A 72,089-nucleotide genomic window follows, 5' to 3' on the forward strand; every position below is an offset into this window, starting at 1 on the left:
AAAGAAAATCAAGCTAAATCAACTCTCAAATCCCCATGTAAACTGGGATTTAAGAGTGGAAAATTTTCTTTTACCTATTCTTTGGGTGGTACAAAAATGTAAAATTCCTATGGCCCTGCCTCTCCAGGCCAAGCCAAATAAGAATATTGTCCTTTTAATGTCTTAAAGGCTCTGTTTTCTTGTAATGCCAAATGCAATATTTTTTTGAAAACACTACACCAGAAGTTTCCCAGCTGAGTAAACAGGCTGGTGAAAAATGGTTTCAGAAAACGAAATAAACCATGCTAAAGCCGTTCAGGGTGTATGTATGATATGAACATCTGGATCAGGGTTGTTAAATTACCTCTTTTTTCTCTCATTTTCTCACAGCTGTTCAAAAGAGTCCTGAGGGCAAAGAGACAGGTCACAGATCTGGTTGCACCTTTTTTAAAAATCTCTTTTTACCTAGGTAAGGAATCCTGGTGACACATGTCTTTAATAAGTTAGAGAAAAGTCAATGAAAAAACTTAAATCTTAATTCCTGTTATGTATGTATGTGTATGTATTTGCAGAGGTGCTGAAGGAAAATAAACTCCGGATTTCAAAATTTCTCAAACAAAAAACGTATGGTTCCAATAAAATAATTCTTTCAGTACGTCTGGGTGTTTTTAAATCAAATGTGATATAGATGGTCTATTTCTCTCCATCTCTTGAAAGAAGAATAACAGAAGGTTATTCCATTACAATTTGGAGGAAAAGCAAAGTGGGAAATAAATGTTCTGGGTTCAATGAACTGTGTCTTCCAAGAGTGCTATAAAAATATACATGTTTACATTTAATGAGCTTACATTTAATTTCAGATTGCAGCTTCTCCCCAACTTGATTGGCAGAGAAAGCAAACAACAGTGGAAGCAATATATAGTGCTCTTACCAAAAGGCAAAAAGAAAAAGGCATATACTTGTTCTTCTGATTTTTTTAAAAAATTATTGTTTGATTGTTTTTCTTGGTTAAACTTATTGGGTTTTCCTCAAAACTCCTCTGATGAGTCTGCCTGGTAAAGATTCCCACAGTTTATGCTATATTTTGCTGGAGAGTATTTAACATAATAATTAATATAGGCATTTTGATTATTATGAACATTTTACTGAAGATATAGGGAAAATGCCTCCCCAACTTCACTATTCCACTTGCCAGTGGCATATTTAGGAGGGCATTTCAGTGATTTGAGAATACTAATATTTGAAATCAATGTAGGTTTGGAAATGGGAGAGGTGTTGCCTTTTCGTATGATATAGAGATGAGCACAAACTACCAAACCAGTGGTTTGCACTGGTTTGTTTTTCAGAAGAACAAGTGTTCAGTGTTTCCCAGCCCTGACTCCTCCGGCGTGCACCCACTCAGAGGCAGGGCCTGGAAGAGGCAGGGCAGGGAAGCTGGGACACTGCCTCTGTGTGGACTCCTGCCAGAGGAGGCAGGGCAGAGAAGCTGGGACACTGCCTCTGTGTGGACTCCTGCCAGAGGAGGCAGGGCAGAGAAGCTGGGACACTGCCTCTGTGTGGACTCCTGCCAGAGGAGGCAGGGCAGAGAAGCTGGGACGCTGCCTCTGTGTGGACTCCTGCCAGAAGAGGTGGGGCAGGGAAGCACCAAGCACCTGTTTGGCCAAAAAAAAAAAAAAAAAAAAAAACCTGGCACAAACCTCCAAAGCAGCAGTTGATGCCCATCTGTATTTATAACAGCAGCTAATACAGCACACATAGCTTCCTAATGGCACTTTAAAGAGTTATTCTGCTGACTTTCATTAATGATAATACCCTACTACTTCAAACCAATCATGAAACTGAAATGAACCCCATCACCTCATCAGTTAGTGGAATTAGCCATGGCAGTGTCCTCAAATGCCATGCAAACACCAGTAGGATTCCAGCCTTCCTTTCTTATCTGTAGTCACTGGTTCACAATAATATCAGAAAAAGCTTGTGGACAAGATGGAGAACCCTTACGGGGTGGAGTTTATTCATTACATCCCTTTTGTGTCTTCAATTCTAGAGGCACTTTCATGTAGTTTTCTCATTGAACATTGCCCTCCAACCCTGAAATAAAATGGTGAGACACAAGTGATGAGGTAAACTAGGACCACACTTTATTCAAAGCATCTTATATAACTTTTGCCCCCATAAAATCAGGGGCCTGTGGTAGTGCAGGAACAGGTCTGGAGCCGGAGGTCTCATGGGACCCCCTCCCCAAGCCTATATGGGCCAGTCCCACGCCTTGTTGTCATGCAGTCCTAAATCCCGCATGACCCCAGCCAGTGAAATATTAAGCCCCCCCCGGCCTGTAAGCCCCACTCTTTGGCAGCCCTCAACCCAATGGGAACCCCAGCTCATCCTTCCTTCCAGCACAGTAACTTCACAATCCACAGCACCTCAAGGTCGGATGTGCTATGACTTTGATTGTATTCCCTGTGGAGTTACCAATCATAGTTCTTTCCACACTACCCACCACGGAATGGGCTAGCCTAGCTATGCCCCATTCCCCTCCATGAAGCCAAAAACCTCAGCGTGCAGGCCCCTATACAAACTGCTCAAGAAAAATTCTAGGCCTGCTTTTGATAAATGGACCTCATTACTTCTATATAACTCCGCCCGATCCAATCGAATTTCAGGATGGCCATGAAACTGCCCTACATATTTCCTTATTGGCTTTATGACATGCTCTTTTTAAACAACTTGAATTGCATATATTCACAAAGGTTTTCACGGCCGGGATCTAATGGTTGTTCTGGGTTTTTCGGGCTCTTTGGCCGTGTTCTGAAGGTTGTTCTTCCTAACGTTTCACCAGTCTCTGGGACCGGCATCTTCAGAGGACAGCAACCTGGAACACAGAGCAAGCTCTCATCTTGTGCTATTCCCAGGAGGAAAGGCATTGGAGCCCTGCTCGTCTACAAGAGCCGGCAGAGCCAAAATGCATGAACTGTGTTGTTGAAAAGTCAGTAACATGGAAAGCAAACAAGGAACGTACCATACATTTCTTTGATTATAAACTCATTAGTTCCATCTCTACCTCCTCCCTTGCTCTGTCTCTCTTCTTCCATTAACCTAATTCCCACAAAATACTCAGCCCAGTATTCATGGGAAAGAAATGTAACTTCTTTGGACTACAATCCCCAGAATCTCCCAGCCAGCATGGCCAGTCAAAATATAAACTTTCCAATGATTCAAGTTGTGATCTTAGTCCTGCATGTGCAAAATGTTGGACTTAATTCTAACCAAGCCTGCTTGCCTAAAATAGACATGGCAAAAGGCATTTCATGGCTTATTCACATGTGTTTTTGGAATATATAACAATAGAACAATATTTTGCAATAAATTGCTTGTGCAGTGGACTCAATTCAGAATGGGAACATGGCAAGGGAAAAGGCTACTCCTCCATGCTTAGGCTGGTGTCCCATTCTGGATGGGAGGGAGCTGTATTTACTCTAGAATAAAATTTACTCTAGAATAAAAAGGGATATTTCTGAGCATGTGAACAAGGTCCAGACCGAAGTAAAAAAAAAAAAATCCAAGAAGCCACTTAAGCAACTCAAGTGAAAGCATCCTCATTAAGGAGGAATTTTTACCTTTTAAAACCCTATTTTAAAAATGGCTACGAGAAAAGAATGGCAATGAATATTATTTATGGAGGGTCCAATAAAAATCCTATGGGGATATAATTACTGGAAATGTTAGACTTTGTGACTGTAAATGTGGAGGTCTTGGTGTTTTGATTTAATGGGCTATTGCAATCATCTGTTATACCCTGTGCTCCTGATTTCAAACCCTCTTTGCCCTACTATTAAACTGTAAGCATCTCTAGTGTTAGGTCAGAACGTTGCTTCTGTAGCCCATGGCAGCTTTCCAAAGAGTTCCAGTGTCATCAAGAGTTGAAACCATGTTCCTGATGGAGCCCAGAGCTGACCTTGAGAGAAAGAACAACATGATTTTCTCACACAAATTTGAATTGTCAGATGGTCCTTTCAAAAGAAAAGAATGATGGAGAGGCATAGCAGGAGAAACAATTCAGGGTTCTCGAAATAAGCACAGAGTGTTTCTTGATTTTCAGGTATTGTAAGGGTGAGATCAGTTGGACTAGCATGAATTTTGAAATCATCCCATTTGCTGACCAGGTAGCACTAATGATGGGACTTCATTTTTCCTTCTGACTGTTCATGCTGTTGCTGAGCATCCACTGAATAGCATAAGGTCTGTAGTGCTCAGAATGATGAAGTGCAGCAGTGCACGTGGATCTGAAGCTGGGCAAACGTTAATAGGCATTCAGAGAAAATAGGAATATAAACAAGCTATCAGCCAAGTTCACAGTGTCCAAAAGTATTTGAACACCAGAATGCCAGAGTGAATGGGAAGGGAAAAGATGGAAGTTGTGCATGATAACATCTGGAATCTGTGTTATCTTAGGCAACTTCCAATATCATTTGCTGAGCCAAAAAGCATGCACAAATCTGCATAGGCCAGTATCCTATTGCTGGTTTCAAATAGAGTAGACCTACTGACACAGCTGGGCCTATGTGTAGACTTAACAACACATAAGTCTACTCTTAGTTAGGACTAGCAATAGGATGATATGCAAAAATGTGCAATTTAGCCCAGATGGGGTTTGTTTTATTTTATTTTAAATCTTTATATCCTATAGGGCTAACCATATCTACAAAGTCCATATATCACTACTAATGGTAGTGATTCCTTGAATACATTCTTCCTCCTTTGCGAGAGTATACCGAATCTGTGTTTTGCACACATGTCAAAAACATTTTTCTATGTACACATTTTTCCCAGCTGTCAACAGCCATCGGAACATAAAGATATTGGAGCAGAAAGCGAAGGCAGACTGAGATAACCTGCTGAAATTTAGACTAAAACTACATTCTTCAAACATCCCTAATACTGTTTCTCATCCAACAAAAATGAGGATGGTGAAATAAAAAAAATATCATAAAACAGTAAAACATAGAAGGTACATTATTTTATTTAGTTTATTTATTTATAATATTTTACCCTACTTTTCTCCTTAAAAGGACCCAGTCTTAACTTCAAATATAAAATAAGAGAGAACAGAAGGAGAGCACACTAAGACATTTCTTGAATTATAATGTCCAAGGAAATTAAATGTCTTAATCTGGTGACAAAAAGAAATTAAGGTAGGTGCCATGCGTACTTCTTCTTTTTTTTGGGGGGGGGGAGACATTCCATAACTGAGATGCTACCACCAGAAAATAGAACTCTCCTTTATTGCTGTATGTTTGCTTTCCAAACACAAAGGGACATGGAAAAGATTTTCAGCAAAATATCTCAAAGCACAGGTAGTTTGGTACTTTAGCTCTGCACACCAAGGAATCTCTTAAACTATTTTTGGCCTATTTTATTGACATGCCATTTCACCCCAATTTTCAGTTTATAAAATTTTACATCGCCCTATTTTACTGTTTTGGAATCTTCGAGTTTTCACAACATTTGCTTCTGAGTGTGAAGGAAAGAATCAGGATTCAGGAAGCAAGCTGACAAATGTCCCTAGTCTCTAATGCCTAAAAATCAGCTGCAGTGACCAACAACTGAAGAGCTGTCCAGCTGGCTAGTGTCATTTGAAAGACATGAGGGAGGGAAAACAGCAGGCCATTTGACTGTCCACAGACAGGAATTAGGTAATGACTTTTGATGGCAGCGCACATTTTTTAAAAACTTGTGGTCTTTTGCTGCAATTAGTAATCTCAAAAGTGAAAACAAAATGGAAAAGGAGAAGGAACTTTAAGGTTTACATAATGTTCAGGCAGTATTCAAGAATGACCTTGGAAATGTTACTAAACATCTCTGTGGTTCCTTTTCTTTCACTTCTAAGTTTCACTCATCTCAGTGGTGACAACCAATTTTGCTTTCCCACTTATTTACTAGAGATATATTCTGGCATCTTATTGGCAAGAAATGTGTGTGTGTGTGTGTGTGTGTGTGTGTGTGTGTGTGTGTGTGTGTGTGTGTGTGTGTGTGTGTGTGTGTCTGTCTGTCTGTCTGTGTGTGTATGTGTGTGTGTGTTTAAATGGAAGAAGAAAGTTAAAGCCCGCATCTGCTGTCAATTAGCAAGCAATTAAGCAAGTTCAAAACAAACCTGTTTACACTGGCAGTGAAGTCTCAGATAATTTGTGAGATGTCGGGACAGGATATTAAGATATTAATGATCTTCTGAAACCTCTCCCCCCTCCTTCTGCATACATTGTACCTCATCATCTTTCTTGAGCTTTGCATGCAAGGATTAACTGAATCTGAGGAGATGGTTATGAAACCATTAATGTCCAGTTTAGCGGGGAAATGGAATTCTTGGGAAGAGACAGAGGATTTGCAGATGAGGCAGGCGTTCCAACTTGAATGCCTGGTAGAGATGGAAATTCTGCTTGTTTTGTCCTTGGATATCAGGATGTGAAACCACAAAATTACTACCCTGCTCTCACCCTCCAAGAGGGCAAAAGAATGACAGAATGGTCTTTTTGTGTAAGTTAAGCAAATGTGTGCAAAGGACATAAACTGTGCAAAGGAATTATGCCTTCCAATTTGCTGCCTGGATTTTTAAGGAGTAGAAGCATGGTAGAGTTTAACTGCATTTCTTTTCTTTCTTTCTTTTTAGTTTTAAGCAATACGACATTTAGCAGTTATGGAAGCCATAATGAGAGTCCATCTTACCTCACTATTGCCTGGAGGTGAGGAATCTCACCATCCTGAAAATTTCTCATTGAGCTTCTCCCATGAAGAAAGCCTAAAGTCAAGTAAATGTAGCAAACTTTCATTCCATCCCTAACCCACAAGAATCAAATCATGTGGCCTTGGGTTCTCCTTCTCTACTCAGTCCTTCCCTACCTTCATTCCAACATACCTTTTCCTCACACTCTGCTTCGAAGGTTCCCTTGAAGATGGTCTTCTTTCTCTGACCAAATTTAGGAAAGATGTTTTTCTACCAAAGACCAGGAGGGTTAAACAATATTTGTACAACCTTGAGGTGAAATCAACACTGCCAAAGAACACATTGGCTTTGAGCACTTTAAAAAACATGATGTGTGTGTGTGTGCGGGGACCGGGTGGGGGGGAGGGATTTCAAAGGTCTGAAGTTACTGCTTGAACTACCTGAGTAATTGGAGGGCTGCACAGACCCTTGCTTGCTAATTTCTACTACATACATATAACATTACTTGAAAACGAGAGTTTGTGAGTTCATTTAAAAAAAACCCTGTGTCTTTCCATCCCCCCCAAAATAAGTGATTTGCAAATGTCTGCAAGTACTTCAAAAACAAGCTAAAGCAAAATTCTCTCCCATTTGCCCAATTCAAGACATACAGCTGTTCCCTATATGAAGAGCTGTGCCATACTTAAATATCGGTATCATTATTCTTTTCTTCCTGTCCCATTGTACTTTGGATTTCTTTGCATTTCTACCTCTATTACCACTTTCTTCTCCACCCTCTACCCCTGTACTACTCTCTTGGTACCCCACATCTTTATTTACACCTTTATCTCTCTCTCTCCCACCACAATTTCTTCAAGTCTTGTAGTCCATGGGTCACAAACCTCACTGGAGGAATAGAGAAAAAGTCACTTTTGTCTTCTCTGTAATCAGTTTTTTTACAAGCCTTCTGTCTAAATATGAAGAAATATGCATTCTTTATACATTCCTCAAGAAGAAACTGGAACAAATTCCTTGCCTATCTGCACCAGTCAGATGCATTAAACACAGCTATTATTATGTCTGCCAATATAAAGGCATTTGTGCATGCCCTGGGTCTTCCCTGGGGAGCAAGGTATTGAGGGGATCTGAGAGTCTCAACATAGGCACTTGACAATGATCAACTGCAAAGCCAGAACTGAACTTTTATTGCCAAAAAAAAAAAAATTGAAAAGGAAGAAAGAAAGACAAATGAAAGCATTTGCCCCACATTAACTCCTAGACAGGGTCTTTCATGACTCTCTGCCTTTCAAGGTCCACTAGATCTCAGAGCTGTTCACATCACTACTGTCCTCACTAGAGGTAGGGACGAATATAAAAATGGATCAGCTTTTTCGACGAAAATAGCTGATTCATTAAATATTCATCCCTTCCAGAGTACCCCACACATATGAAGGGATGAATATTTACAAACAAATAAACACCCCACCATTCTGCCTACCAGATAGGCAGCCACTCCCCCACAGCCACTCAACCCCACAGCCTACCCCCACCACCCCCTTCCTCTCTCTACCTTAGCCCCCACCCCACCCTCACCAACACCTCCTTACCTTAATGGCTGCTGCCAAGTTCTCCTTCTGGCCTCCCAGCCTTGGCATGTAAAAAGGAGACAGTCTGCCCTTTGCAAAGATGGTGGCTATGGCTTCATTTAAGTTAGGGAAGCTACAGCTGCCATCTTTGCAAAGGGGAGCGTGGATTCTCTTAGTTTGCCTTAGCAGATTGGTGGCCAGTAGGCAGAATGATTATTTATTTATTTTGTAATAGGAAGGGGGCGGCAGGGTGCTTTTTTTAAAAAAAATAACCCTCCAATGAATCAATGCATAACTTCGTTATTCATTGCTTCATGGGGGCAACTTAATGCTTTGTGAGTAAAACTTGTGATGACTCACGAAGCAGATGACTCGCCAAAATGGAGAGTCGTTCCCATCTCCAGTCCTCACTCATCCTCTGAATGTCCTCCTCTGGTTGTAGGCTGAGGCCTAGTTCCCCCAATCTCAAGGTATAGCTGGTAAAACTGTTCCAGTTGCCACCTGCAATGCCAGTGATGACACTGAACTTGAATTTAATGACACTGGCTTGCAGTGCGGTAGGCAAGTGAGAGGGCTGTCTGCTGTTCCTCCTCTCCTGGCACTTTTCTAAGACATCCCAGTGCCAGTGCAGTACTGCTTGCAAGTGCTACCCTAATGGGCTCCAAGTTTAGCCATTCTGAGTGTCTTTCCACTCATTGAGTTCTTCCTCCTCCTGGTCCCCTGATGCCTCTGCTTCCGGAAGCTTCTCTGACTGCACCCCTACCACTTTATCCTATTCTCTCCTGCTAATCCCCTATGTGATCCACTTTTCTGGGTCAGTGGATCCCTCCTTGCATTTTTCTCCACTAGCAATACTCAGCCCTCCTATTGGGTCACCTGTGGGTTGGTCTTGAGGTGGGCTGTTCTCTAAGGTCTGTGGTTCCCAACCTTGAGTAACTGAGGTGTTAATGGAATTCAGCTCCCAGAAATCATAGCCAGGACAGCTTGTGGTGAAGGTTTCTGGGAACTGCAGCCCAAGAGCACCTGGGTTTCCAAAGGCTGGGACCCACTGCTTCAGGTGATGAAGAATGGTCAACTTACATTTCTATGTGAAATAATCCCAGGTTCAAGTAGAGGGCAATGAAGTCCCAAGGGCACTGTATGGTGGTAGTTGCAAGATATGATCTGGCCTAGTTTCCTGCCACAGAATTAAATATGCAAAGTCTACTCTATGACAGGGATGTGTAAACCCATATCTTTAAGACTGAAAGCACACAAAAGCCTTTGACCTGAATGGACTTGTCAGTTTTATCCTTGTGGTGCAGTGAATAAACTGCAGTACTGCAGCCAAAACTCTGCTCATGACCTGGGTTCAATCTCAGATACCTCAGTACATGGTTCACTCAGCCTACCATCTTTATGAGGTTAGTAAACTGAGTATCCAGTTTGCTGGTGGGAGGGGGCAATGTGCAGAATGCATAATTAAATTGTAAACCACATAGAGAGTACTTTAAGACAATATATAAGCAGCACAATTTCTTATTTTTTAAAAATCTCAAATTTGTTCCCTCTGAGATATGAAGAGTTTTGTTTGTTGATAAATTTGGTTGACAAATTCTTCTACAAGGAAATGGAAACTGTATCATGTCCCTAGGTAACGGTAAAGGTTCCCCTTGACAGTTTTTGTCCAGTCCTGTTCGACTCTAGGGGGCGGTGCTCATCCCCGTTTCCAAGCCATAGAGCCAGCATTTGTCCGAAGACAATCTTCCGTGGTCACATGGCCAGTGCGACTTAGATGCTGTTACCTTCCCACCAAGGTGGTCCCTATTAATCTACTCGCATTTGCATGCTTTTGAAACGCTAGGTTGGCGGGAGCTGGGACAAGTGACAGGCGCTCACTCCGTTGCGTGGATTCGATCTTACAGCTGAAGATCTACAGACCTTACAGCACAGGGGCTTCTGCGGTTTAACCCGCAACGCCACCACGTCCCTACTCCTATTTTAATTCTGAGTCCACAGAGTTCCCAATGTGCAATAGGCCAGAGGAGACTCTGGGTGAATTCATATGATTGGAAATCATATCTTGGCCATGGAAGAGCTTACCAAATGATGCCTATAACAGCATGGAGAACAGGCCTGCTGACCACATGGTTCCAATCTTGGATTACCACCCTTTCATGATTATCAAGCTGTCTGGTCAAGCAGAGGGATGGTAATTCTATGCTAGCCTTAATTGCATGGTTGGTTAAAGGCTAAAGAGTAATCAGTTCACCAAACAGTTGTAGGACCCTGCTATAAGCTTTCAAGTGGCTACCAGTTAAGTGGCTTCTACTTATCGAAATCCAGCTGGATGCAGGGAGTAGCGAGCAGCAAGCTAAACATAAAAGTTTGCAAGCAACCTTGGGCTTCTTTGTGTAGTTCTTGGACTCTTTTCGCTTATTTAAACATATGCACTATATGAAAAATAATTATTTCATCAGAATCAAAGGAGGAATGTTTTAATGTAGTATATAATGACTGATTTGCAGTCAGCAGATTATGACCCCTAACACCACATCAAGGCTTTTTAATCATACTGCCAATTCACAAAACAATCAGTGTGCAAAAGCTGGGGCGAAGGAATTTGTGGCATGATCATAGAATCGTGAAGTTGGAAGGGGCCTATAAGACCATTGAGCCCACCCCCCCTGCTCAGTGCAGGAATACAAATCAAAAAATATCTGTCAGATAGTTGTCTAAATTTCTCTGGAATGCCTCCAAGTGTTGAAGCATTCATCACTTCTCGAGGTAATTGGTTCCATTGCCATATTGCTCTGTTTCGAACGTTTTTTTTCCTGATATTCAACCAAAATATGGCTTCCTGTAACCTGAGCCCATTGTTGTATGTACTCTAGGATGATTGAGAACAGATCCCGCCCCTCCTCTGTATGACAGCCTTTCAAGTATTTGAAAAGTGCTATCATATTTCCCCTCAGTCTTCTTTTCTCAAGGCTAAACAGTCCCAGTTCTTTCCTCATAGGGCAAGGAACAAATCTGGGCCCATTTCTATGTGAGTCCTGCACTCTGGAATGATTGAAAACAAATTCTACATGACAACCAAGTATCTGAAGAATGCTATGATATCTCCCTCTTCTTTTCTCAAAACCAAAAATCCCTAGTTCTTCCAGTCTTTCCTCATAGACCTGGTTTCCACCCTGGTTTCCATAGACCTGATCACGCTTGTTGCTTCCTCTCATAGAATAAGGAATAGTAACATTGGAAGGCTCCAGAGAAGATGGAGCGGAGCTCCCCACCGGCCGCTGAGGGGGAGCGGCCGGAGGGCGACGGCGGCAGTGGAGGGGAGCCGGAGCGAGAGGAGGAGAAGGAAGAAGGAGAAGAGGCACCCCCTGACTCGCCCCCTTTCTTCCTTCTCTACCCCGGCCGAGGAGGAGGAAGAGGCGCCGCCGCCGCTGCCGCGCCCGGCTGGCCGCCCCCGAGCGCCTGGAGCGTTGCTGGCCCGGCCGGCCTGGGCGGGTTCCGTTTGCCCGTCTTGCTCAGTTACATCGAGTCGGAACCGGGACTGCTGCAGACCGGCAGCTCCCGTGAGTCAGCCTGCCCGGGGGTGGGGTGGGGGGCGCCGCCGCTTCTTTTTTCCCCACGCCCGCGGACCCCACCCTGACGGGTGGGCAACACGTGCTTCGTACAGATCGGGCGTGTGCGTGTGTGAGTGTGTGTGTGTGAGTGCCCGTGTAAGTGCCCATCTCTCTCGGATTTCCCATTTCTTACACAACCCCGAGATGTGGGTCACCCTCCCCGCTTCGTCGCTACTTTTAGGGTGTCGCCTTGGGGGGGTGTTTTTTGGGGGGGAGGAGAGGAGAGCTCCCTTTTGCTCCCCACCACCACCTTCCATACCTCAGAAGGTAGCCCACCCCCTCCTCTCACTCGTTTTCTTTCCCTTCCCTCTCCCCGCTCCTGCCAGCCCCCCTCCCATCTCTATAATCTTATTTTTAAAGCCTATTAGTCGCCTCTATCCGGCTTTTTTTAAAAAAAAGACTCCCGAAGCTGTTGGGATCCATGCAAAGGGAAGATTAAAAATTGGTGGCCAATAGATCTGTCTGCAGCCTTCCCCTTTTGCATCTTTACTCGAAAGTAACTGTAGGACTCGCTATCAAGAAAGGAAAGCTTTTGCAGCTTTCCTTTTTGTGTGTGCATGTGAATTCTCCTTCGCTTCCCTTAATGCGTTTTCCTTCCTTGCCACCTCCCAGCCTCAAGGAAAATCCTTTCTTCCTGTCCAGAAATGCTAATGGAGTGAGGGAGGATGCTTAGTCCCATCATCCATGATAGTGACAGAATGCTTTGGCTGATTCTATTCAGTGTGCCACTGTTTTAACAATATTAAAAAGAAGTATACAGTACTATCTAGACATAATAGCAAGACTTTTTAAAATACCACCATCGCAATAAACGGAGTTTGGTTGGGAGCGTCATTCTTCATTCCATTCCAAGAACCTCTTGTACTGTAATTGTTGTCACTGATTGCTTTGCGATTATTAGAAGTGTGGAATCGGACAGATGATCAGTTGGAAGAATTGTTGAAGCTTTCCTGTGGAATTGAAGTCTTTTCTCAGGGTGTGTGTGTAAAATCTTTTAATTTACGGATTTATTTTGGCCAAAGGAACTAGGAAAAGGTTTTGATGAAATCAAAGAGAGAGGCCTCTCTCTCATTATGTAAATACCATTTATGTGTCCTGTTGGTAGAGGGTAAGAAAGTGAAAATGTTCTTGGGACAATGAAAGCGGAAGACAAATTTTTGCAGTCTTGGTGACTACATCTTGTCGAGTTTTGACTATGCAAGAATTTGATTTTATGATAATTTTTACTGTTTTAACAGAAAAAAAAGAAACAAATAGTTAGTCCCTGGCTCCCCAAGAGTTTACCTTCAATCATGGCATAACATATTGTTTAATTCTTCAGCACCCATCATATAATACAGTACAGTGGTGCCTCGCATAGCGAGGTTAATCCGTTCCGGATTAACCTTCGCTATGCTGAAGCATCGCTGAACGGGGCAGCGATTTCCATTGCAACGCATTAAACATCGTTTAATGCGTTCCAAATAGGCCAAATACTCACCGTTCAGCGAAGCTTCAGGATGGCCGGCAGCCATTTTCGCGCCCTCGCCTCGCTTAACGAGGGCGCGAAAACGCTGCGCGCGGCCATTTTAGGCCATTTCCCGGCTTCCGGTGGCCATTTTGGCCGCCGAACAGCTGATCGTCGGGGTTCGTTTTGCAAAGATCGGTAAGCAAAACGCTTACCGGTCTTCGCAAAGCGAATTTTTCCCCATTTAAAAAACGTTGAGCGATCGCATTAGCGATCCGAAAAAACGGATCGCTATGCGATTTCATCGTTATACGGTGCGCTCGTTAAGCGAGGCACCACTGTATATACCATATGTAGTGCATCATTTTCTCAAATGTGGTTTTGTTTTATGGATTTCTTCAAGCCCTGTTATTGATGACTTTGTCATCAGAGTACACTGTGCCATTCTTTTATAGTCTTGATCAAATTTAATGAGAATGCCACAGCTGAAAATTTGCGGTGTGAATTAACTAGTCTAGCTTTGTATTGGGACAAATTGAAGACATCAGCGCTAGAAGAATACACTGTAAGGGTGTCAAGAGAAACGCCCATGGAAGATCTAAGTCAACAATTTGATGAAATGGAGCTGTTAAATAAGCCATGTGCAACATGTAAGAACTGTGCCATTTGTTGCTATCAAATTCTACGGCGCTACAATTTATTAACAGATGCCTATAATGTGATAGGTCTAGCCTACAAATTCCTACTGACTCTATCATTTACTCAAGTTGCTTGTGAGAGAAGCTTCTCCACCTTGAGGTTCATCAAGAATCGACTGAGGAATACTGTATCCCAGGACCATTTGGATTCATTCATGTTAATGGTTACAGAAAAAGAAATCCTCATGAGTCTTGATGTGGATGCCATCATCAACAGAGTTGCAGAGAGTAGTGAAGCCCTGCAAAGTCTTCTTATTCCTTGATAACGTATCATTCCTAAGTCTTTCCAGTATTAGTAGGGTTCAAATTTAAAATGTTCAAATCATAAACGAGGTGGAAAGTTCTTGAGCCGAGCCTTTTGTTCCTGGTGGAAGTGTTGATGTAGGAGGATCTGCTACTTATGGCTTGTTCACATTGAACGTTTTGTTGCAGTTATGTTTAATGATCTAATGTTTCAATACATTAAAATAGCTATAAGATCTCACATTGTACTGTTGGTATTTTTTGTTTAGAGAGCACTAGCACTGACAAATTTAAACATTAAATTTTAATTACACTTTTTGTTAAACGTGATGATTTTATAGGTTTAGATTTCCTGATGCTCCTTGTTATTTATACAACCAGGGCAATGAATGGGATAGGGAGAACTCGTAAGCATGTACCAATACCACTATACCAGCAACGCCCTTTCAGCGCGCCACAATATCGTGAATGGAGCCCACAACAGGTGGGCCTGTGTGCTCTAAATGCCAGGGCCGATTTTTGGTCCCAGTCCGGCCCTGGAAGGGGCCTATAAAGCCATTGAGTCCAACCCCCTACTCAATGCAGGAATACAAATCAAAGGATATCTGGCAGGTGGTGCTTATCAGTCAATGGTTCTTAACCTTTGTTACTCAGGTGTTTTTGAACTGCAGCTCCCAGAAACCCCAGCCAGCAGAGCTGATGGTGAAGGCTTTTGGGAGTTGCAATCCAAAAACATCTGAGTAACAAAGGTTAAGAACCAGTGGTTTAAGTTATTCTTGAACGCTTCCAGTGTTGGAGCACTTACCACCGCTTGAGGTAATTGGTTCCACTGTCTTACTGCTCTAACAGTTAGCAGGTTTTTCCTGATATTCAATTGAAATCTGGCTTCCTGAACTTGTTCCAGTTTGACTGCATCCTTCTCAAAATGTGACATAAAGAATTGGACATAGTAGTACTTCACATGATTTGGAGTCTGTACTTCTGTTAATGCAGCTTAACATAGCATTAGCCTTGTTTTGCAGCTGCATCACACTTTTGGGTCATTTTCAGCTTCTGATCTTCAACAATTCCAAGATATGTGTTCTCAGAGGCTTTCACTGCCAGGATCTGATGGTTGTTGTCAGTTTTTCAGGCCATGTTCTTGAGGTTTTTCTTCTTAACGTTTTGCCATTCTCTGTGGCTGGCATCTTCAGAGGACAGGAGTTAAAACTCTGTCTGTGTTCTGGTGTAGTGTGTGGGATAGTTTAGTATTTGTAGCTGTGGAATCAGCTTTTTGTCCTTTTCAGGAAATTGGGTGACTATGGTGATCAGGGTGGTTTTTGTTATCGGTATATTGTTGTGATACCGGGGGGGGGGGAGATGATCTTCCACTGTGATTGATGGATGTTTTAGCTAGTCTTTTGTGTGCAGTGAACACCAGTCCTTGTGTCTGGGTAGAGTTTACATATTTATTTGGGGGTGGCTGTTTTTCTTCTTCAGTTCGGTGTTGTTTTCTCGGTTTGATGGCTCTTGTGAAATAAAGTATTTTTGCCATACATAAAAAGGTTCACAAACCACATGGGGAAACTTTTGGAAAAACACAACCTACAGTATTCAGGCCCACCACAAAGACACAATAAATGTTGTGGTTATTTGAACTCAGTGGGTTGGAGCACTAAGAGTCTGAATCCTCATGGTGCCTGCCACAAGAGGGGCCAACTGTGGACCATGTTTGATGCACTTATGTACCCTGTTGCCTATGTGGCCTTGGACAAGCTGCATGATCTCAGCACCAGTAATAGGAGTGGTTGGTAAACTATTTCTGAATATACCTAGAAAATCCTAAAAGGATTGCTTTAAGTTGGAAATGATTTGAAAGTATGCAATTATTATTATTATTATGGGAGAAAAAAGGAAACTAAACTAGGTGGTGGATAGATGGGGAGAAATGACCTGTTGACCTGTTGAACTCCCTCACGTTTTGTTTGAAATCAAGACTGCCAGTAACCTGAATAAAAACACTGCTCTTAAAGGCAATGATATACCACAACATTTTTTAAAAATTGTTTTTCAGGTCATGTTTGTGAAAATAGGTTATACCTACAAGTGATCTGAGTTTCTTTTTCACACTTTGAAGTTTCCTGGTTATTGAAATGGTAGGAAAGTAGACAACCAAACTTCAGCTTTCTGTGTTTATACACTTCAAAAGAAGATGCCACCTTCCTCACTGTGGCGAAAGTAGAAGTAAAACATGTTTTAGCAAGCTGGTCTAGTGACTCAGCTCCTCACACACAGACCACAGTTCTGGCAGATACAGTAACAAGGTGCTGTATTTAGACTTTCTGACCATAACTTCACTTCCAGAGAAACTGTGGTGGATCAGCTATTCCCCCCCCCCCAAGTTACATCATTCATTACTGATTTCGGGAAATGTGAATGATTGGTGTGTTTGCAAAGATGATATATTTATCAAGACAATTTGAATGATGGGAGGACAAAATAGGCCCTGTTCCGAAAAGCTGCAACTTCCTCCTGCATTTCTTCCAATAAAAGCTCACATTGCCCAGAAGACAAAAAAGTAATGGAAGAACATAGTGTGAACCTTAATTAAGAGTGTTTCTTGTCATTTTCAGAATCCCTATGCTGTGGGATTGTGGGGCTCAGAAAACACAGGATTGGTTGTTTCAAACAAACCACCCACATTCATATACTTGCTTAGAAAATAAACACATGAAAGGTCATGCAGTCATGGGGTCATATGGGGTAGCGCTACTCCCAACATTAATGTATAAAACAGACCCCTCCCTGTGTTATTTGTACAGTTAAGCAGATTGTGAGGGACCTACATTCAGATACCAGTAGAAGTACACTGAATTCTGATGCAAGTGGTAAAAGTAAAGGTAAAGGTACCCCTTGACATTTTTAGTCCAGTCATGTCCGACTGTAGGGGGTGGTGCTCATCCTGTTTTCAAGCCGTAGAGCCAGTGCTTGTCCGAGGACAGTTCCCGTTGTCACATGGCCAGCGTGACTAGGGAATGTCATTTTACCTTCCCACCGAGATGGCACCTATTTATCTACTCGCATTTACATGCTTTCGAACTGCTAGGTTGGTGAGGAGCTGGGACAGAGTGACAGGAGCTCACTCCGGTGCGTGGATTCGATCTTAGGACTGCTGGTCTTCTGACCCTGCAGCACAGAGGCTTCTGCGGTTTAGTCCGCAGCACCACCACGTCCCGATGCAAGTGGACTTTTGCCCAAAATTAGGATTACCTGGTGTCAGGTTACCAAGTTGGGGAATCTCTAGGTTTCTCTGGCTTTCCAGGCAGAAGACAAATCATAGCGCGAGAGATTCTAGAAGGTGAGGATGTTCATCTTCTCTCTGTATAGTTTGCTTAAAGCCTAAATGTCCATCTTTGCTAACTCACAGCTTACTGCCTCAATATGAACGTATTGATGCAATTTGTGTGTGTGTTGGTGCAGTGGCAGTGTGCCAAAAAGCAAGAAGCAAAGAAGGAGCCTTTAAGTGTATGCATGTGGCTCTCTCAAGCCATTTGGAATAAGTCAGGGAGAGGAGAGCAACATTGTGACTCACTAAGCTTTTTGTTGTTCAGAAACCATCTTCGTGTATCATGCGTGCTGGAAATAAGGCCATTTAAGGTGTGAGTCCTTGTGGGAACAGCAGTAACTCCTGAGGTTTTTGGGAACTGTTACCATCCTTTCAGCCATCTAACAATGATCTTCCTTTGAGTTGTCATATCATTTAATGGGGGTTCTGCCAGGATTCTGGGCCCATACATATTATGCATGTAATTGTTTCCAGAATCAGGCCCCAAAGCATTTTTTTCCCTCCCTGAAAACTTCCCTGTCTGTCTCTATGATATCACAAGGATCCATTCTGTGAACTTTAGGCCTGAAAATTTGAGGAACACCATCTTACTGATGTAGGAAAATACCCATAATCCCCCTGGGATAGATGATTTCATGTACCTAAAAAACCTGGACAGCAGTTTGTGACTCCTCCACATCAGGTAGCGGTATGTCTTGGACCTGCCCTGCATAGTTGAAACCATGTATGAGACTTCAATTTCAAATCACTTTGCCAGTACAAATTATATTGATAAACAACTGTGACTTGTGTCAGTTTGTGGCTACAAGAGCCAGAGATGATCCAGATTGGGGCACTCTCTCTGTCCTGATCAGTCTCAGTAGGATGTATCAAAATCTCATTATCTTTATACAACCAGGCACACACTAGGAGGAGGTAAGGAGGTGGGTGGGCTAGATGGTTCAGTTTATGGTGTCTCTTGTCTGAGAAACTCATGTTGCATTCATTTGAAGAAAGTTTATATTTAGCACAGGCTGGCTAGCAGAGAATGGTGATGGTGGGAAAAAACATAATGACTGTAACTTTTGTGAGTCCCTTTGGACATCACAAGTAGACTTCTTTCTGCCCACATCCCACATATGTGAATACAAGGCTCTGTCCAAGGCATCCCACACTTTGGCGAAACTGAACCTGTTGGCCAAACTCAGACTCCATTGTATGCAAAACTGAACTGTTAATCACTAAGTTTAATAGCAACACACAAAACACTCTATTCCCCCTGCAGGCAGACTAATCCTCAAAGGCAATACAGATCTCTTGGTTAAGCTGATATAGTCTCACTGGCTTGCAGCCAATTAACTCTGTTCTCAGCCCTATAAAACAGATGAATAACAGTAATAGACTAATTATGAGCCTTGCCATACAATTACTCCAAAACAAGCAGTTATCTCCAGGTTTACTGAGTTATCTACTGATCTCATTGTTTACAATATTTCAACAAGGAGTATCCATCTTCTTTAACATAGGCTCCTTGGTTTGAAAAACAAGAAGAAAAACCTAGACATAAATTAATTCCTGAAACCTTACAGTCGGAGAAACATTAAAACCTATTTAGAGGTTTCTGTGGATACCTTGGTCTCTGCTTCTTTGAGTCAGTTATTTTGCCTGTGGCTCTGGAGCCAGCATACAGGGGCAAAGGGTTACGTAGCGGTGAAGCTAAATACAGAGACGTGCTAGACATGTCCAGAATGCTGGACTAGGTGGACCTTGATGTTATAGGGCCAGACAAATATTATATCCTTACATAGGTTAACATACATAGTGGCTGGGAGCAGGGCCAGACCAGTCAATCTGTTTACAATCCATGTCACTTTTCTGTGCTCATCTGTAATTCTTATCTATGCTGTTGCTACATTAATCTGTTTTTTTTAATGAAGTACCTCACCCATAAAAATTAACATACAATTATGCATTTAAATGTATATTTTTAAAACATATTTTCCCACAAAGTATATATTTTAAACCATGCTTTACATCAAAACAGTCCTTTCTAATAATGCAAGTCAGTGGCACCTGGAAGGCAGTAAGAGAGAACAAAGACAGGGAATGGGGAAATCTGACTTCAGATCTGCACTTCCCAGACCTTACAAAAACTTCTGCAGGCTTTACAAATTAGGGGAGAGGGCAAGGCAGTGAATAGACCCTTGATGTGCCAGGCAATGCCTGGGGCATGCAGGATCCCAACCCTGCCTGATCCTCATTTGAGCAGATTTACACAAGCAAAAGTTTCCTTCCCATTCCATACTTTCCCATGAACTGATAAAAGAAATTGGCCTTGGATGTGTATTCTGTGCATATGTTTAAAAACAAATTGGCCTCAATGACTTCCATCCTCAATTCCTTCCAAAATGAATGCATAACCTCTAACTGTAGGATAGCTGTACATTCACAGCTTGTGGAGGTTCCATAGTACTTGCTACATAGACAGTCTGTGGTCAAAGTAAGTGGAGAAGCTCCATTCCCCCATCTAGACCATGACCTGCAAAGATTGTTCAGTGGTTTAGGCATCTGGCTGTACAGCCAAAAGTTTGGAGTTTGATTCTTCACTGTGCCTTTTTGACAGGGGCTGGACTCAATAATTAACAGGGTCCCTTCCAATTCTACAGTTCTAAGAACCTGCTTGGTTTTAAAGATCTTCATCACTGGCAGAGGTTGTGTGAGAAAAGTGTTTCCTGTGTTGCTCTCAATTTTTAGATGCATTCCATTCAAAATGACAACTGCTCTCCACTTTCTCTGCCTTAAGAAAATAAGTCAGACTAAATCGTTATGTACTAATTGGTTTATCCTAGCAGGCAGGGAATCCTGAAGGAAGGCCCTGTGCCTTTTGGTTTTGGCTTACAAAGAGAGTGTGGAAGAGGCATGGTTTGGCTTTTTCCCAGAAAGTGGAAATGTAGACCCTAATCACATCGATTTAATGGATTTATGTACTAGGAGAGATGGGCAGACAAATTCTTTGTAGTGGCCTTTTGTATTATTTTTGTATTCCAGGATTTAAAATTTGATCTCTTTCATCTGTTTCCACTCTTTGGTTCCCTGCTGGCTGAACAAGGTTCTGGAGACCATAGCAATCAGCCTTCAGTACATTGGAAACAGAGAGATTTTTGGAATGTTAGATTCTGCAACAATGGCTGTCTAATGCATGGAACTTAAAGGGCATCGTCGTTTAGTCGTTTAGTCGTGTCCGACTCTTCATGACCCCATGGACCAGAGCACGCCAGGCCCTCCTATCTTCCACTGCCTCCCGGAGTTGTGTCAAATTCATGTTGGTTGCTTCGCATACACTGTCCAGCCATCTCATCCTCGGTCATCCCCTTCTCCTCTTGCCTAACATCAAGGTTTTTTTCCCCAGAAATCCAAATGGTACATCCCTATATATTACCTCTAGCATTACAGAAAACATAAATACCATTTGCTGTGGAACATGAAGCCTGTGTGTGTGTGTGTTCCAGCATTTATGCCCTGCTTATAGGCTTCTTGCAGATAACTAGCTGGTTGCTGTGAGAACATGCAACTAAATCTGTTCTCAGTAGAGTAGACCCACTGAATCAGTGAAACATACAGTAAGTGTTGACTTACAAAAGTCCCAAATCATTCAATGAATCCATTTAAATGGGGACTAAGAAAAGGGTTTCAGCCAGAATGCTGGACTAGATGAGCCTTCAGACTCATCCAGCCCAATTCCTTCTATGTTATTTTGAAGGGAGTGAGAGGAGACAACTGAGCCTCTGTGAATTCACAAGGCCTGATTTGTAAAATGTGTCACCCTTGACACAGATACGTCGAGAACACTTCTAGCTCAGAAAAAGCACACTCGGCAAAGATTCTCGTCTTTTTGGCTCTGGTGGCTCCCAGATCCAGAAAGGTCTTAGTGTCATCCATCAGCTGCGTCTGATGAAGCCACAGGTGATGCCCTGGTGAAAGTGCAGAAAGTTATTGAACAGTTTATTCTGCCCATTCCATTATGAACACAAAAGGTTCTGCCGGTCATGTTTAAAAACACATAAAAATAAAAATATGAATTTTGTGCTTTTGATTTCCGGCTATTGTGCATCCTTATTACTTCAAATCTTTTCACACAGTAAACATTTCCTGAAGACTCACTTCCTTTTCATGTGTTTGGGTGGAGGAAAAACACCTTGTTCTAAGTGGACACCCAGAGTAGTAAGGGACATAGAAGAAATATTTTACTTTTCCTGTAGATTTTTTTATCATTTCCAGGACAATTGAAATAGATTTCTTTTAAAAAATCTGAGATGTGAAAGCAATTGCACTTACGTCCTCAAACCACTTACTTCTGTGAAAGCAACACAAGCTTCATTCATAATTAAAATGCCAAAATCCAGAGTTGGGTAATACTTTTATTACAGTTACCCAAATGTCACAAAACAATGAATAAGCTTTTGCATTTTCCAGAACTCTCCATTAGCCAAAAAATCACACAAAATATGAAAGAAAGAGGGAAAAGCAAAATATAGGCAATATTGTAGGCATCAGGTCTGTATTTGGTTTCAGTCACAAAATGGAGGCTGCAAACTTCTCTGCTAAGTTCAGCAGCTGTCTCCTTATACCTCGGATTTGGGGGCAAAGAAAAAGCAAAGGGGTCAAATATTGCTTTGATCTAATTTTTTTCCCCTTTGTTCCAGCACTCTAAGTGGATGGTTTGAGTTTTAGCTGCATGAATGATGGAAAAGTCAAACTGATGTTAGAAGAAATGATACATGACTTCTCCCTGCAGGAAGTTCTGAGGTAGCTTGCAGCAATATTAAAACTATTTTCAAATATGTCATATTGTTCTCTATCCTAAAAGGGCATGAATGCACGGCAGAATATATTGGGAAGCTTGGCCCTGTCCCTACTTTGTCTCCCAACGCTGGGCTAGCCTCACCCTGCAACATCCATGTGTTGAGCACAGATATCTGGAAAGGAACCTATATGCTTCAGTAACAAATCACACATTCAATCAGTATACCCTTGCAACTGGAGATTCCAGTGTCACTCAAGCATCATACACAGATTTACAAACGTTTCTGAGGATTCTGACGTGTGCTAGACTTCCAATCATTGGCCTCAGGTTTGATATGAGCAATAAGGATGCATATTCGCATTTGTCCTCTCTTCATCAGGAAGGATGAGGAATCGCCAAATCCTTCTCCTTGCCCGGCTTAAATGTCTGACCATTCTCAATTCCTTCTTGCAATTGTGTGGGCCTGGTGTGTGTGTCTGTGTCTAATGAGGAACCCACCCTAATTCCTTAGCCACTGGTGCCTAGTTGCTCTCCATGGAATCTTATGACTTTGAGCTCAGGATTGGGGCCATCACATATATCTTCCTGGGAAGCCTATTCACCACTACTGATGGCATTTGGAATCCCCACTAAGCAGTGAAGAGAGTCCAGGATTTCCTGGAAAAGCGCTCAACTGCCACTGTTTTACTGCAAGAAACTGGCATGTGGTTCCATTAATCACAGCTGTACAAAGGAAATAACACCTTATTAGCACACCTATTTTTATACTGTAAAATTAAGGCATAGAATGGCTTTTCAGTTAGATGCTAACTAACAGCTAAGCCAGGCAATGTCAACATTTTGCTCGGCCAAATATTTGTGAAGACTAGTGATGCCACCTTGAGTTTTAATTGAAACTGTATGAAATGGCAGCAAACAATCGAATTAGAAAGGCTTCATTCAACCTCCAGCCAAACAAATTGAAAGAATGCTCCAAATTACTGTAAAACAAGGAAGTGTTTAACTGAGCAATTCCTGGCACTATGGAAGAGGGAAAAAAGTTATAGTTGGCAATATATTCCAACGCAGGTTAAACATTTCGTATTTAGTACCTTGAACATACTTTCCAAGTGAGTAGGTGCACAGTTAGTAGCCAACTTTTTAAAAGTATGAACAAATACAGTGGTAAAATATGGCCATTAATCAGTGTTAATTGGGATACTGGGATATGTTTAATTTCACGACCTTGTAATATTTGCACTTAAAGTTTGTTGGAAGGTGGTGAGGTTGCCATAGAAATGTATAAATAAACCTGTGGAATTTGGCATTCAAATGTCATTTTTGATGTGGCCTTAATAACCAATAGGTGGAAAGATGCTGTTTTGGAGACTCATCTGCTTTCCTCTTTTCAGTGCTTTGTTTTATATTCACACTCTTCTAGAACCCCTAGACAAGGTATCAAAAACATGTTTCTTCCAAGGTCTAAATGACATCAGGTGCTCTCTCTCTCTCTCTCTTTTAAAGGAGTCTCAATGATACTGAGAAAACTGAATGCTAGCTACGCTGTTGGGAGCTTGGAAAAACTACAGACTGGAGAAGTTAATTTAAGGAGCTTGATCACTCTGTTTGTACCAGAAGCCCTGGCTATAGCTAAGTTAGCAAAGTGCAATCTAGAAAAGTAACTTTTCCAAGCTTGGGAGATATATCATTTGAAAATTCATTTTGGTCATGGCATAAATCAGATAATTACCACCATTTGCTGTTGTCTCTTTCACCTGATGACTGAAGTCGAACATTCAACTCTACTCAAAGAAAATAGAGAAATGAGTTATTATGCAGCAGATGTTGTAAGGCAGTGGTCCCCAACCTTGGGCCTCCAGATGTTCTTGGACTACAGTTCCCAGAAGCCTTCACCACCACCTCTGCTGGCCAGGATTTCTGGGAGTTGAAGTCCAAGAGCATCTGGAGGCCCAAGGTTGGGGACCACTGTTGTAAGGGATAACCCATGGTTACAAAGCACAGCTCCATTTCTGTGGTTACACAAAATGTAAAACAAAACAGAACAAACAAAAAATATGATTTTATTCAAAATGTTTTATCATTCCTACATATGTAGTCTTTATATTTCTTTATCTTTTTTATCTTTATCTTTTTTAAAAAATAGCCAGAATCCTATAACTTAGCATATAGTGTAAGTTAAGCAGTCTGAACTTTGGTGGGAAATTGTCACTACTTAAGGAGCCAATACTTTTATTCTTCACCACACACAAGGTATGTGATGTGCCACACAATGAGGAAAACAAGTGCTGACTTTAATTAGCAGCAATTTATCATCTGAAGATGCCGGCCACAGAGACTGGTGAAACGTCAGGAAGAACAATCTTCAGAACATGGCCAAAGACCCCAAAAAAACCCACAACAACCATCAGATCCCAGCCATGAAAGCCTTCCTGCAGTGTTTTATTACATTTGACTTTGCATAGGGTGAGCTGAGTTCTGCCTTTCAAGAAAAAACACGAAGGATATTAGTATGCATATATACAATGAAGCAGGTGTCTAATGGCTAGTGCTTTTGATATCACTGCAACTACTCCATTTCCACATGAGTTTGCAATTAGAGATGGGCACAAATTTGAAAAATTGTGGTGTGTTTTGATTTGTAATTCATCAAGTCAACAAATTGTGAATGTGAAATTTATGATTTTTTTTCTGATGAATCAATGAATGCATTAATTCATTATTACTTTAAAACTCTATCCCCTCCCCCCAAAAAACCCACCAAATTTGCAGGGAAGCTTCTCCTGACTCTCTTCTACAAGCCCTGCAAGTTTGGTGAAGTTTGGATTTTTCACATCTGAGTTATATGCCCAAAGGATGGTCCCCCAAGGAAAGTTTGACCCAGGCACCTAGAGACACTAAAAACAGAGAAAAGCTTCTACTGACTCTCCTCTATAATCCTTCAAAGTTTGGTGAAGATTGGTTTTCAGATATCCAAGTTATACACCCAGAAATTGGGTCCCCCAGGAAAATGTTCTTTTGGAGAAAACCCAATCTTCGCCAAACTTGGAGAGCTTATAGAAGAGAGCCAGAGGAAACTTCTCTGCAATTTTGGTGTCTCTAGGTACCAGGGGGAGGTTTGGTATTTTATAGCCCAACGAATCAAATCAAAAATTGCAAAAAAAAAAAAAAATCATTGATTCGTATTCATTGGGTATCAATTTGTACAAATGTTAGCACTTTTTTTACAAATATTAGCAGTTTTTTTACAAATATTGCAATTCATTTTTAAATTTGTGAGTATCTCTATTTGTAATCTATTAAAACTCTTATAAAAATACCTAATATATATTTGTTAATTAAGCAAAAGCACCAAGTGGATTCATGCAGTGTCACCAAGCAGCACATGATCCTTTGGACAAAATTGTTTGCAAATGAGTGGTCTATGGAAGCAGTGGACATACGTTTGCTTAAAGCAAGGATCTGCAGCAACATTTCAGGGGTTTTCAGATCTTAGGCAGCCCCAATGCCCATTACTGGGCCCCCTCAAAAAAAAAAAAGTCCAAAATACGCCAATGGTTTTTGTGAAGCCCCTAGTTGCTGTGATTCTCTTTGGAAAAAAGACATAGATTTTTGGCCCAGAGGACAGCCCATTGACCTGCATTTTACTGGTGCAGCAGTGCAATTTAATGCATGTCTACTCAGAAGGAGATATCAACGAATACAATGGAACTATTTCCAAGTACGTATACATAGCATGTAACTCAAAATGACCTAAAATAGTGAAGACTATGACATATTTGGACAGCAGTACAGCTATTTATAATTCAAAAGTGAAAGGTAATATACACATGCCATTATGTACACTCAACCGTAGACAAGTAGCAAAAATGAAAAAAAAGGATGATCTAGAGTTAATGTTTCAGAAGTCATAAAAATAAGTTGAAAGTGATGCATTACAATTTTATGAAAAAGGTTGGCAGTTAAAACTTGAAAAAATAGCAAATATCAGGCTTATTATTATGTAGTGAGTTATATTTATTCATGTTTACTGGTTCACTATAAACACTAAATGCAACATATGCCCAAGAGATCTGAGTGAATAATTTAAATATATATATATAAACAGAATAATTTATTTGGAAAAATATTGTGAAATTTGCTATATAAATTATTCAAACAATTCTAATCCATATATATATACACACATACACATACATTAAACATACACATCCATACAGATAGTCACATTTTTAAAAGAAAACCTCTGTGACACTTTAGGGAATGGTTAAAAATCTGTTTGCTTTAATTGCAAGTTATACAACCCTAAATCTAATAGTTAGCCACAACTAAAGCAGACATATTAAATTTGTGGGAACTTAGTCAATCTACAACTGCCATTGGTTCAGTGGGTCTACTTTAGTTTGAATTAGTTATTAGATTTAGGCCTCTCATACCTTACCTGGAATACAGGTAGGGTCCTCACAGCAAATCACTAATATATAAGGGTAGGTGTCTGTCTTGTCAAGGCTGACTAGGGTTCTTTTTGGAATTTGGTGACAATGAACACATTAATGGAAAGAAGAGGCACCAAACATGATTAAAAAGACAAAGGGCTGTGCCTGAAATCCTGTTCCTTAACATAGCAAGCTATAACTAAAGCAGGAGCATTGAATCAATGGAATCTGCGGAGGTGTTGACTCACCAAATCCCCACTGGTTCAAAAGGTCTATTCTAGTTGCAACTTAAGCAACAGGAGTTTAGCCAGGATGGTATAATAAGCCCAGGAGCTCCTGAAGAATGGCACCCCCTAAGAGTCAGTCATTGTGCAGCACATCTTTGGAGTCTGGTTTAGACTGAAGCTCAGCAACAGCCAAAGTCCTAGCCTTGTTTTACTCTTCAGAACAGAGCACCTGTTCATTAACACATTTCTGTATGGCCAGGTTCTCAGATGTTTATAGTTCATTAACCAGCAAAATGATAACAGAACATCTCATTGATGAGCAGACTGATAACAAAATCAGACATCCAAGGATGACAGAGTCAGACATCAAAGCATAACACCTGCAAGGACTGTCTGGTGCAGGTATGCCTTATCAGTTTTCAAACTTCTCTCCCCAGAACATCTGGGGTATACAACTTGGTCATTTGGTCAGATAAGACCAGTTTCTACATGCTTCCAGCACTTGAGGTCTGCCCCAAATAACCTCTAGTGACCTCTAATGTCTTATCATTTCTTCAGCAGTCACTGAAGCATTTTACAGCATTTTATGCGCTAGCACTTACAGTATCTTAAGCATTTGGCACAAAGAGAAATACAGTACCTCAGCATATCACATTATACCTTCTCACGAGTCTTCTGCATTGGCACAGCCTCTTCTTGAGCAAGAGAGCGAGAGGAACTAGACTACTGACAGAAGACAAAACTGCCTAGATAGATAGATTGAGGCCATGTTCCTTGGCCCCACTGAAATAATACTCTCAATCATCACTGATTAATCTACTTGTAGATATTTCAAAGTTAAAATAGGTCTGGAAGCATTTTGATTTCTTTAATACAATGGATAAATGTTTTGTAAACCTGGCCTCAGTTACTTGCAAGAAAGCTCCTTGCATGGACTCCCCCCTCTTTTTTTTGGAAGAGAGAAAACACTATTATTCTTTGAGGCAGAAAACAAGTTCAGTCGTTTTCTTCAATTGCTAACAACTTGCTTTTATGTGCCAACCATTCCTTCAGTTCATTCTCCTTGTAAAGACTTTGGGGCAAGTTGATTTCAGAAAGCATGAGAAACTGAGGGTGCAAATACACTGGAAAAATGTGGCTGATATTATGGTTTGGGGGCAAGCTGATTTGCATGTTTTCCACTGATCATGCTATGCAAAGAGAAACATGAATCAGTCTGGAGTCCTCACTCACCCACAATCCAAAGTTTTTTCCCTTCCCTTCTACTAAAGCCTCTATTCACATCAGTTCAGGCATATGAGTGATTGAACCAATACAGAAAAGTCGCAGAAAAGGCACTGAAATGGCAAGCAAAGCCCTCTGGAAAGACTTTTTCTTTTCTTTTCTTTTCAACAGCTAAGGTGAAGCAAAGTCTCAGCAACACTTTCCTTTTTCCCCCTTTCTTTTACCACTAAGGGTGAGCAAAACCTTTCTTGGTAAGATTTTTAACAGCTTAGAAAAGACTTGCAAATCCAGCAAGACTGTAATCTTAAAAGCAAAACAAAACAAAACAAAAACACAGGTTGGTGTCATTTAAACACACACACAAACAAAGCTAACAAGAAGTGGAAATGACAGACGGAAACCCTTATTGCAGTTGTTTAGGCACTTCGTTTTAACCATGTCTTCTACAGGGCTTTAATATAGCTGCAGACAAGGGTTTTCTCATGTCTTCCTGTGTGGCCACTTAAATGAAACAGACCCAAATTCCCCAGTGCATCTTCACAGTGAGTGAATGCAAGTAAATTCACATGTTCCTCACTGTGTAGTTGTACTCTAATAGAAACAGGATATGGTAGGCTTAGTTTACATTTGGTTGTTGTGGGTTATTCGGCCTTCTTGGCCGTGTTCTGAAAGCGGTTCTTCCTAACGTTTCGCCAGTCTCTGTGGCTGGCATCTTCAGAGGACAGCAAACTGTGCTCTGGGTAGGCTTGAGAGTGGGTGGAGTATTTATGGTTGTGAGAAGGCTAGTTTGTGAGGTAGGCTATTGTCCTAATCAGGAGATGGTTGATTAATGTATTTTGTTGTGGATGTATTGTTTTGATAAGGAGGGGAGATTATCTTTCCCTGTGGTTGATGGGTGTCATTAGCTGGTCTTTTGTGTGCAGTAATCCCCTGACCTTGTGGCTGGGTGGAGTTCGTTGACCTTTTGCACTCTGTGTTTTTGAGAGGTGGGAGCCAGGTTTTGTTGAGTTTCAGACATTCCTCCTTCCGGTTGAAGTTTTGTTGATGCTTGTGGATTTCAATGGCTTCCCTGTGCAGTCTGACATAATGATTGCTGGTGTTGTCCAGTATTTCGGTATTTTGAAATAGAATTTCATGTCCAATTTGTTTTATGGCATGTTCAGCTACTGCAGATTTTTCTGGTTGTTTTAGTCTGCAGTGTCTCTCATGTTCTTTGATTCTGGTGTGGATGCTTCGTTTTGTGGTTCCAATGTATACCTGGCCACAACTGCAAGGTATCCGGTATACTCCTGCAGTGGTGAGGGGGTCCCTTCTGTCCTTTGCTGACCGTAACATTTGTTGTATTTTTGTGGTGGGCTTGAATACTGTTTGTAAGTTGTGTTTTTCCAGAAGTTTCCCCATGCGGTCTGTGACCCCTTTGATGTATGGCAGAAATACTTTGTTTGTGGGTGGCTGTTTTTCTTCTTCAGTTCGGTGTTGTTTTCTTGGTTTGATGGCTCTTGTGATTTCATTTTTGGAGTAGCCATTTGCCTGTAGGGCCCAATTCAGGTGGTCGAGTTCAGTGTTGAGAAACTGAGCTTCACAGTTCCGATTTGCACGGTCTACCAGTGTTTTGATTATGCCTCTTTTTTGCCATGGGTGGTGGTTGGAGTTTTTGTGTAGGTACCTGTCTGTGTGGGTGGGTTTTCTGTAGACCTTGTGTCCCAGTCGGAGGTCAGTTTAGTTTACATTTGTTTGAAACAAATATCAAGAGAAATTAAAAACCTATGAATTGAACCTTCCTCCATTCCACGTACAGAAGCTGCTTCAACTTTAGCAAAGAACCAGCTATCACAACAGCCTAGTTTCAGTGGTTCAAGAGAAGCTGTGTGCTTTCCTTTGCCTTCCAAGAAAGAGAAATAAATTAGTGATTTCAGGGGAAATGATTTCCTGGCACCATCTCTACTATCTGAAGTGGCTACCTCAGTCTGATTAACAGTAGAACTGGCCTTGTTCTTGCTGCAGGTCAAAATCACCATGCATGTGTATGATGTATGACTAAATTATTTGAAGATAAAATATTTCCCCATTTCCCTCCCTGCTTTCTTTCAAACTTCATATCTAATTTCATTTGCCCCCTTACCCCAAAATAATGATGTGAGACAAGTATTATGGGATAAACATGGGGCACACTTTATTAAATATTCATTCTTGCCCTCTGTAAAAGGGGGAGGGTCCTGCCATAGTGTGGAATTCAGGCTTAAGCACAGAGGTCTCAACGGACACCTTACAAAACAAATGGACGAGTCCCTAGCCCCATGTTCTCGTGGTTGTGAAGACAGCGAGAACCTGGCTGGGCCCAATTTGACCACCCCAGGACATCAAGCCACCTTCTGCTTGCTGACTGTTGGTTCGGGTGTGGCCCAGCGCATCCTTCCCCCCCCCAAGCACTTTAATTGCATGATCAGCAGCACTGGGAGGTCAGATGAGCTATACATTACCTGTGATTGCGATGGGACTCATTGAAACCTGTTCTATCCTCACTACCCGCCACAGCACAATGACTAGTGACGCTAAGTTCCATGCCTGCCATCCAGCTTCATAAGCTCCAAAAGCAGCCCCCTCTTTAATAAAAAAATCCAAGCCTCCATTAGAGAGCACATCATCACTCCGAAAGAGCTCAGGCCTATCCACGTGGATCTCCTGGTGACCAACCACCAATCTTAGGTGATTGCTAACAGCTCTGCATGCTTCCCTGTTAACACACCTCCACACCGTGTTAAGCCACTGGACACATTTCACTGCCATCCACGCACACCACGGGATGATTGTAGACCATAAGATGCTCAAAGCAGGGCACACTGCCACTGCCATCCACACATGCCGCGGGAAGATTGTAGACCATAAAATGCTCAATAGCAGGGCATGCTGCTGTCATCATCCATGCATGCCGCAGGAATTAGACCATTCATGAGCCAACAGCCATAGGGTCCCAACTATGGGGGAAAATTCCATAAATATTCAATCCTTAGCAATACCCAGCAGAAGCCAATCCTCAGGCCAACGCCTGACACACCCTTTGTCCTTACAATAGATCCCAAAGCTAGGGAAGCAGCTGCATCTGTCTGTACCTGAAAATTAACCTTAAGACTTATCTCAGACCTCTGAAAGGAAATTCCACTAAACTCATCTAGAAACTGGATCCAAACTTGTAGATCCTGCATCATACCCCATGTGACTCTTGTCCTATGAAAAGGACAAAGGATACATTTCATTGTATCACCTAACCTGCGCTGGAGCACAAAACCTGGTGCCACCACCCTGCATGCCATGTTCAGACCCCCGACTATTTCCTGCAATTCCTTCAACAACACCTATCCTTTCTTGATATCAAGGCAATCCAAGCCTAAAGGACACTTAGTTTACCATCAGGCAATTTGGATATCTGCTGCTAGTGTCTAACTCTATTCCCAAGAACATGAGGGATATAGCCGGTCCCTCTGTTTTCTCTCATCTAAGGGGAGACCTAACTCCCTTGTTTTGCAATGCATTTTGCAAGTTCAGCCCCTATGCCGCGCTTCCAGACCATACATACTGCATCGTTGAAAGAGGTGTAACACACAATGCACAACTCCTGAGGGACGGCATCATTCACCGACTCTCCCTGCGGGTATGACGAGTGACAGATGAGCTGAAACTCCCCTTGGTTCTTTTATTGGCACCACACCCAGTGGCAAAACCCTCAGATTCTTCAGGGCGGTATTTGAAAAGGTCCCAACACTCTGCCTTCCTTAACCTCCTTCTCAAACTTTTCCCAAACTATATTTCCCCTCCTTTTTACTGATTTCAGGTTGTGCGTGAAAAAATACCTTATGAGCTCCCACCGCTGGTATCCTGCAACCACACTGAAACCCCTCTAAAATGTATTTGGCAGACTGAGCATACTAACACCACCCTTGAACAGTACTTGCGTTTCTATACTTGCTTTCAGCAAGATGATTGTGCTACATTGCTACCCCTGGCTGAGTTTGCCTACAACAACACCATACATTTATCCATAAAACAGACCCCATTCACAGCCACCTATGGATATCACCCTCATTTTTTCCCAGCTGTCATGTCATTGACCGTAGTCCTGTTGCTGACACTCATGCGAGTTACAGGCTCTCCAAGATTTACTCCAACAGCAGCTTCAGCAAGCTAAGGATGTCTACAAGACAGTGGCCGACAGAAAATAGCAAAAAGGGCCACCTCCGAAACCAGGGGACCAGGTCTGGCTCTCCACCCATTATCTACACCCTTCACTCCCGAATCCACCAGGGAGGCCTTCAGTACCTCATGGATTGAGAGGGCTACAGCCCTGAGGATCGATCATGGGAACCCGCAAGTAATGTACACATCCCCGACCTTGTACAACAGTTCCATGCCTACTGTCCTGATCGTCTCGGCCCATCTGAAGGGGGGAGCCCTGCATGGGGATAGTGTCATGAGTTCAGTCGAAGAAGATCTGGGATCTGAGAGCTGAGGAAAATGCTTCCCATAGGAACATCAGGTCGATCATCCCTGAGTTTTAACAGGATGAAGTGTTTAGATGACTGCTGTTGCTATAAAATCTGCACCCAGAGGCTTGGAAGCTTGTGGAAGCAAGAAGTCAACACCCTGGCTTGCATCTACGCTTCTGCTTATCTTGGACCTTGTTTTCCAGACCCTTGGCTTTGGACTCTGACTTCTGACTATGGTTTGTGTTTTGGCTTTGGTATTTTGGTATCTGCTTTGCATCTTCCTGACTTCTGATATTGGACTGGCTTATTGGACTTTTGCCTGTTGAAACCCCCGGGAACGTGACAGTCTGTCAAAGTTGATGAAGCATGAATCTCCTCCCCATGAACTGATGAAGCACAAATTTATCTGTCAGTTTGGGGGGAGGGTTAGACAGGCAGAGATTGTCTTTAAAAAAGCTGACCCCTCCGCCCCCACAGCCTGTCCCCCTGCCCCCTTCCGACTACCCCTGTCACCTTCCTACCTTGGTTGCCGCAGTCTGCCAGTGTGCCGCTGCCACCTTCCAGACCTGTGCCACAGCGGCCTCTGCAGTCACCATCCAGCACTTGCTGTGATGGCGTCCACTGCTATGGCCTGCCTTAAGGGAATCTAAGTTGTCCTTTGCAAAGATGGTGGCTGCAGCTTCCCTGCCCTAAAAGAAGCCACAGCTGCCATTTTTACGAAGGGCAGCCAGTGTCCCTTACAGCAGGCCGTGGCTGCACAGGACACCGTAGCAGGTGATGATGGATGGTGGTGGCAACGGATGGCAGTTGTTAAGGGAGGGAGGGGAAGGGGTGGGGGATAAGCTGTGGGGTGGGTGACTGTGGGGCTGGGTGGCTGCCTATCAGCCTGCCTATCAGCTGGTCGGTGGGCCCATAGGCAGAATGGGAAGGTCACAGGAAGAGAGGGAAAATATTCATCCCTTCGTATTCATCGGTGTCTCTGGAACTGACGAATATGAATATTTAACAAATCAAAGATTTTTATGAATAGTGTGATCCTTTTTTTATTCGTTCCCACTTCTAATGTTAACCATTTTTGTATACTCATGGTTTTCAACTTTAAATATTGTCTTTCATTGTTGCAAGCCACCTCGGGTCCTCTTCAAAGAGAAAGGTGGGGTAAAAATATTTTAAATAAATTAATTGCACATTCAAGACCAAACCACCATCAATCTCTTTGCATTAAAACATGGAAATGCTGTCCCAGGGGAAATCTATTTCTCTCCCAGCTACTGCCAGATTTGCAGCTAAGTTCAGAAGAAACAGAGAAGCATAAGGGAAGAGGCAGATGATGTCATAAAGTCTACATTTCAAAAACTCAATGGATTAGACGCAGCAAGCCTTGGCTCCACTACAACACAGGTGACAGAGTCATAGCTCCATGACAAAACTTGTGGGTTTCTTACATAACATCAGAGGTATAATCCGTGGCATTTTAAGCTAAACTTGTAGATTGGCATGGCCTAGAGAAACCTTTTCTCAGTCCCAGGCAGAATAATAGTGATTTAAATGAAAGCAGCTCTCTGTACCATTAAAGAGCCTTTGGTCACTGCATCTCTACTGAATCCAAATTCTTTTTGCTATAAAAGGAATATGTCAGATCATCTCCTACAGTCGAAGGCAAATTGCATGTCTCCTCTCCTATGCATGTAAGCACCATAATTGTTCCCAAAATTATATAACAGTTTAGAATTTCATTCCACTGGCCCCCTGGCGGACTGAGTTGCAGCTCTTCCAATATGCTATGAATAGGACCTAATGTGACCCCAAGACTTGGAAAAAAAGACTTCAGCAAGGATTGGCTGCTTTTTCCATAAAGAATTGCTGCTGATGATCATTGCTTTATTTTCTGGATTTTGCAGTTTCCATTCAGCTGCCATCACTCTTGGCATATCAGTGATGGAATCTCAACTGGGGCCACTTGTTGCAACTTCCAGAGCTGTTTCCAAAAGAAGTGTGTCCAAAAGCATCAGCGGAAGGAAGGGAATGCAAAGCAGGGAGCAGAGGAGAGAGAATGAGAATACTCTCAAATGAAACAAACAGAGCTGTGGACACAAGGCTTAAATTGATGGAGGGAACGCTCCATTCCTGCTTTCTGCTTTAGCAACAGTCAAGTTTATTTTTCTTTCCAGTTTCAGTCATGGATCAGTCGCTCTGCCTGCTTTGTTTTGTCAAATGTGGCTTTTGTTTCACACTACAAATGCGTCTCTATTTCCCCAAGTGTAATATTCCATTTTTTAAAAAATTGTTTTCATGGCTTTTCATTTTCTAAACAAAACACAAGCTTTATGAGCCATTTCATATACTTGGCGATACAACATCATACTTATCTATTCAGGAATAAGGCCCACAGAGTCCAATGAAAGTTAGAAAGGAGAAATACATGAATTTCTGGAGGAATTTTGTGAAAATAGAACCTGCAGAAGAATAAGCCAAACAAAAGTGTTTACAGAAAAATCAGACATTTAGGAACGTAGGACGCTGCTTATACTAAGTCAGACTATTGTTCATATAGGCCAGTATTGTCTGCTCTGACTAGCAATGATTCACCAGCTTTTCTAGTAGCAAGCTGGGCCAGTCCTGCCAGAAGATGCTAGGGATTAATCCTGGAGCCTTTATTGTACAAAGCATGAGCTCTACCACAACGGTATGACTCTTCCATATTGCTCCTTTGTACAGTCCATTGAAAACACTTTTAAAGAAGTTATCAAAAGGCAATATCCACTTATAAGAATGCTGAAATTACAAAATAATTTATTCTGGCAAAATCTAATATTTTAAGTTTAAATGGCAGATACACTGAAGGAGACGATCAGGATCACACCATGTGAGATGTGTACTTTAAATTTTTGCCCTATGTCATGGAAAAGTTGTCTAAGCTGGGTCAACCAAAGATGTTTTTCTGCCTCAGGCAAAAACATCCTTATCTGTTCCACATAACTGCCAATGACAAATTGTCTTCCATCAAATTGCAGGGAAAATGTTTAGAACAGGCTACCTATTCGTCTTCTTTCCTTTTTACTTCCCTGTTCGTCTTCCATTTGCCACCTGAGGCAGATGCCTCTCTCTGTCTGACACTAGGCCAGCCCTGTCCAAAGTAATATTCATCCAGACATGTATTAGTCCACTGATGACAAAGAGAAAGAATATAATCCGGGTTTAACAGTTTCTCTCAAATCTGTCAAACAATTTCCCAAAATTAAGGTCGTAACAAATATTTACAAATGTTCTTGTCTTGGACCAAAAAAAGTATGTGGAGACTTCAAGACAGTCTTTTGAAAAAATGATCACTTGATATGAGATTGTTCACTCCTGAGTGGAAGTGTTTGTCAGCAGCAAAATAAAAAAAAACCCAGAAATGTAATTGAAAAACTTGATGTGTATGCTATTTCAAAAGAAGCTTGTATTTTGTCCAAAATGGAAGGTATTTTCTGCAAAATGCAATTTTTTGTGTAAAAAAGTCTATGATTTCTCCCAAAATGCCAATTGCCCACCCAGTCCTGGAATAAAGATGTGAGACAGTGATATGGATTAAATACGGGCCACACTTTATTAAGTCAAATCCAATTGCATATCGCCGACATTGTCAAATGAGGGGGCCTGCAGTAGTACGGAAACACATAAAGGCAGGGTATCCAAATACCCCTTGATCAGTCAATGGGTGAGTCCCTGGCCCCAGGTTCCAGTGGTCTTAAAGACAGCAGGAACCCGGACGGCTGCTAATAAACACCCCAGACCTCCAGACATCTTTACTTGATGACTGTTGGTCCGAAAGTAGCCCAGTGCATCTTCCCACCACCGGCCCTGTAATTGTATGATCCACAGAGCCGGGAGGTCAGATGCGCTGTTGGAAAAATCCCTCCATCCAATAGCCAATCAGGATGAAGGTCAAAAATTCCTATTTGGCCCTTAAAAGGCAACCATAAAATCACACTAGAAAGAGAGCAGGTGGGTGGGTGCCCAGACAAGAAAGAGGGTGCGATGGGGAGAGCACTTCTTTAAATAGCCACTTGCCCTCCCACCCCACACACATGACCCGGAGCAATCTCACATCCTCCAGGACGGGCGGGCAAAAGCCAGCCACACCATTCCAGGATGTTAAAATGTCCATCCAGAGGCCGGAAACAAATGAATAAATTAACAAAAATTAAAATATACTGTAATCTCACCCAATGGTGAGAAAAATGTTTGAATTATTTTGTTCTGATTTGAAAATGAGATAGGCAGGATTTGCATCCCTGTCTAGAACATATTGTGTCATTCTAAAGCAAGGCAACTTGTCCTTGTTTACCCAGAAGGGAAAATAATCACATCAAATTTTGACTTACTAGTTTTAATTTTCACCCATTCAAGGGTTATTTAAATGAAGAGGTGAAGTCAGGATAACATTTGCTAAATGATTCTCCAAATCAGTTGACATGTATTGTTGAAGGTTGAACACTTCTGTAAAAGAGCTTAATGCCAAATGATGGGGTTGAATTACAAATATTCATACATCCCTCATATATCATCAACACTCAAAGAGAGGTTTAAAAGGAATCACATGGAGGGTAATTTTGTTTCATTTCTACAAGCTCCAGAGGTTTGCAGTGTCTCTTCTTTTACACAGACAGACTCTTCAAAGAGCTGTACAGAATTGCCAGACCCCTATAAATACACAGCTTGCTTGAATGTATGAGTATAGTACATTGGTGTTGTTACATATACTCCCCTTTTTTTCCGGAGGACCATAAAAGTGTCATAGGTGTAGCAATTCTCTAGTTTGGTTTGGTTTGAAAGAAAGAAGAGTCACTGGAAGCTTATCATGTTAATTAATATGAGAGTTCGGTTGCAATCATACAGGTTGAACAAAAGTAGAGGCACACAACTTACATTCCAGTAGGCAGACTACTCCTCCCACATCACACGTTCAGGATGACACTGTTGTTAGCTTATAGCTTGGTTGGTTAGGCCAAACCTGGCTTTCCACATGCTGTTGGACTACGACGCCAATCAACTCCAGCATGCACAGGCAATGAGGAGAAACATGGGAGTTGCAGCAAAGCTACAACTGGAAAGTTACACTTTGCCACCCTTCGCTCTGAAAACTCACCAGTCTTCCTTTTTGTTTTAATGAAGCTGCTATTGTTTGTTCTGCATCTCTTTTTTTTGTTTTAATAAAAATGTGTCTGTTTCTTCTGTGCCTCCTTACATCATCCTCCAGATAAATCATATTAAGATTTCTTAGGTAAAGGTAAAAGTTCCCCTTGACAATTTTTGTCCAGTCGTGTTCGACTCTAGGGGGCAGTGCTCATCCCCGCTTCCAAGCCATAGAGCCAGCGTTTGTCCGAAGACAATCTTCTGTGGTCACATGGCCAGTGCGACTTAGACATGGAACGCTGTTACCTTCCCACTGAGGTGGTTCCTATTTATCTACTTGCATTTGCATGCTTTTGAACCGCTAGGTTGGCAGGAGCTGGGACAAGTGACGGGCGCTCACTCCATCGCATGGATTCGATCTTACGACTGCTTGGTCTTCTGACCCTGCAGCACAGGCTTCTGTGGTTTAGCCCACAGCGCCACCACGTCCCTTCCAAGATTTCTTAGCTTTCATTTACAGTTCTTGGCCATTGTAACTCCCATGGCAACTTATCTGACAAGCAATGAGCCAGATCCCACAACAATGTGTGTGGGGGGAATCCGTATGATCAGTCTTTTGCTATATGGTCTTTGGATGAAACATTGCATTGTGTTCTCCTATTTGTTTTGTTATTGTCCACTTGACACTCCTGGCTAGAACCGTATACCCGATCAAACCTCCACATGCAGTCCTCATATGAAGGGGGGAGGTTCTCTTTCTATTATGTATAATTATTATGTACTTGTCAAGTCAATTCTGACATGGCAAATACTTCCAGGGTTTTCTAGGTGCTCTGAAATGGTTTACCATTCTCTTTGGTGGGGGCATCCTGGGATGGTGCAGTTTGCCAGAGGCTCTACATGCTGGTCCTCTACCCAGGAGGCACAGTCAAGAATCAAACTCCCAACCTCTGGCTTTGTAGCCAGGTACTCAGCTCAGGCTGTGACTATACTGAGAAGCACAGAAGAATGTGTGAATACAGCACATCAGTGTTGTTACATGTATTCCACTCTTTTGAGGATTGAAAACAGTTTGATTTACAGCCTATCTAATGCTTCAGTTCACTTTTGCTAATCACACAGGGGCCATGGATTGCTTCAGGGCCAATGTCCACACTGGCTCCTCAATGTGATCCACATTTTAACCCACAGTTATCTTTTCCTTCCTTCTTTTCCCACTCCATCAATTCTTTTATATTTCGCTTTCAAGCCACTTGGTTTTTAAAGATCTGTACAGCATTAGGGAAAATGTGATGCTTTCTCACAGCTATAAATACTCAACCATCCAACAAACAGCAACAGGACATGGACAGAGTTCCTACTCCAGTCCTCTGAAGATGCTGGCCATACAGACTGGCGAAACGTCAGGAAGGACAACCTTCAGAACATGGCCAAAGAGCTCGAAAAACCCACAACAACCATCAGATCCCAGCCGTGAAAGCCTTCGAGAATACTTTCCAAAGTTTTTCATAAAGTACACAAAAATATATTCTGGGGCAGATTGTGAGGGTGGCTGCTCCTGCAGGTCCCTAAATATCATCCCGTCACTGCCTACATCATCAAAGCATCACCCCAGATACAAACTCCATGCTTTTGCAGAACAAAACAACTGACCACATGGAGAAAAGTCCATTTGACTTTTTCCTGTTTGAAAAAAGCAGAAGCCCCTAGCAGCAGAGAAGAAACTACATTGAGAGGGAAAAGGGACAGACTCATTCAAATTGGCCTTTGTGTCATGTGATCAGTAAAAAAAAAACATGAATTGATCCATTTTATACACGCAGCAGCTCTCTTAATATTTGCCCATGTAGTTGCAGCTTAACTGAACTGTCCAGCCATCTCTGTCACACATACAGAATGTAAAGGCACACTGCATTCTCCTATAGTCCTGTGTCAGCTGTGATCTCCAAAAAATATGTCGGCATGCAAGCTTTATAAAGTTTAAACACTCTGGAGTAGTTTATGCCATGCCATTACCCACTCCCCCATCGCATTGACATCAGAGCTGGTGGTTCTGGACTCATATTGCACAAACTATGTTCATCTACTTATCAATTCATTACTTTTTTCTTTTTATAGCTGAAGTTCAAAACCCGGATCCAAAGTCTATTGAAGACAGTGGGAAGTATTTCTATTTGCTTCGTTTCAGGTTTTGTATCAGGAAAACAGGAGGAAGGGAGGGACAGGGAGAGGGAGGGAAGGAAGGAGAGAACACAAGTTCTTACAAAAAATGTAAGTGGGTGTGAGATGGAATGAAGGAGATTGGATACTGCAGGCTACAGTGCAGACTAGTAGCTATTTAAGAGCATGCTTGCTACTGAGCGGTCCCCTTTCAAAGGGTTATATAAATATGTTCTCGTCTCAACATATGTGGAAAAACAAGGTCTGAGGTGAGACTATATCCCGTCATTTCTTATGGGAAACAGTGTGTGGACTTGTAACACCTCCTCACCCACCACCCACAGGCCCTGAAAAACCTCTTACCAGCTGTGTATAGTGTAAAATTAACATCCGGTAATGACTCTCCATTATATCTAAGCCCTGTTTTCTTTCCCTGTCCCACCGCCACCCTCTTTTGACATAAAGGTTTTAAATTAAATTTGGGTGTGTACTCTGACTGGCAAGGCAAGAGATGCCCTTTCTGGTGTTTTGCCTCTATTTGGTCTCTTCTACTCTGTCTTATTTTCTTTCTTTGTGAAACCAAATCCAAATTTCTCAGCTGTCTGTTGGAAGTTGTCAGCCATGAGAGCCCACTCTCAAGGAGGCCTACACTACTGTCTCAGACAGGGGCTTTTGTCTCTTTCAATATATTTTCAAAATGAATGTGGAGAGATGGGGGGGGGAAATTGGATCATTGGGCCCAGTATGCACTTGCACAGCTGAGAATCGTAGCAGAATGCTTTGTCTACTAGGGAAGAATGGACCAAAAGTCTTACTCTACAAAGAGGAAATTTACCACCACTGTGGTAATAAGAAGACATTTACAGGGCTGACCCCAGACATTTTCTACCTGTAGAGAAGGAAAAATGGCATTGTCTCTAAATCCTCAGACACAAAGGACTGAGACTTGATTTCTACTTCTGAGGATCAGCTGAGAGAGTGCCATAGCTGCCATCTCCCCTATCTTTGCGACTGTTGGCAAACTGTCTAATGGTAGACCTTGCCATTAATATTCAAATCAGGTAGTCTCCAGCTTATTCTCTCAACAAATGCACTACATTTCGACACTTTCAGGTTGGTTTTATTCTCAAGCAGTAGTTTAATTCAAAAGGCCCCTTGGCCTTGTTTCTCCCTGACCACTAAATCACATGGCATTTTCTTTTTGACTATTACCGCCTGTAGAGCAATGGTTCCCAACCTCGGGTCCCCAGATGTTTCTGGACTAAAAATCCCAGAAGCTTTCACCACTAGCTGTGCTGGTCAGGATTTCTGGGAGTTATAGTTCAAGAACAGCAGGGGACCCAAGTTTGGGAATCACTCTTCTAAAGGATCTTCTCCCCAAACCATATATATTTACTTGGACTCCATGTCTCTCACCTGTACTCATGTACTTTGTGTGCACCCAGGACTATACAATTCTAGTTTCAGATCCACAAGAAAACAGCCTGCTACTGGAAAACTCAGCCTAGAACTCTTAACTTTTGACCTGCATTTCACAGGCAACGGAGAAAGCCAATCAGGCAGAGGATGGTGGTACTAATAATAATGGGCTGATAGATATGCTATTACCAAGTGACTGCGTGCGGAATTGAATGTTTAACATCAATATACAAGACGGGGAAGCACAACTGTAAGCTGATCCTCTGGATTAATTGAGTCCACATTGGTGTGTGTAGGCGATTGTTTGCCTTTTCGAGAGAGCATTCTTTGGCAAAGGAAGGGTGTGTTTGAACGATTTGGGTTCTTCCTCCCCCTCCCTTAAAATACAGCTGTTATTGCTATACGCAAAGCATTTGAGAACATGTGTGACCAATCTCAGAACGTAGAGTTTGGCAGAGAGAATTTGGCAAGCTTTAATGAAACACAGAACAAGTGCATGTATATAATCCTTATTTATTTTTCCACCTGGAATCTGCAGCAAATCATGTTTCCTGAGCTAATCGCTGTAGATTTAATTACAAACAGCCTGATCTTCAGGGGGGAAAATAATCAGAAAATGCTACATTATTGCATTGGGAACTAGAAATTGCAGTATCTCCCTAAAGCAATACACCCTTGTGGCCTTCAGGATCTTCAAATATGCAGAGCTATTGTACAATCCCACTCACTGAACAAAATAAATATTTAGATCAGCTTAGGAGGTGGTGTAAGTTAACAACAGACACAAGATACTGAACAAGGAGACAGGACTTGAATGACCAGTCTGAAGCTGTCCAGGAAGGAGATGACACACAGAGGTATTTGGGGTGTCTAGGCCTCTATGAGACTGGTCGCATGAGTTCTCTCGCACACAGTACTAGTGGCAAAAAAGCAGCAAAGGAGAAAATGTTGGTGGAATGAGAAAACATGAGATGGCTGAGGGTAACAACAATAGAGAAGCAAAGGTCTCTTTGGTATGAGATCAGAATGGTAAGGGAAACAGAACAACTTTGAAGACAGGAAGGAAGAGCTTATGCTGGATCCTTTTAAGCTAAGAAGATGGCACAGGGCTTTAAGGAGGCATGCCATCTGTTCAGAGCAAGGAGGCAGCAGGGCAAATTAGGGACTGGATCCAACTGATGTAGCTGAGGTGTTACAATGGAAGACCAGAGAGGAAGTGGTTGTAGGATTCAGGACAAGTAGTAATGTAGTTTTTTGTCAGCTTGGGAAATGGAAATGTAAAAGGAAAAAAATGATGTGTTCTTTTGGTTAAATAGATTTTAGTAAATAAACCAGATAATCAAAACTAATCAATAAATATTTCAAAAGGAGTTATATAGACACATCATGTGAAAGGACAGGATATGTGCTTATTGGTGCATCAGTGTTTACTTACTACATGTTATGTTGGTTGGGGGATTCTGGGAGTTGTAGTCCCAACAAGTGATATATCCCAGCTTTTTATGTAAGTGTATGGGAAGCACCCATCTCAGGAAGCTAATTTTTGGAGAAAGGAAGGGAGCCAGCCAGGTGTACTTATCTGGGAAATACATTTGAGAGAAGGAAACAGTGTGTAAAAAGGCATCGCAGGAAAAAAAACTTCTCTCCTAATATTGTATCAAAAAAAAAGAAAAAAAGAAAAAAAGAAAAAAAGAAAGTGGGGATGATAATGTTACAGAAAAATAAAATGCATTGCATAGCTTACAAGTGGCCAAATGACTGGTAATTTTGGGAGCTGAGGTCCAAAAAAGTAACTTTTCAGGCTCTGATTAACCTCTGTCAAAGTTCAATACAGTTTTTTAATATTTATATTCATCTGGTTTCTGCAATGACAAGAAAGTGCCTCATTGCTTCTGTGTATGTATATGTCTGTGTGCATATACATTACCTATATTCAGAATTAAATTGCAAAAAATTCAAAACAAACAAGAGCAATAACCTTTACTTTTCTACTTAAGCACAAGGATTTGTGTATTTGGCATGCATACCCAGGAGGCAGGCCCATTTCTTTGTTTATAACAATAGCATCCATATGTGGAACTGATAGTTTGGCCAGAAATTTAGGTGTTTCCAAGAATAGCATGTGGTCCAAAACATATGAGGGGTAAAATACAACACACCCTTAACTGGCATTCTTGTCATAATGATTTTACTACCCTGTTTTCACGAAAATAAGACCTAACCTGAAAATAAGGCCTAGTATGATTTTGTAGGATGCTCGTAATATAAGACCTATCCCCAAAATAAGCCCCAGTTAAGTGAAACCCCGCCCTCCACCATTGTGCAGCAACCAGAAGAAGATGACATGACTGTATTTTAAAAAATGTAGATTGTTGTACACGAATAAAATAAAACATCCCCTGAAAATAAGCCCTAATGCGTTTTTTAGAGAAAAAATAAATATAAGACCCTGTCTTATTTTCGGGGAAACATGGTAGTCTACTATTTGTGACATGTGGATTCATGTTAAAAGGACTTCAGATCAACAGCTTAGGAAAGACTGATCCATTGCCAAGTACTCTAATAATGAGAGAGCCAAGATATGCCCTGTAGTGGTAGCAGTTCATTCAGCAATACAGAACATGTTTCTTAAACTTTGTTTTCAAGTACCATTAACCTCATAGAATTATTAGTTCAACTCTACCTTAAAAAGTACTCCAAAAGCAAAGTATTTTTTTCTTCCTTTATGAAGATCTGTATTTACTTCCTCTGGGTGGGGAGAAACACAAGTCTTTGTTCAAATGGTCTACATCAAATTAGGTTGATTGATAGAAATTAATTTATAGCATTGATTGGAAATGGAAATGGAAAATGGAAATGTGTGTTTGCTACGGAATTTGTGCAACATATGTTTGGAATTCTAACCTTCACCAAAAGACAATTAATTATGCTGTTTGGGGATATACAGTAACTACCGTATACAGTCTTATATACATTATTATCTAGTACCTTGTTGTGTGGCTCTGATGGTATAATGGAAGTGGTATTATTGCCAATGACAGATTGTTGTTAAAGGAATAATTCCTCCTTCAGTTTTGAGTTTTATTCTGACTCGTGTGAAATGAGACAAAGTCACACATAACTAAAATGTGCTGCTTTAATTAGCAGCTATTTACCACTTCCGGTGATGCCACTTCTACTGCCCTGATATATATATATATTGGTGAATATGTTTCTTTTCAATATGGAGGAGGGCATCTTTTTTTGAATTTCGCTAGTTATGATAGCCACTGATAACCTAAGAATCCACACAGGGTAATTATTAAGATGTTGGATATAGTAGATATGGGTAATATTCCTCACTGAGTCATACAGATGGCCATGAACAAAAAAACTGGTGGTTTGTGATGGTTTGTGGCTACCAACAAACCAAGAACAATCACAAACTCCCCCTCAAAGTGAACTTATTTGTTGTTCGTTTTTCATGTTCATGCTGGGGGGGAGGAGGAGCTATCTGGTCCTGCCACCTGGTCCTGCCACTTCTGTCTCCTCTGTTGCTGCTGCAGGATGCCAGTGCCATCTTCTGAGGCTTCAGAAGACTCATGGCAAAGATGCTGGACCTGCAGCTACTGCACATTTGCTCAGGTATCGGGTGGGTGGCTGGCACATGCACAGAGGCAGTGGCCTAGCCTCCATGCTAGGAGTTGCTGCTGCTGCTGCTTCCAAAACATGGCACTGGAGGCCTGCAGTGATGGTGGAGGAGGCAGAGGTGGCAGGACCAAGCAGCAGGACTGCAGAGGTGATGGAGGCAGCAGGAAGGCTGTGTGCAGGCCATCCCATTTTGCTGACGCAAAACAAAGTACCAAACAGAAAAATGATCAGCTCTTCGTTTTGCTTCTACAAAATGGAATCGCTGAACCAGCTCACAAACCAAACCACGGACCAGCCTGATTCATTGGTTTTCTGGCTTGCAGTTTGTTTGTGCCCATTTCTAATATTGACACATCATGCAAATTTAGAACAGGGAAGAGGAGACCCACAAAAATAACTTCTAGCTCATTGGACCAATGGTAGAACAGGTGGAGTATGAATATAAGTAAGTAAGTAAGTAAGTAAGTAAGTAAGTAAGTAAGAAAGAAAGAAAGAAAGAAAGAAAGAAAGAAAGAAAGAAAGAAAGAAAGAAAGAAAGAAAGAAAGTAAGTAAGTAAGTAAGTAGGTTCAACATATTAATGAACCTCAAGGTCTGAACAGAAATGCTGAGTAGCACTAACATGTTGGATATATGATCTGCAGGTAATCTTTCTTCTGGCATTAGGCAGGGTAGATATAATGGATGTGTTACCATTTCCTCCATGTTCTTTCTAGATGCCTTTTAAATTCCCAGTTCCAATTCTGAGAAACAGAAACAGAAACAGTTCAGACCATTTTACAACCACTTAACAAGCAAAAGCCTGAGTGCTCACTGGAAGTGCAGATCCTGAAACTGAGGCTCCAATATTCTGGCCATCTCATGAGAAGAGAAGACTCCCTGGAAAAGACCATGATGTTGGCTAAGTGTGAAGGCAAGAGGAGAAGGGGAGACAGAGGATGAGATGTTTGGACAGTGTCATCAAAGCAACCAACATGAATTTGACCAAACCCCGGGAAGCAGTGGAAGACAGGAGGGCCTGGCGTGCTCTGGTCCATGGGGTCATGAAGAGTTGGACATGACTTAACGACTAAACAACAACAACAAGCAAAATGCCTAAATTAGTTAAAATAGTATCAAAACATTAAAATATTAAGAGCCAGTAATAAAAAATTAAATAATAAAATCCAGGAAATAATTAAATGCAGGAGAAAGCAACTGAAGACTTCATGCATATCTGATAGATGATCTAAATTTCTCTTGGATGCCTCTAGTGTTGGAGTGCTTAGCACCTCCTAAGGCAATTGTTTCCATAGTTGTACTCTTCTAACAGGAAACTTTTCCTCATAGTCAACTGAAGTCTGTCCTCCTATAATCTGGGCCCATTACTATGTGTCCTGCACATAGTAATTACTATGTGTCCTGCACATAGTAATGATTGAGAACAAATTCTATATGACAACCTTCCAAGTATTTGAAGAGTGCTATGATATCTCCCCTCAGTCTTCTTTTCTCAAGGCCAAAAATCCCTAATTCTTTCAGTCTTTCCTCATAGGACTTGGTTTCCAGTCCCCTGATCATCCTTTTTGCCCCTTCCGAACTTGTTCTAGTTTGTCTGCATCCTTCTTCAAATGTGACATACAGAACCAAACACAGTACTCAAGATGAGGCCTAACCAATGCAAAATAGACAGGAACTAGGACTTCATATGAGTTGGAGACTATATTTCTGTTAATGCAGCCTAAGATAGTATTAGCCTTGTTTTGCAGCCACAATCACACTGTTGGGTCATGTTCAGCTTCTGAACTACAATTCAATATCTTTCTTGCAGTTAGTATTACTGAGCCAAGTATTTCCCATCTGGTAACTATACATTTGGTTTATTTCCCCCCAGGAATAGAACCTTACAGTTATCCTTTTTAAATTCTGATATTCTCAGTCCAGCACTAAAGCAACACTACTTAAATCTATAACATATTGTATATACAATACAAATTTCTTAAGAGAAAAACAGACAGCTAAAATACTGCAGTTTGTTAAACTCAGGACTCAGGAGAGTAAATGCTTCAATTGATTTCAAGAAAATATTTCTTTACCCAGCGTGTTGTTAGTCTGAGGAACTCCTTGCCACAGGATGTGATGATGACGTATGGCCTAGATGCCTTCAAAAGGGGATTGGGCAGATTCCTAGAGGAAAAGTCCATCCCAGGGTAGAAGCCATGGAGATGCATAATCTCCAGGCTTAAAAGAAAGTTACCTCAAAATGCCAGATGCAGGGGAGGGGTATCAGGAGACAGGTATCTAGCTGTTTTGTGTGGTCCCCGAGGCATCTGGTGGGGTCACCGTGAGATGCAGGAAGCTGGACTAGATGGGCCCTTGACCTGATCTACTGTAGCAGGGCTCTTTTTATGTTCTTATGTAAAGGTTGAGTTTGTTGTTGTTATTTTGGTATTAGTATTCTCTTATACAGTATATATATTATATATATAAGAGAATACTAATACCAAAATAACAACAACAAACTCAACCTTTACATAAGAACATAAGAAGAGCCCTGCTAGATCAGGCCAAGGGCCCATCTAGTCCAGCTTCCGGCATCTCACAGACATAAAGAAAAGAACTACCTAGTATGCTCAAGGGAGAGTATTGCATTGTCTCATACCACAATTGAAAGGGAACCATCCAGTCATTAAAATTTTCAGTGGGAACAGGAAGCATAGGAAGGCCTATAATAACTGAGGTAGTATGTGAGCAAGTTTATGTGAGAGAATCTTGTCCAAAAGAACCTGACCTTTTAGAGCTTTAATTACATTGAACTGGGCCCAGAAACAAAATGTCAGGAAAAGATTTTCTGGGTATGATACACGAAAAGGTTCTCTGAGAATGATACTCTATAAATGTTTTTGTAGAATATTAATGGTCTTTACCTGACTTTTTTTTAAAAAAATAAGCATGATAAAGAGAATGGGATGTTAATCTCATTCCTGGAATTCTACTAGAACCAGAATGACCCCCAAAGAAGAGAATGGCCATTTTTGAGTACTCTCTACCTAGAAAACCTTGAAAAGGGTTCCCATAAATCCGAATTGACTTGACAGCATACAATTAATTAGTGAAGCTCTTACATATCTTTATATGCTGTATGGGCTCCATTTGAATCTGTGGTTATGTTTACAAGATCAAGAAAAATATAACATCTCTCACACATTCCAGTCAGGGCAACATTGGAGGCATTGTCTATGGCTGTAACATAGTGGCTTTCATTGTATCCTTAAATACACTAAGCCAGGCTTGTCCAACCTGCGGCCTGTGGGCCGCATGCGGGCCAGGTCGGCTCGTAATGCGGCCCAGTGCTTTAAAGAAATTCCAAAGTTTCAAGTTACACTGCCGGAGCTTGCGGCCGGAATGCACCCGGGGCATTCCACAATGGTAGGGGGGGAGAGAGGGAAGGAGTAGGAGGGGAGGGGAGAGGGGGGTCTGCATGACTGCATTGTGCCATCCCTATCAATAGATGAACCCCCTCCCAGCCCCATAAAGCCACCAGAGTCGAAGCTGGAAGCCTCTGCTGTCTGAGATCGCAGCTGCCGGTAAGCGTGCTTGGAGCGGGGCTGCGGAGGTCCACGGGGTCATGAAGAGTCAGTGCTGCCCCCCCATGCAGCCCAAACCAAAATTTCATCTTCTAATGTGGCCCAGGGAAGGTGAAAGTTTGGACACCCCTGCACTAAGCCATTCAAAGAATCACTGAAGAACATTTGTGGGCAATGGGCATGAAAGTGAAAAATTGCTCTAAAAGGATGGAAGGCTGATGAATGAAATCTGGCTTCATGAGTTACAGGAGTGCCTTCATACATTATATTCTGGTTGCCCTGTGTAATATCTCAATGATAGAAGCTTCTGGCAGTTCTCCCTTAATCAATACAATTGCAAAAAGGACCCTCCTTTCAACGGTAGCATAAATTATCAGATGTATGCAAATAGATTTGCTAATGTTAATTGCTTCAGTTGATAGGTGATTAATTTTTTGATTAAGATCAACCATCCTTTAGGAGTCTTATTAAGGCAATCTGCAAAGTGATAGTAATGAGGCTTGCCATCCTGTTAGTATGCTTCTAACTAGCCATAAAGTATACAACTGATGGAAGAAACTGTTCCATGGTTTTTTTTAAAAAAAGGAAAAAGAAGAGAAAAAGTTGTCGTCCTTCCTGACCTTATGTTTCTAGACAATTCAGTTCTTCAATTCAATCATTCAGTTATCTAGTTTATGGATGTGGGATATTGTACTTCAATATCCACAATTGAAAAAGGCCAGGGAATGACCCAATATTACTGCACAATATCATGCCCACATACCCAACAAGCAAAACCAAGCTTTACATAGTAAAGAGCAGCCTAAATGTTGACAACACCAATGGCAGCAATCTAGATGGTTTACAGCAGTGGTTCCCAAACTTTTTTGTGTTGTGACCCCCTTTTATAATAGCCAAATAACCTGTGCCCCCCATGTTTACATAAAAAGGCTTTTTTTTTTGAGGTAATGTCATCCTTTCCGAAAAAAGTAGAGGCTTCTTTCTCCCCCAAATGAGATGTTTCTCATTTGTTGTTGTTGTTTAGTCGTTAAGTCGTGTCCGACTCTTCGTGACCCCACGGACCAGAGCACACCAGGCCCTCCTGTCTTCCACTGCCTCCCAGAGTTTGGTCAAATTCATGTGAGTAGCTTCAGTGACACTGTCCATCCATCTTGTTCTCTGTCGTCCCCTTCTCCTCTTGCCTTCATGCTTTCCCAGCATCAGGGTCTTTTCCAGGGAGTCTTCTCTTCTCATCAGATGGCCAAAGTATTGGAGCCTCAGCTTCAGGATCTGTCCTTCCAGTGAGCACTCAGGGTTGATTTCCTTCAAAATGGATAGGTTTGTTCTCTTTGCAGTCCAGGGGACTCTCAAGAGTCTCCTCCAGCACCACAATTCAAAAGCATCAATTCTTTGGCGGTCAACCTTCTTTATGGTCCAGCTCTCACTTCCATACATCGCTACTGGAAAAACCATAGCTTTGACTATGAGGACCTTTGTCAGGAAGGTAATGTCTCTGCTTTTTAAGATGCTGTCTAGGTTTGTCATTGCTTTCCTCCCAAGAAGCAGGTGTCCTTTAATTTTGTGGCTGTTGTTACCTTCTGCAGTGCTCATGGAGCCCAAAAAGTTAAAATCTGTTGCTGCCTACATATCTTTCCCTTCTATTTGCCAGGTGGTGATTGGGCCAGTGCCCATCATCTTAGTTTTTTTTTATGTTGAGCGTCAGACCATTTTTTGCACTCTCCTCTTTCACCCTCATTACAAGGTTCTTTAATTCCTCCTCGCTTTCTGCCATCAGAGTGGTATCATCTGTATATCTGAGCTTGTTGATATTTCTTCCAGCAATCTTAATTCCAGTTTGGGATTCCTCCAGTCCAGCTTTTTGCATGATGTATTCTGCATGTAAGTTAAATAAGCAGGGAGACAATATACAGCCTTGTCATACTCCTTTCCCAATTTTGAACCAATGAGTTGTTCCATATCCAGTTCTAACTGTTGCTTCCTGTTCCACATAAATATTTCTAAGGAGATAGATAAAGTGGTCAGGCACTCCCATTTCTTTAAGAACTTGCCATAGTTTGCTGTGGTCCACACAGTTAAAGGCTTTTCCGTAGTCAATGAAGCAGAAGTAGATATTTTTTCTGGAACTTTCTGGCTTTCTCCATCATTCGACGCATGTTAGCAAGCTCTGCCCCTTCGAAATCCAGCTTGTACTTCTGGGAGTTCTCGGTCCACATACTGCTGAAGCCTACCTTGTAGGATTTTGAGCATAACCTTCCTAGTGTGTGAAATGAGTGCAATTGTATGGTAGTTGGAGCATTCTTTGGGATCGGGATGTAGACTGATCTTTTCAAATCCTCTGGCCACTGCTGAGTTTTCCAAACTTGCTGGCATATTAAGTGTAGTACCTTAACAGTGTCATATTTTAAGATTTTAAATAGTTCAAACAGAATGCCATCACCTCTACTGGGCTTGTTGTTAGCCAGGCTTTCAAAGGCACACTAGACTTCAATCTCCAGGATGTCTGGCTCAAGCTCAGCAACCGCACTGTCTGGGTTGTCCGGGACATCCAGATCTTTCTGGCATAATTCTTCTGTGTATTCTTGCCACCTCTTCTTGATGTCGTCTACTTCTGTTACAACCCTACCATTTTTGTCCTTTATCATGTCCATCTTTGCACAAAAGGTTCCTTTATTATCTCCAATTTTTTTGAACAGATCTCTGTTTTTTTCCTTTCTGTTATTTTCCTCTATTTCTTTGCACTGTTCATTTAAAAAGGCCCTCTTGTCTCTCCTTGCTATTCTTTGGAAGTCTGCATTCAGTTTTCTTTAACTTTCCCTATCTCCCTTGCATTTTGTTTCCTTTCTCTTCTCTGCTATTTGTAAGGCCTCGCTGGACAGCCACTTTGCTTTCTTGCATTTATTAATATTAACTTTAATATCCTACTTAGAAAGGTAAAGGCAAGAAATTATTTAACAAGGACTACAATGCATATAAGGTGACCCACAAACCTCCAGCAAATACTTTATGACCTCCTTGGTGGTTACACCCACCCCAGGATACCCTCTTGTGTACACTATAACTCAAAAATTAACACATAGCAAGGGAAAATTCCAGAAGCTGAGTCCGTTTTTTAATTAGTTAATACCTTCTCACCAAAACACAACGCAATTACCATGGCTATTTTTTGACATGTGTGAATGGTTGAAATTATGACAAGGAAATAGGCACCACTCTGCTAACATGGATTAAGACTAGAGATGGGGATGACTCACTATTTTGCTGAGTCATCCCACTTCATGAGTCATCAAAAGTTGATAACTCATGAAGCACGTAGTTGCCCCCATGAAGCAATGAATAACAAAATTATTTGTAGATTCATTGGGGGGTTATTTAAAAAACTGACACAGTCACTGCCAAGGGCCCCATCTGGACTCCCAGCCATGGTATGTAAAAAGGGAGACTGGCTGCCCTTTGCAAAGATGGCAACTGTGGCTTCATTAAGGGTAGGAAGCTGCAGCTGCCATATTTGCAAAGGGTAGCCTGGTTTCCTTTAGCCTGCCTTAAGGCAGAATGTCTAATTTAATAAATTTAGCATTCTCATAGGATATATGGTAATCTGTGCCAGTTAGATTACAGTTAGGACTGTGCATAAAGGAGAACTGTTTTTTATCCCAATTCTTAAGGGTTTAAGATACTAGTCCCTCTGATGATGAATGAATTAAGGTAATATTAAGGTAATGCATCCACTTCATGGACACCAACCTACTAGATGATGGCTAAAATGAAGGAAAAGCTTTCTGCACACATTTCAAACTCTGAATATTAAATGAGAAGAGGCTAGGCTAAACCTATGGAGAATAAAAACAACATAACTTGCTGAATAGATGAACATTGAAGGATGTCTCTCACCAGGACAAGACTCTAGCAGAACCAACTGGAAGTTACTTAATAGCCTTCAAAGTAGGAAAATCAAAGAATAATCAAGTAAAATGGGGCTATTTGGATACAGGACAGATTTTCTGAGACTGTGGAGAAATTAAATTAATGCTGCACTTATGTGCATGCAAATTATCCCCCACTCCAGAAGATCTAGCAAATGGCCAAGATAATGCTATTGATGCCAAGCTTTACAATGTAAAGAGAACCTGAATGTTGACAACACTGATGGCAGCTGTCAAGACAGTATACAAGATAACCTATTGTGTTCAATACCATTCCCACTTGTCAAAAATCAGAAGTGTTTAACTAATGAAAAAAGGAGTCAGTTTCTGGGATTTTCTCTTGCTTGATACCGCTTTGTGAATTATAGTGAATACAAGAAGGTATCCTGTAGATCATCTTGAGTGCTGCCATGAATTGTCAACATTCAGGCTGCCGTTTGCTATGTACAGGTTGGCATTCTTTTTCCTGCTGGCAGTGTGGGTGTGATATTGTGCAGCAATAGTGGAGTATTTTATGGCATTTTGAATCATGAATACAGAAGCATATTACCCCCCTACCCTGGAATAAGGACATGAGACAATTATTATGGAATAAATATGGACTACATTTTATTAAATATTCATTAATATCATCAATAAATTGGGGGGGGGGTCATGTGGTAGTGCGGAATCAGGTTCTGCAGAGGAGTCTCAATGGACTCCTACCAAATAAGTCCTGAGCCCCAAGTATCCGTGGTCTCGAAGACAGCGAGAACCCAGCCAGCCCCAATTTGACCACCCCCAGACCTCTGACCCCCTCCTCATTGTTGGCTGTTGGTCCGGGAGCAGCCCCAGTGGATCTCCCCCCCCCCAAGCACTGTAATCGCACGAGCTTCAGTGCTGGGAGATCAGATGTGCTATACTGTGTTTGTGAGAGGACTCACCAAAACCGGTTCTATCCACACTACCTGCCTGTGTGACCAAATTAACAACCTATCATATGCCAGCACTCCTCAACCAGTGTGGGATAGGCAAAAAATCCCCACGTCCAAAGGCCAATCAGGAAGCGGGTCAAAAATTCCTATTCCGCCCCAAACTCACACTAGTATATAGGGTGGGCAGCAAGCAAAGAAGAGGCGAAAAGGAGGTGGGAAACACTAAAGATATACCCCGCTTCTTCCCCTTCCCTTCCAAGATCACTCACATGAGATCACTATGTCTCGCGCTATCCAGGGAGGAGGGTAATGGCAGCCCGCACTGGCAAAGAACTCTTGCCAGCAGACCAGGCAGTATTCCATATTTATAAATCAGAGGGTTTTTGAAGAATTGAATATCATAATTTTAACACATATTGTTTCTTTCTGTAGTGTATTGTGTATTAGTATTGTGAGTTTTGAGATAATATATACTAACTGTAAGAGGGTTGTGAGACTCTATGTGCTAACTACACTAACCTGAAGGCAATGAAATTGATCACTCAGTGCAACCGTGAATGAAATAAATATGCATAATAAATATGTTTATGCAGCTACTTTGCACTACAATAATGTTAATGCAGTGCAACTGTGAACATTATGCATCTGTATGACATCTGAACCATGTAATTGAATCAAGCAGATACACAAACAGGAAGTAGACAACTAAACATGACCAAACAATATGGCTGGCAAATCTTTAGAATATGGAGGAAGAAGAAGAAGAAGAAGAAGAAGAAGAAGAAGAAGAAGAAGAAGAGGAGGAGGAGGAGGAGGAGGAGGAGGAGGAGGAGGAGGAAGAAGAAGAAGAAGAACTGAATTCTCTTTGGGATTTACCAACAAAATTGTAAAACTTTCTTAGATGTTTGGAGTTAGTATCCAATTTTTAAAATCTTTTATTGCCCCTCCATTTCTTTATTTCATTCTTTCTTTGAAAGGTGGCAATTATTAGTAAAAACTTTATTTGCTTAAACATATCTTAACTGAAAAATTGAAACTGAAAGGCTAGCCCACATGAGGATTCAGAAAATAGCAATTATTTTCTTTTTCATATGTGAACCAACCTTTGTGATTATTTATTTTTATTTGCCAATCATAACATAAAATAACTCACACTGATAAAACAGCTGTGATAATAACAACAGAAGAGATCGGCATGAAATAAAAATTAAAGCCAATTTAGAAAGCTCAGGGAAATACAGGTTTTACCCTACGCCTTATATCTAGGCCAATCACAAAATGGGTTACAATGGTTTGTTTTAGGAAAAAAGCACCCCAAGCAATTAATTGGGAAGTAATCTGTTGCAATTCCATTACATTTTAAACAGTTCTGAGAGAAGAGGGAACATTCCAAGTGGGATGTCTTTCAGCTAGAAACATCTACCCCATCCTACTTCAGAATGCATCAACTTCTAGGGGTTGGATAAGAAAATATGGGCTACTGAAAGGTACGGTACTCCACCAGAGACATAATGTACTCCCTTTTGAGAGAGCCATTCCAGGTGCATCAATGTGAGAGAGGTGACTTTGTGGTTCATCTGCCTACTTAACTCTATTCACTTTCAGCTACTGCTGAATTTTATTTTGGTGAAGTGACATGTTAAAAAAACACACACAGCAACCACAGGAAGATGGTGAAGGGAAACAGTGAACAACTATTAGAACTATACAAGCAGATGGAGATACAGAGAATAGCAATTACATTACAGTGGAAGAGGAAGTACAACAGTGTGTCATTTGTCCCTCATTTCAGGTAGCCTGAATTGCCTTGGTAACAGGTCCCCTGAGATAAAAACTACAAGGCTGAATTCAGATCAGTAAATGGGATGAAAATAGCTTCGCAGGACAATGATCAATGTCATTCAGGATTTCATGAATGTGTCAGTCTGCTCTGTATTACAGAGACCTGGTTGACTGAAATCTTCCTTTGTAAGAGAAACATGGTGGTGCTAGACTCCCATCTTTGTCCTTGTTCTCCTAGGAAATAGCATCTGTGCCAAAACTGCCTTGTCCATTCTGATTCAGGAATCATGCCCCTCACAGCAGCCAGGGTGTTGCCTCAAATAGTGTGGCTCCAATCTTAGAGTAGACCATTAACTGAAGTGAGTTTTCTGTGCTGCATGGAGTGGGATAATTATCTTCATCCTGAGAAATTCTCAACAGTTCTATTGTTAGTCGGAGATCACTACCAGATGGGATTTATAATCGCTTTGCCTTAAAATGCTCCACCCCAGGAAGCTGATGGGTCCAAATGGGTTCTTGTGGGAGTTTGCTGTTTTCTCAACCAGTCCTTCTGCAAAAGTCTTGGTCAATCTCAGGAATGGGAAGTGGCCCAATTGTAGATATGGCTGCTATTGAATGCAATCTCTTTCTTGGAGTGGAACTAAATTATCTTCTTGGTTTTCTAGACAGCTGGCCTGGATCCATTCTGACTTCTACAATGTTACCGGTATAGACTCAGTGGGTACAAACAGAACTCACACGTTGAGGGACAACTGAAGCCACTGTAAAACAGAGTCTTTTATTCCCATCCTACAGAAGTACTGTAGCTAAGAAGGAGATCTCTCTCTCTCTCTCTCTCTCTCTCTCTCTCTCTCTCTCTCTCTCTCTCTCTCTCACACACACACACACACACACACACACACACACACACACACACACACACACACACACACACACACACACTTACTTTTCCCAGAGCAGATCATCCACCAAGGTGATCACACTATCCATATTCTAAAATCAGGCCAGAAAGCAAGTTCAGGATCTGGGCAAGAAAGGAAGAGACAACTGTCCAACTTATGTTGAGGTTCATAGATGTGAAGAACTATTTTATTAGCTAAATAACAATTCAGCCTGAGCATGCTAGTTACCTGTCAGAAGTTCAGGAAGGAGTAAGTTTTAGGACTCATGCTTTTTGTGGGTAGAATAAACATTTTTTGCAAGAGTTTCTTCAGTGCCCAACTGTTCAAATGTGTTCTCCTCTTTTTTCAGTTGTAGTGTCAAACTGCCAGTGTGACAGTGGAGGAGGAATGATATGTCTGAAGCACGGTGACAGGCACAACATCAGGTATGAACAGGCTTGTTTTGAAACAATTTTATCAAAATACCCTTGTGAAGCCAACCTTTCCCCTCAAAAGCCACAATCTTCTGTTTAAATATAACCCCCTCCCAGCTTAAACCAACAGGGCAAAGTGGGGGTGGGGATGACCATAATTTACAAATGAATTTGTTTAAAGGAGCCAGGAAATGAAAATGAAAGGGGCCCTGTTATTATTACAGGGTGTTAATAAAGAAAGGCATAAGCCTGGAGCCTTGATGTACAACTAGACAACAAGAGGTTATGTTTGGAGTCAGGGCTATGCTAATTTACAAACTTGGGTCCCTTTCATTAAGTGAGCAGAGAGACGGGCTGTCTCAGTCCAGCAGAGAAGGATCTCATTATCCATGCAGGGAGCAAGAGATAAGAATCTTTTAATAATTGCTGGGAATTTTTTTTTGTATTACGATATGGAATGCCAATTTATGCCTCTCCCTGCAAGACGGATAAAATGCGGCCTCCACAGCAGTTAAAACCAATCCCCTCAGGCTGTGGCCATTAAGGACAGCAGGGGGCTGGAGAGACTAATAGGTTTGCCCTGGAGACGGATGCTGTAGGACTCCATTATCTGCACATCACTAGAAACCTGTTTGTTTACAATCTGGCAGTAACTTTCAGTTGGAATTTTGAGGGATAAACTATTTATGATTGTATTTAGTAGTTGTCTTTACAGCTTGACTCATACTCTGTTAAAATCAGTCCTGTGGTAGAGGGGTTGGAGTCAAGTTTGCGTTTGAATATAGATTTTTGGTGAGAACAAAGTGGAGAGACAATTTTAGAAGCTGATCCTAGATGGCAAAAGAGATCTGCTGGCATTGATTGTAACAAGTAGTAACAAAAACAAGCATCACATGGACATGAGCTGTAAGATGGGCTACTTCCAGGTACTGTACAGACAGCATCAACTCCCCAGCCCACTTTACCAGAAAAAAAAGTTATGAGTTTAGACAGTATCTCTCTTTTGTTATAAAGTATGTATTTTGCCTGTTAAATTGCTTGTAGTTTACCTTTGGGATGGGAAAACTTGATATATTTTATTTTTATGGTTTAATGTCAAACTTCTTCAGTACTCAGTGAATGGAGACACAATTTGCATTAAATTAAAAAAAACACAAAGGTATTAAATGAAAGGCTTCATGGGTTTCACAGAATATTTTTAAAAAGAAAAAATTAAACAGGAAAGGGAGCTGAAAAGATAGGGAAGTAAAATATCTGAGAAAGAGTACACAGGATTGTGGATAAAAAAATCAAATAATTAGAATAATGTTACTATAACCATGAGCATCCAATACATTGACAATAAAGAATAGCTGGAGCACTGGAAATTCTCAACCAGTTCCCCATATTGATGAGATCTTTATGAACTTGTGTGCAAGTATCACCTTTCCCTTCCCGTCAGACAAGCTTCCCCTGCAGAGTGGGTCTTTTTAAAATGTATTGTACCTTCCTGCACTGAATGTATTTTGGTGTTCCTTATGGATTTTTTTGGTATTGTATTCATTGATCCTTTTAGTGCTGCATACATATTACTAACTTAAATACAGTGGTGCTCCGCATAGCGAGGTTAATCCGTTCCGGATTAACCGTCGCTATGGGAAAACATCGCTATACGGAACGGAAAACGCCATAGAAACGCATTAAACTAAGTTAAATGTTAAATGGTGTGCTCGTTAAGCGAGGCACCACTGTACCATGTTTTAATTGTTGTAAGCCACCTTGGTCTTTTTAAAGGAGAAACGTGGGTTAAAATGTTTCAAATAAGTAAGTATAGATAAGTTAGCAAACACCTATTCATCATCTCTGTTCAGCTATATTTAAGGGAAGACGCATAGTAAAGGGTACTTCTTATTGGCATTTGTGCATGTGAAATACATATACACATATGGTGTTTTTTGTATTTCAGTGGGCCAGGTGGCCGTTCTCCCTGTGTAGACCATCCGCAGATGATGGCACTATGTCGGTCCATATTTGATTGTTGTGGTTACAGGAAAAACTTCGCTTTTACTTTGAAAGTGCCTTTTGTTCACTGAAACAAGGTGTTTTCCACAGAAGTACATTTTTCCTCCTGGGAGTTTGTAAAGAGCACAAATCTACCTGTAAACAAGTTTGGGATTTAAGGCCATACATTTTTGAAGTCAGGGGGAATGTCTCTTTCAATTTAAAGTGGTGCTTTTCTTACAGTCAAGCCACTCAATTTCAACCAACAAAATCAGTGTTGGTATCAATGGCAAGTGCGGCCTTGGAATACTGCAAAAAATTTATGGGGGTAGGTGCACCCCCGGATCATACATTGCCAGCCTCACTTTAGAACCTCACTGAATTTGAGGACTGAAACAGCCACTTTAGTATACCTGGGGATATTTAGAGCTTTAACTACATGATCTTATGGTGGAGGCTCTTTTGATGCTATGTTGTCATGACTTTCCCACTCTGGTGGGACAAAGATGCCACATCATTCATTCATTCATTCATTCATTCATTCATTCATTCATTCATTCATACATACATACATACATACATACACACACACACACACACACACACACACACACACACACACACACACACACACATACATACATACATACATACATACATACATACATACATACATACATACATACATACATACATACATACATACATACATACAAGTGATGTCAAGGCCATCACTTTCCAACTAGAAACTGATTCCAGAAATAAGAGGTGTAAGGATTCAGTGGCAACCAGTATCAACGAAGCCTGATCTCAGCCAGCAAACACTAGTCCATGTGCACTTGTCCCTGCTCCTGTAATCTTCCTGTTTTGGTGTCATTGATGGGGCATGGATATTGCTGCTGCCAAGAGTCACTTTGAGCAGAACTCAAAGTCATATTACTTTGCAGTGTGTCTTTTTCTTTCCGTCTCTCACACACAGAAACATATGCAGATGCCAGCTGTTGAGTTCTGTACCTGTAGCCTTAAACTGTTCCTAAGCAGCAGATGTTCCGCCCTTACTGAGGACAGCAGATGCCTGCCCTGGAGAGACGGCAAACTCACGCTAACACATTTTACCCTTGGAGCATTAAGTCAAATCCCTCTGCACTGGCTTCGTTGCCAAACATAAGTGTAAAGGGTTAGTTATGTGTTGATCTTTCAGAATTAGAAATACAGAACTTAAAAAAAAACCTCAATATAAAAATGTCTCCTGTTCTCTTAGCTTTTTTTTTTTTCCTAGTTCAGCTGAACAAATTATTTTAATCTGTGGCTAATATTGCTCAGGTAGGAAACTGAGTAAGGGTATACCAGGGAATAGCCAGGGTACTGCTAAGGTACTGTTAATGAGACTGATTTGGTCCCCAGATCAGAGCAAGGAAAAAATTACATGCCATCAAATCAACTCCAACTTACTGTCTTAGAGTGTTCTAGGTATATAATACTTCTCGCTGAGCTAGTTAGGGCCTTGGATCTGGGATATCATAAATATGTGAAGGAATGGAGTACTGTATATTAATCCTGTATGCCCTATTGTGATTTCTGACACTGTCTAAATGTTGAGCTTAATGATTTAAGCATAAGATTCCTCTAAAGTCTGATTTCCCAAACACAGAAAGACTGCCTCAGAACCTGTTCAGACAGTGGATTTGAAGTGATCTGCTTTGAACTTAAAAGGTTCTTAATATCTTCTGTACAAACTATTTTATCTTTCACTTGATCCTTCTGTTCACACTAGTGATGTTTATTTTTCTTTAAGGATCCACACAGGTCTTTGGATCACCTGTTTACTTGTCAGCAAGTTTTATCCAATTTACTCATGTGCAAATTTACCCAGTCTACTTGCATGTACATTTATCAAGTTTACTCATAAGTAAGGAGGCAGCAACAACACCAGTGGGACAAGGAGAAACCAATGAGGTGAAGGTTGGGGGGATGGAAGGGAAGTAAACATCTTTTCACATCTTTCTCCTAAGCCAGGGCTCTGCTGGGATGTGCTGCCTTATGGAGACAGAGCCCATTGAGTTGATTAGTCCCCTTCCTCAAGTTTTCCCATGACTGTCATTCAGCGTGCCATAATGACTTTCCCTCTTTTTTTGTTAAATAAAGTAAATGACTTATCAAAACTGCAATGCACCAGCCTAGAATGGTATTAGAATTTCACTGTGTAAATGAACATGATGATAGAGAACAGGTTTTCTCCATCTTCCCTTTTAATGCCACAACCCACCTAATACATCACATGGCTGTCTCCTCAGTTAACGTCACCCACAGTTCCATTTTGATGTGAACAAGCCATCCACATGAAATGCACAATCAGACAGTTAGGAGCATGCTGAATCATAAAACAAACAAACAAACAATAAACCACTGCAGAATTCCTTAGCACTGTGTGCCAGAAGGGAGTGGAACACCTCTTAAAGGGCAGGATGTAAACACATTTAAGAAAACACATTTATGGATGCTGTAATTTAAGTTGTACCAAACTGTGTCGACAGTGATCTCAACAGCAATCTAAGTGGCAGGTAGAGTAGGCCCCTCTGAATCAATGGACATTATAAACGAATTGACTCATGAAATCCCCATTGATTCAAGAGGACTACTCTAATGCAGTTTACTACTTTAAGCAACAGGATTTTGGCTCTTAACACGCTTTCAGCTCTAATTATAGGTTATCTCTTGTATTTACTTTAGACAAAGTGTTTCAAGTTTTTGGTAGTTTTTTTTTAAACTGGACTTTTGCCTAAAATAAAGTGTGAGGATCAGAACTTATTTTAGAGCAGAGGTGGGCCACCTCTAGAGGTACAGGGGCTGCAAATGTCCCTTCTTGGACTTTAGAGAGCTGCATCCATTTTCACAATGCACATCCTCTAAATTTTTTCACACAAAAATTTGAGGAGACAAGTTACTGAAAAAGCCCAGGTGAACATTCTGGGTATCATTCCCCCCCCAAAAAAAAATATAACAGAATCAGGAGTGTGGAAGGCACAAAGAGTATTGACATGCCTCAAAAACATTGCAGAATTTCTGCCCACACTGGCCAAAGGGCACATATACTTTTTATGCAATTAATTTCAATTTGGGGAAAAATGCTAGGGAAAATCAGATGTTGGGGATGCCTGATACTACCAGCCTCAATTTCAGAATGAAATTGTGTCCCCTAGAGTTGCAGGGTTTTTTTTTTCATTTTTAACCAAAACCTGGAGTCCCCCCCCCCCCCCGAGTCCTTGGAGCTACATGTGATCCATAGGCCTCAACAGTCCTGATAGTTTTGTGGAGGGGGCATTGTCTCAGTCTGCCATGTTGAGATGGGGTCTATCACAAGCATCTTTTCTTGTGTTGCACTGTAGCACACCAAAGTTCCTGGTACAAACCACACCTTCCTCAACACACTGCATAATGAAAGGTCTTTTGGCAGTGAAAATAAAACCAGCTATTTCTGTTTTGTTACTTGTCTGTTGTGACTGTAGAAGAGAAACTAATTTATGCAAGGAAGCTTGATTCCCTCATCCTATATAGGTTTCCATGTGACAAAGCAGCAGGAAAGGGAGAAAAAGTTTTGATATTGAGCAGACTGTTGCTCCCCAAGGACATTAGATTACATGAAGGAGCTTGGAATACTTCCATTTGCAAATTCTCACTCCGGCAGTTAATTTGGCAATGACAGCTCCAAGAGGCCCACAAGCAGAAAATAGCAGAAATGAGCATTGGCTTTGTGTTTGTCAGGAAAAGAAAAAGCCCACTGCTTAAGCTTAGAGCCTCAAAATCTTCAGACCAAGAGCTCCAAAGTTTTCATTGAGCCTGGTGCTCTCATTGAAGGGGACTTGACCCACTTGATGTCTTTGTAAAATTAGAGGGGGGAAAGTTTTAGACTATAATTCTCAGAACACACCAAGCACTATAACCACTGCCTATGCTGGCTGGGTATTCTGAGATGCGTAGCCAAAAAAGGTAACTTCTGCTTGCCTGGAAGTATGAGAACACCTTCCAGCATCCAAAGGTCTCTTTCAAAGCTAAAACATTTAGGAACTGTGAGAAGGAGCAAGCCTCCATCAGAAAGAAAGAGCCTGAGCTGTCCCCTCAGACTCCCACTGCAGAGGGTTACAAACATGTTTACACTCTGTTACTAGCAGTGGCTCAGTTGAGGATACAAGGGAAAAAGAGCAGGAAAGGAAAGGAGAAAAACAGTGGGAGAACAACAATCGAGAAAGAAACACCAACAGAGGAGGGATATCTGGTAATGGAGGTGGAGGAAGAGATAAAAGGGGAGGTAGATTGGGGGTCCATGGTAGAAAAAGAGGAGGAGGAGAAAAAAGGGAAGAGGGAAGAGGAGGAGGAAGATATACCCTTAGGATGGGGTTGGTTGGAGATGGAAGATCCCTGGACCAGAAGGGAAGTCTGAATGAAATTACCCCTTGAAGAAAGAGAGAGAATGTAACAATATCATAGGCAGACTCATACATCTGAAGCTAAGAGAGAGGGAGAGAGGATAATCAGAGAAAGGGAAGAGAGGGAATAAATCAGCAACTGGGAGAAATAGAACCTGTTGAATGGACAGCATATGTATATCCAAAAGGGGATGATCATTGGGAGAAGGGAGCCAAACCCGTGCCAAGCTCCCAACTCAAGATGCCAGCTGAAGGAAAATGGGCTTGACACTCTTGTTGTGGGACCATTTGCTGTAACTAAGGAACCCGACTTGGAAACTGACAGATTGAGAACACTTTGGGGTGAACCTTCGTTGGTGAAGTCATTCTTCATGCCTGAGTTCAAAGAGAGTTGGGTTGAAGGTGACTTATTACATGGATCTGTTGGTCCTACTGAAGTAATTATTCATGGTTCACCATTGTTAGTTAATAGAAGTTTATGCTTCATGATGAACCGTTGCCATTTTTTGGCGAAAAGAAAGGGAAATTTGGTGTGGAAAATATTTTTCCCTTTTTTTTGGTGAATGTTGATTGGCTACCTTTAATTGGAGATGTCTAGAAGTGAATATAACTTGTTTAGTTTAAAGTCAGTATTTATTGTCTTTAACCTTCTTTCTTAGCAGTTTAACCTTAGGGGTAAATGGAGAGCATTGTCAGCACGTTTGTGTATTTGGTGACAGTACTGAAACTTAGCTATAATTGTGAAAGAAGTATAAGGATAGGTCTAAACATTACAGCTATGGGTGTAGTGCTCAACACACTAAAATTTAATAGCTGCATTCAGATGGGACATTTCTAGTCCTGCATTTCATGTCTGGAGGACTAGGGACTGATAACCATTCCATGTTGTTTGGAGGATTTACTATGTCCCACACAACAGACTGCCTTTAACAAAACATGAAAAGCTAAATTTCATGTTTTATTAAAACAAAGGTTGCTATTGGAGTTGAACCTGAAGATTATGATCTAAGTGGAAGCTATAAACGTTGACTGCAAACCTTGGTTTGCCCCTTGTTTGTTTAATCAAATACATAAGGTTTGAGGGTGTGAAAGAAGCTAATAAGGGACAGAGCCAGAAAACTACAGAGACGGAAAAGGTCTCGCTCTTTCTCTCTTTTGAGTACAACTCTCAGTATGTCCCAACCAGCATATTAACTTTACACTTCTCTGGAAATTAAATAAGGTAGGAAGAACTGATTTCCTAATACTGTAACTCAAAGTAGGTAAAGATATGTTACTCAGTAGTACCACACAGTGATTTCAACAGGATTTGTTCTGAACCACGCTCAAAATTGCATTCTTAATTAGATCACCCTCTTTTGGTGAGTATGAAGTCTGAGTTTCTGCATCAAGACTCTTTGAAGCTCAAAGCCTTATATATTGTCACTCATGAGGCAGCAGCCAGGATTCTCGATATGCAAAAATTAATGATCTCCATGCTGAGCATGAAAAGCTTTGGATCCATTTAAAGTCAGGTATTTGTTAAAGCTTATATGTTTTGCTATGTGACTTCACATCCCTTTCCTGGAGCGTTATCCTTTGCTTATCACTTTGCCCCTGCTAACTCATGGGAGTAAGATAGGAATCTTTTTTTAACCCCCTGCACTCTTTCCCCACCTTTCCAGTGGTGCCAAATCCAAGTATACTTCATTTCCCAAACCATGCAGTGCCTTAAGGGAAGCATTTGGGAGTGTTTATGGGCCAGTTGAAGTATAATGATTTAGGAGATGTTTATAAATGTTTATACTGTACAGATTAACATTCTCCAGGGGCTTTGTAATGAAGAGAGGGCTCCAACTGGAACTCAACCAGCCTGTTTGGACTGGACACATATGAATGAACCCTGCTGGGCTTTACTCACAAGCTATTTACATTGTTTGGACGGATTTCCTGAGATCATGCTCTTTCAGTGTTTTATTTTGGGAGAGAGAGAGAGAGAAAAAGAACCATCCAATGCTGGTGTTAATATAGGTTGGAATCGACACTCTAGCGTGCCGTTTGGGACTGTCACTCTTAATCAAACATCATTCTAGACAATGGGATAAAGCTCTTTACAAGGCTGCCGAGCCTCCTTTGTGTTTATTTCAGCAGTGAGGGAAAAGAAAAAAAATAACCACCACTAATTGTGATGGATGAAGACTCTCTAAGGAGTGAACATGTTTAGGTGCAAAAGAAAGAGATGAACATGAGTGGAAGGCTGCATTTCTGTGGTTCACAGAAAAATAGCAAACCCAATAAACTCAATAAGAGGAAAAATATACGTATCAGGAAAATGAACATATGACCTTTACTCAGAGAAGAGGAAAGATATTTTGATTTGAACTCCCATTGCTGCAGAAGTTATCTCCTAGTGCTTACCGTCGGAGGAAAGAAGTGAGTTTGGAACTGCATCCTATATGTTCCTATATCCAGAAGAAAAATCAATAGTAGTGAATGCCATGGGTGCTTCCTATCTTAATGTCACTTTTTTCTTTCATTGTGTCATGGAGGCAGCTTTAGGCTCTTGATGGCTATCTTAGCAGAGCACAACTTTTGGTAGGTTCTGTCAAATGGCTTTGGTCTGCCATTGGAGGAATAGCCTAGTTAAGTAGAGAGAGGCTCATGAAGCATTTGGAAAAGCTTTTTTAGACTACAGTTCCCAGATTAAATCAACTTGAAATTCTAAGAACTGTAGTAAAAAATATATAACTTTTCCCAGCTCTGGGCTCATCGGAGTAGCAAAAGACAAACAAAAGACATAGTGACACAGCCCCACAATGGCGATGGAAGAATGATAACAGATGATAAGATAAAGCAGAGGTGCTCAATTCCTATTTTAGTTTTGTCTTTTCCCATAAAGCAGACTATGAACTTCCAAATAAATTGGAAGTGCAAGTGGGGGGGGGGCAGGATTGCAGCTGGAGATTGATAACCAAATAGTCAAGGAATACCTTACCACCTTGAACAAGTTCAGATTTCCATGGCCGGATGAACTGCATCTGAGAGTACTAATGCAACTGGCTGAAGAACTCTCAGAACCGCTATCCATTATTTTCTTGAAATCACAGGAAACGGTGGAGGGGCCAAAGGATTGGAGGAGGGACAGTGTTGTCCCTATCTTCAAAAAGTGCAAAAAAGAGGAACCTGGAAACTACAGGCCAGTCAGCCTGACATCAATCACAAGCAAAATTTTGGAACAGATTGTAAAGCGGTCATTGTGCAAGCACCTAGAAAACAAGGCAGTAATAACTAGAAGCCAACACGGATTTGTCAAGAACAAATCCTGCCAAACTAATTTGATCTCATTTTTTGACGAAGTTAACTCCCTGATAGACAGATGGAATGCTGTAAACATAGTATATCTTGACTTCAGCAAAGCTTTTGACAAAGTGCCCCATGATATCCTGATGAGCAACTTAACTAGGTGTGGGCTGAATAGATCAAGTGTCAGGTGAATACACAATTGGCTACAAAATTGTACTCAGAGGGTGATGATTAATGGGTCCTTCTCTAACTGGGAGGAGGTAACTAGTGGGGTACACCAAGGTTCAGTCCTGGGCCCAGTGCTCTTCAATATTTTTATTAATGACTTGGGTGAGGGAGTGCAAGGAATGCTTGTCAGATTTGCAGATGATGTCAAATTGGGCAGAATAGCTAATACCGTAGAAGACAGAAACAAAATTCAAAATGACCTTGATAGGATGGAGCACTGGGCCAAAAGCAACAGAATTAAATTCAACAGGGATAAGTGCAAAGTACTACACCTCGGAAAAAGAAACCAATTGCACAGTTACAAGATGGAGGATACCTGGCTCAGCAAAACTATGAGCAAGCAGGATCTTGGAATTGTCATAGATCACAAACTAAATATGAGGCAACAGTGTGATGTGCCTACAAAAAAGGCAAATGCTATTTTAGGCTACATTAATAAAAGTATAGTTTCCAAATCCAACAAGGTGCTAGTTTCCCTCCATTCAACACTGGTTAGGCCCCACCTTGAGTATTGTGTCCAGTTATGGACACCACACTTCAAGAATGATGCAAACAAATTGGAACAAGGATGAAAAGGGGGCTGGAAACCAAGCCTTATGAGGAAAGGCTGAAAGAATTGGGTATATTTAGCCTTGAAAAAAGAAGGCTGAGGGGTGATAAGTTGGCACTTTTCAAATATTTTAAAGGCTTTCATACAGAGAAATGATGACATAGAAGACTTGATGTCTGTGTTAGCAAAATGACTATTTGTACCAATGCAATAATGATCTTCCAAGTAATTATGGTAGTAGATGTAATATCGTTATATTTAAATGTATTGTTTATATAATGGTAACTATATTGTTTTGAAATGCATTGGTTTGATAAGTATATAATGTAGAGGGTGAGTGAGGAGCATGGAATGTTAAGTGAAGAATTGTGCTAAATGAATTTAAAATCTAGGCATGAATAACATTCTTTGGACACTGTAATTTTCATAAAAATCTCATTAAATTAATTCAAGCTGAGTAGTGTGGAGCTCAATACTTCAGGGTTGACTATGTGGAAGGTGTTCTTAGTGCAAAATACACACACACAGGAATAACAAAAGGTTGGTGGCAGCAAAAGAAGAGAGGAAATAAGTGAAAATTATTAAAGAAAATGTATTTATTACATAAACAGTCAAGTGACAAGACAAAGAGAGTTTTGACATCAGTATATGAGAATGAATTTGTACAGAAGGCCATTGCCGCCCAGAGTAGACCTTTAGTCTAGATGGGCGGGGTAATCTAGTAAAAATGAATGAATGAATGAATGAATGAATGAATGAATGAATGAATGAATGAATGAATGAATGAATGAATGAATGAAATTGCTGATTCCTCTCAGCCTGGACAGACTGTTCCTGTTAAGGCCATTACATGGTCCTTTGTTTTTAAAAAGCAAAGCAATGCATGTGCACGTGCACACACATGCACGCAAATGCGTGCGTGCACACAGACACACACACACACACACACACACAGAGCATTAAAAGACAAGGGTGGTTTTAGAACGCTAATGAGAGGTAACTCAATATTGCTGCTATTGTTAAATAGTTCCAACTCAGAAATCCTTTGTGGTCTATTGCAAACCCTATCTTATGACTCTGTAGCAGTAACAGTTTTGGAATATAGCTAACTAAGTTTGGATTCCCTCACTGGGTAACCTAGGGCCATATATTAACTCCTAGTCCAACCTATTTATAGGCTATAGCAGCTCAAGTTCTCACAGTGCCTGAGACAGGAAGTGCTACTGCCCAGCACTGCTGCCGCAGATAATCCCCTGAGTCCCACAACACTAATTAGGAATGTGGAAAAAGAGGGAGAGGGTAGCGGTTATGCCTTTTTCCCTGTCACCACACTTCTCTATAAGCAGGCTGCTCCTCAGCCATTCTCATAATAATGCTGTGTCCCCAACTGTTCTTATGGCAAAGCAACGGGGTGAGAAGTCACCAACAAAACAGAACATCACATGCACAGGCACTATTTTTGGCTACCTATCCCCACAATGCTTTTCTCTAAGGCCTTAGAGCCCAGTTATTATTATCAGAGACAAATATGGAGAGAGTGGGTCCTGCAGATGGTAGCAGTGGTGACAATGATCTGAAAACATGAAGAAAGAGGTTGCTTACAGCAGAGATCAGGTGGCGAGGTAGTACCTTCCTCAGTTACGCTAATGAGTGAGTGGGCCTCACAGTGTTGTCATGGTTATAACAACGAGGACCATGTATACCACCTTGATCTCTTTGGAGGAGAGACAGAATATTAATTCATAAATACATTCTTTTCTGTGCCCTGTAGTGTAGATCTTCAACATCTCATGTCAAAGTTATGGTTCTCATTTCCTCACAGTTATCCTCACTTTACTAGGGATTTAACTGTCCTTCATTGTACAGGAAGAAGATAAATGACAATTCTTTTCCTTCAAGAGATGTTACTGATTGCAAGTACATAGCATTGGCACTTCCAGCTCCTTTTCACACTGGAAAGCTCAAGAAGAGATGATGATAAAGAGGCAATAAAAACTTTCCATTCACACAAGATTATTCCCAATTTGTACTCAAAAGTGACAAATATAAGTTAGGTAGTCAAGAAAGGAAACACATATTATGCACAGAGAGCGAGAAAGAGAGAAATAAAGAGTGTTGCTCCTATTATAAAGGAAATGTATTTCTTCCAAAAAGCCAACAATAGTATGATATTGCTCTGCCTGTTCCTGTTTTCTCCAGCGAGGAAGTCTTTTTAATCAGCTGAGTAAAGAACAAGAAAACATTCCTGGGTCAGACCAAAGCTTGGTCTAGTTCAATATTCTTCTAGAGTGGCCAACCAAATGCCTAATGGAAACTCACAACTAAGACATAAGCATAACTTCCCCCCTCCCATTACATAGCTTCTTTAGCTCATCTTGAATGCTGTTTTCTTTATTGACCTTTTGCTCTTATGATCAAAGTTATTTTAATGCTGTTTTTATCTTTATATTCTGTAAGCTGCTCAGAGTAGATTCCCGAATCTAGATGGCCAGGGTAGAAATGGAACAAATAAATAAAATAAATAAATAAACTGCAACAACAGGTATACTGCCTCTGTTACTGGAGATAGTATATAGTTCCTGCCAATATTCTTATCCCTCACAAGTTCCTTTAATTTCATTTTAAAACTGTCCAAACTGGTAGCTACCACTATACCTCATGAAAACAAAGTCCATAGTTTAATTACTTATTGAAATCCTGTTGCACAGTTAAGCAAATGCCATAACTTTTAGACTCAAATTGCTGTAAGTTTGAATCATGCAATTCAAAATGCAACAGATAATGTTCATGGATATGACTCAGCATGCAATAGAGAATCTACAGAAATTTCTTAATTCATAGCATTCCACCACTAGAAGTTATGTCATTTGCGTAACTGCACAATAGGATTTCAGCCATTGTGTGGAAAAAATGCTTCTTTTTGTCTCTCATGGACTTCCTAGCATTCAACTTCAGGGTTTTTAGCAGGTTTAATAGACTACCCAACCATTCATTTATTTTATTTATTTATTCTATTTATACCCCGCCTATCTGGTCATTACGACCACTCTAGGCAGCTTACAATATACAATGCAACACAAATATAAAAAAATTATAACACAATTAAACAATTCAACAAGATGGAAAACATATAAATAAATCAAATAGAAAGAAGAGGGGAGAGAATCGGGAATTAACTGGGGGGGGGAGGCCTGCCTAAACATCCAGGTTTTTAGTTGATGTACCCAGCGAGGGAGCCGTGCGAATCTCCGGAGGCAGATGGTTCCAGAGGCAAGGAGCCACCGCCGAGAAGGCCTGGTTTCTTCTCTTTTCCTTCTGGGTCTCCCTTGGTGTCAGGCTCCTCAGCCTCACCTCCTGACTCGCACATGTGATGCGGGTAGAATTAAGTGGGAGTAAGCGTTCCGCCAGGTATCGAGGCCCAGTGTAGTAGGCAATATATATAAATTCTAATTAGCCATTGTTTTTGTCAATTTTATTATGCTCCATTCCCAAGCAATGACATTCCATGACCTAGAAAGACATACAGGTCACACAATTTTTCTGCAAAATGGGCATGTAGAGCAAAAAAAAAAAAAAAAATCATTAGCAATTTATTTTTGACAATCATTTGAGAATGACTAGTTTAATGCAAATTCTGTAATTTCTGAAACTTTAAAAAGCTGATTTCAATTCTGAATAATATATTTTCCAGACATAGACTAAAATAATCAATTTCAAATAAATATGTTATGAGGGAAAGAAAATACTATGAACATTTAAATCTATTAATTTAAATATGAAACGTAAAAGTCATATGGGATGTTATCTCCCATTTCTATGAGCAGAGTAGCAGAGGAAAATTACATTTTTGATTATAACTGCTAGAATGCCAGAAACCTCAATAATTTGTTCCATACTAAGTCACATCTTGTTCAAGGCAGAGCTTAGAACCCTCATCAGCATGGCTCCTGCCAGAATATCACTCCCATTCTTAGTATTTTATTGTGAGACAGGCGGCAAAGGAGTAGCCTTCTTGCTGGAGTGCCGTCCCACTCCCACATTATAGAGAAAGAAATGCAGACACTACCCACTTCACCTCCCAAGAAAACAGAACAACAGGGGACAGACACTCTGGATTTGGAAAGAGAGATTCAAGGGCTAAAGGTCAGGGAAACAGAAGAAATATTGGTAGGAACAGAACAGAGACAGAGGGTGGAGATAGAGGCGGGAACAGCAGAGATAAAAAGGAAGTTGGACAGTTGCCTCCAGGTTGGGAATGGGTCTGGATGGAGGATCCATGGACAGGAGCTTGGGAAAGACTCAGAGTACCAAAGGAAGAGGTGGACTACAGAAGGAGAAGGGAGATTCCCCCTAGACCTTCTTATTGGGGAGAAGCAGAAGCCCGAGAGTGGTGGAGGAAGTTAAGGGAAGAAAAGGAAAGAGTGGAAAGACAGATGAGAGAGATTAGAATGGAGGGTGAATGAGATGAGGAGGAGAGAATACAGGGAGGACCCTGGGCACCCCCCTACTTCGACAGGATGTGTTGAGTGGAGCAAAGTCCGAGATGACAATACCAAGCCGGGTACATTGACGAAATGGCCCGGTCCATGGAACACAACAGAAGGGAACCCGTTCCTTGTTGAAAGTTGGAAGCCGCTGCCTGATCTGTTAGGAGAGAAGTTATGGGACAATTTCGTTGATACTAGTTACCTGTTAAATACCTCCAATCAATCTTACCTGTGTTTCAAAGTTACACAAAATCTCCTGTTTCATCTGATAGGAAAAGAGGACTAAAGGACGAACCCTCACATTTACACCAGATAAATTCTAGTTGCCAGGGGGGAATTAATTTTTCATTTGATGAACCACAGATGGTAATAAGAACCACATGGAATTTGGGTATGATCTTGATGAGCCAGGATGATTAGCATGAGACTATATGGTTGATTGAGAGAAACAAGATGCTGCTGCACATATGAAAAGTACTGGATGCTTAAAGTGTGGAGACAGATGTAATAGATCAGAATACTGTTACTAAAAACCACACATGCAACAGTAATAACACAAGTATCTTCCCTTGCTTTGTTATC

The sequence above is a fragment of the Pogona vitticeps genome, chromosome 4 (assembly GCF_051106095.1).
Source record: "Pogona vitticeps strain Pit_001003342236 chromosome 4, PviZW2.1, whole genome shotgun sequence".
Lineage (NCBI taxonomy): Eukaryota > Metazoa > Chordata > Lepidosauria > Squamata > Agamidae > Pogona > Pogona vitticeps.